Source organism: Mustela putorius, unplaced genomic scaffold, assembly GCF_011764305.1.
Source record: "Mustela putorius furo isolate JIRA1106 unplaced genomic scaffold, ASM1176430v1.1 tig00004007_pilon_pilon_pilon, whole genome shotgun sequence".
In the NCBI taxonomy this organism is placed as follows: Eukaryota; Metazoa; Chordata; class Mammalia; order Carnivora; family Mustelidae; genus Mustela; species Mustela putorius.
Window position 1 is genome coordinate 11966373 of NW_025422145.1, and position 60948 is coordinate 12027320.

General features: G+C 49.0%; 2 protein-coding genes across 7 annotated transcripts; one reads left to right on the forward strand and one right to left on the reverse strand.

Moving 5' to 3' along the window:
• Positions 1-1653: 1653 nt before the first annotated feature.
• CDIP1 (cell death inducing p53 target 1) lies at positions 1654-26401 on the forward strand. 2 transcript variants are annotated; one of them, XM_045072207.1, is made up of 7 exons: positions 1654-1783; positions 22703-22791; positions 23198-23299; positions 23438-23593; positions 24604-24877; positions 24999-25135; positions 26102-26401. In XM_045072207.1, the coding sequence occupies exons 3-6, from the start codon at positions 23215-23217 to the stop codon at positions 25108-25110; spliced, it is 627 nt and encodes a 208-aa protein (XP_044928142.1). In that variant the 5' UTR covers positions 1654-1783; positions 22703-22791; positions 23198-23214; the 3' UTR covers positions 25111-25135; positions 26102-26401. The 2 variants fall into 2 exon arrangements, with proteins under 2 accessions (XP_044928142.1, XP_004750557.1); XM_004750500.3 differs by having other exon boundaries at positions 24999-26401.
• An 818-nt stretch (positions 26402-27219) lies between these two features.
• HMOX2 (heme oxygenase 2) lies at positions 27220-59503 on the reverse strand. Of its 5 annotated transcripts, none has more exons than XM_004750508.3 (7): positions 59385-59500; positions 39179-39303; positions 31349-31475; positions 29996-30113; positions 29083-29574; positions 28042-28168; positions 27220-27951 (listed from the first exon to the last, which is right to left on the reverse strand). In XM_004750508.3, the coding sequence occupies exons 3-7, from the start codon at positions 31432-31434 to the stop codon at positions 27824-27826; spliced, it is 951 nt and encodes a 316-aa protein (XP_004750565.1). In that variant the 5' UTR covers positions 31435-31475; positions 39179-39303; positions 59385-59500; the 3' UTR covers positions 27220-27823. The 5 variants fall into 5 exon arrangements, with proteins under 5 accessions (XP_004750565.1, XP_004750563.1, XP_004750564.1 ...); XM_004750506.3 differs by lacking the exon at positions 59385-59500 and adding an exon at positions 44873-45042; XM_004750507.3 differs by lacking the exon at positions 39179-39303 and having other exon boundaries at positions 59385-59503.
• Positions 59504-60948: the final 1445 nt, after the last annotated feature.

Consider the following 60948-nt stretch of genomic DNA (forward strand, 5'->3'; position numbering starts at 1 on the left):
GCTCCTAAAGCCTCCTAGGACAGTTGTGGGCTTCTGGTCTCAGATGCATCCCATGAGGATTCTACAGCAAAAAGCACAGGGAACATCACCCTATCTCTCTACATAGGCATGGCTGTGTCTTATGGCATGTCTGATTCTTCCTGAGTTGCTTTGGGTATAATGTCTCCCTGGTTAGTTGTTTGTTTTGGTAACTGCTTTAACATATAATCTCCATTCACCCATTCTGTGGTTTTCGGTATATTCTCCGTGGCAAGCAGCCATCACGACAGTCAATCTTTGAACGTCTTCATCACCCTGAAAAGAAAATCTGCGCCCATTAGCACACCTCCCCCGCTTTCCCCTGCACTCCTCCAGCCCCAGGCAATGTTGATCTGCCCATCTCTGTGGATCTGCCAGTTCTGAACATTTCCTACAAATGGAATCCTGCAATATGTGGTCTCCTGTGATTGGCTTCTTTTGCTCAAGCATGCTGTTTTCAAGGTTCATGCACGTGGAAGCCTGGATCAGTCACAATTTATTGATTTATTTGTTGGTAGGTTGTTTCCACTTTTGCGGCTTTAGTGAACGTGAGCATTCGTGCTATGAGTATGGACATTTGTGTATGGGTTTGTGTGTGGCCATATGTTTTCATCTTCTTTGCCTTATTCCTAGAGTAGAATTGCTAGGTGACTCTGTTTCATCTTTTGAGGACTATTTGCCTGCCTTTCTTTCTTTAAGTAAACTCTATGCCCAGTGCAGGGCTTGAATTTATAATCCTTAGGTCAAGAATCACACGTTCCACCGAACTGAGCCTCCAGGCACCCCTGCCCTTCGTTTTAGGTGCAAATACAATTCAATCATCTCCTTTTTATTCCTTGATTCTTCTAACAGCAAATGAGAGATGGTAGTTCCCTTTTTGTAACCAGGGGAACCGAGGTGCAGGTCACTCTCAGGTGAGCGAATGATAACCGTGTCCAGTGCCATTCCTTCCTTACAACAGCGCCAGGAGGCCTGCCTTGTATTTACTCCCATTTTCTGGTTATAAGATAGTATCCTGAACAAAGCCATACAGTGGTGTGGTCCAACACTGGACCCCAGTTCTACCTTACTCCTTACTCGGTTTTAGGCTTTCGCGGGCTCTTAAGCCCTCTGCTATTTGGTGGACTCTGGAGGGTCGCTGAACCTCCCCTAGCCTCTGCCCACGTGCCCTCCGCTGCACAGGGTACTCTGCGCACTTGGACGCCATTTTAAACAGCAGAACTACCCACAAAAATGCAAAAAGCGTGGCATGAAACATGAATGAGACGTTTGTTTACAGTATGAGAGCTAAAAAACTAAGTCACAATGGTGCCTGATTTGACCTCAGCTTGGACCCTCCAAAACCTAGCGACCTTTCCCATTCGGGGCACGTCCACGGAACGCACAGCACCTAGCCTCAGTGAGCGCCGGCTGACTAAATGAAGGAAGCTGCACCTTGCTCCGACCGGCGCTCTGGTGCTGCGAGGGCGGGAGGGAGCGCTAACGGGTCCTCCCCCTAACTTCACGCCACTCTTCCTCAGGACAAAACCGTCCCAGACCCTCTCACGTGTCCCACCTTCGCCAAAGCACCTCCGCTCCCTGTGACGTCACCAGGGTCCGTCACGTGTCGCCCCCAAACCCCGCCCCGGCGCTGACCTCATGGCTCCGCCCCTCGCCCTGACGCCCTGCTCCGAGGCATACCCGCCTCCTTCTGACAGACGCGCGACGGCGAGCTGCGGAGGTGTTCGTTCCTGCAGCTGCGGCAGCCGTGGGTGCCGCGGGGACGGTGAGTCGCCTGGGCCGCTAGAGAGCTTCCGGCGGAGCCCCCCGGGAGCAGAGCTGGGCGCTCGCGGCCCTCACGGAGAGGGGCATGACCTCGGACCGCCGAGCCCCCAGCCCCCGCCTGCGGCGCCTGCGCGGTGCATGTCGGGCACTGTTGTCTTTCCGACCCGCGGAGCGCGCCTGAGGCGCACGGACGCACTACATCTCCCAAAGGCCTTTGAGCAGGCGGGGGGCGGCGTGCGCGCAAAGCCCCGCGGGGCCGAGGGTCTCGTCCACCCAGCGCCTGGACCGTGGGTTGTCGGTGTTTGTTCGGCCTCGGGCGCCTGGCATCCCGAGGTAAAGGATCCCCGGGGGCGGCGCGGCGAGCCGGTCGCCTCCTCGCCGGGCACTGATGCGACCCAGAGCGGCTCTCGGGGTTTTGACGTCGCACCGTCTCTGGGTTGGCCGGTCACCCGCGGGGCTGCGGTTACAGTTTGGCCAGGCCCTGGCGGGCGCCGGGATCCATGCCTTGGGGGCTGCCGGCTAGCTCCTCGGGGTCCCGCTTATTATCTCTCCCGCGTCCCCTCTAAGGAAGGGTCGGGAAATAGCATCTCCCCCTTTCCGCGACGGCAGTTTCCTCAAGGAAAGGGGGTCGGGAGCAGGGTCCCGGGGACAGAGGAGCCCCTGCTGAGCTCCTCGGTGACCTTGGCAAGCCCGAGGGGCCTGCGCGGCTCTCTCTCCCCCGCCCGTCTCCGCTCGCTGACATCTGTAAATCTCTCTGCCCCGCACTCGGCCCGCACGCGCCAGGGCTGGTGGGGAGGCAGTGACCTGGCCAGGCTTCGGGCCCAGCTTCGTGCGGTGTAGTTGAACGTACGGCGTCTTCGAGACCCACTTTGGGCACTTGTTCGTAGGTGTGCGTTTCTGTTTTCCTCTAAATGGTCCCAGGAGTCTTCTCAACAGGTGTCAGGTAAGGAGCTAGCGGCTCGGAGTGTCTCCAGTGTGGGTCTCAGATCCTCTGCCACGAAATCACCAGGGCCTTTGTTAAAAGGGCTGATTCCTGGGCAGCTGTCCCCCCTCCTTCCCGCAGGTTCTGATTCAGCAGTTATGGGACGTGTCCAGGACTCTATTTAATAAGCTCCCCAGATAATTCTGAGTCACATTTGGGGTTGAGAGCCGTTATCTTGAAGTGTAGAGGATAAAGGTCCTGGGGCAGAGCATACCAATTTTGTATGTAGAGTGGGACCTGCTGGTGTGCAGGCAGTGCGTAGGCAAGTGTGACCTCTCTCCTGGGTACTTTGTTCCTTACATCCAGGCTGACTTAAGAGTTGGGTGGGGAGAAACATGCCAGCTCTGCGTTTTTCGCTGGCCCACAATTAATTATGAAGAATTTTAAACATATATAAAAGTTGAAAAAGCTTACCACAGTACCGATAGACCACCACCTAGAACGCACAGCATTTTATTGTATTTTGTCTCAACTCTAATGATCAACAGTGCATCTTGTTTATGTGTGTCACAGTAAGTGTGCACATCAGTCTGTTTCCCTCCCAAATAATTCAACATGTATATAATTAAGTAGAATCATAGAATTTTTGCTTATTGTCTTTTAACCAGTAGAAGCCCTGGGCATTGAAGTGTTCCCTCTGTCTCCTATCCCTGAGGAGCTGGAGGTTTTTCCATAGGATAGGCCTCTGGAACCAGGAAGGAACTTTACATGTATTCTTAACAGTGATTTGAAAACAATAGCCCATGGTTCTAAAATCACTAAAAGCAGAAACATGGAATGAGTGATGGACAATAATACTTCAGGGAACAAAAATGTTTTGACGGGGTGCTAATGAAATGTATCCCAGTAGTCAGATGACCCCAGCAGGTCACTGTGACAATAAATGATACAAGTTGTCAGCTTGAATACTCTGTTGCTGCTCCTTATATTTTATGTTTGCCTGGTTTGAACATGCTAGTTTGGTGTGTTTTCTCAAGCTCCAGGGGAAGAGGGCTGCCTAGCCCAGTTGACAAGCTTTGAGTCTCTTAGACTGAGGTACTGTGTTCTGTAGGCACAAACACCAGTGTTTAATGCAGTGCAGTTTTCTGAGAGGGAGAGGAGACAGGTCCTGTAGAAATCCATCTTCAGCTTCAGCAATATTATTCAAAGGGCATGCACATCTGTTTATTCATGGAGGACACAGGGAAATGTGGTAGTTAGAGTCATGGCACCTTCTGTTGACATCTCTGTCCTTATGTGAAGGAAACTGTCATGCTGGTGAGAAGGCAGCATGCAGGGGGAGCTCTGCAGATAGCGTCCGCCCTTAGTGGGGAGGAGAGCCAGGCTGGAGGTTTGTTAGGCCTCCACAGAGGGACTTGGAAATGGAGTATAGAGAATGGGTGTGTGCCAGTTTCTAGAACCCCACAGAGGGCCTCTGCAGTCAGGGGTCTCACAGGCAAGACTCCCCAGGAGGTGGTAGAGGCTGCATTGCTATTCAGTGCTGCAGAGGAGAGGGGGCACTCGGCCTGGGCCTGTGGCAAACCCTCCCCCCCCCTGAGAAGATCGCCCGCCCAGGGGGATGCAGGTCTGGTCCCTGTGGAGCCTGTGGACCAAGCGCCTCTCCTGCTCTGTGAGTTACCAGGTTCTGGTGATAAAGGTGAGGTCCTGGAACCAGTACTGTTGAGACTCAGCTGACCGTGTTAGAGGCACTTCTCTTGCCTCCAAGCTGTGTGATTGAGGCGTTTGCCCTCCCATAGCCTCACTACCTGCATCTTTGGCAGGTGAAAAGCAACACCCAGGGGAGAAGAAGACCGTATCTGTTCATGCAGAAAGATTAGGGTCCCTTAATGTTAGACAAAGTAAAACCAGCACAAAACCAGGCAATGCAGGGGAAGTCCAGTGACATTCTGAGAGTTTCCATAAAAGTGGTTGAGATGCGTTTTGTAATGTCAGATCAGTTTTCCAGAAAACGTTTCTCATCATCTTTTTGGAGTTTCTCATCTGTGGGTGCTGTGAGCTCCTTCATGGTCTGGCCACTGGGTGACCCCGCACCATCGGATTCTTACCACAAGGAGCTGTCCTGAAGGTCCAGTCAAAACTGGACGTGCTGGGTACGTAACGTGTTCCCTCTATCGAATCTGTCTGAATTCAGATCTACTCAGTGTCTGTGTTTTCGAAGGGAGAAGCAGATGGAGGCCGCAGTAGGTAGAGAAGGCTGGAGGGCTGTCCTGGGCTGGGGTTTGAGAGCTCGCAGCCTTATTCCTATGGGAGGAAGTGAAACGTGTTGCGGTTCTAAGTAGCATTAAGAGCAGCGGTCTCACAAGCTGGGGAAGTGTGGGAAGGCAGTTGTGTTTGCAGAGGCTGCTCTTGGTAAGTGTTCTGGGCCCACCTGGCAACGCCCTCCCCTGTGCTCCATCCTCGTGGGTCCTTGCAGCAGCCAGTGGGCCACACAGGCATCGGTCTCGCGGTGGAGGAAATGGCCAGAGGTAGTAAGCGATTTACCCAAGATTGCCAGATCAGGGCACAGCAGCCCTGAAGAGAGTGAGGCTGAGGGGAATATGGGCTGTTCTGGCCCCATCGTGGAAAGTGCTGGATGGAGTTGACTGTGACTCTAAAAGGGGGTCTTCTGTCTGGATTGTGACCATAAACCAGGCAGTTTCATGAGGAAGCCAGGGACTCCATCCCTGCTAAGGCTGTATTCTGCCCCAGTGGCTGTGGGTGGGGAACATTTGGGCAGGAAACAGCATGGGAAGCCTAGCTAACCCCAACCCTCACAGACTCACGTATTCATTCCACCTGTGCCAGGGGCTGAGCAGGGCCTGCAGGGCCATGAGTGGGAGCCCTCCTCCAGTGTTCTCTGGGTGGGAGGTAAGTCTGGAGGGAGTCATGGGGAAGGCCCAGGTTTGCTGGGGGTAGGGGGAAGCTGTGTGGAGGTTGAGGAAGGGTCTGTGGAAGGTCCTTTAGATGGAGTGGGATTTGGTTTATTTGGAGAAGAGTGGATTACAGTCTGGGTGGCTGCAGTAGAGCATAGTAGAGAAGTGTGGAACGTGAGGCCACGTCTTGACTTTGACCCTTAAACCTTGAGCAGTAGATGAGAGAATGGATCTGTGACCTTTTTAAGCCATGGTATTGGCAGGACTTGCTGACAGTTCAAGGCTTAAGGGCCTGAGAAAATTCTGGAACACCTCTTCACGTCCATCTTCATGGCTGGGGTACTGCTAACGGCACAGGGCCTGTGGGATGGGGAAGAGCTCGTCTCCAGAGTACCAGCCAGGCTGCACTACTTATCCACCCGGACAGCCAGTGTTCAGTGTGCTGTCTGGGGCTGTGGAGACACTGGCCCCAAACCCCGTCCCTGCCCTCCTGGAGCTGCTGGTCTGGACTGGGGAGGCCAGCCCCTTGATCACAGTGTTCTGTTTCCCCTGTGCTCACAGTGACTCTGTTGTCACAGACTGGGAATCCTGCCCTCCTTCTGTAGGGCCCACCCAGTACCCGAAGCCTCCCCAGTGCCCTCCACAGAGGCCCCTTCTCTCACCGGGAGCACCTGCTGTCACGAGGTGTTGTCTGGGTTTTGCTGAGTAATGTTTGTCAATTCTTCTTACATGTGAGCTGTCTTCCTAGCTGGATCTACAACTTCATGAGGCCCGGTGCCACACAGTGAGTGACCTCCATAGAGCGACCCACGAAATGTTGGCTGAATTAAAGAGTCAAGAATCTGAAGGCTTTTCAGACAGGTAGTCACTTGAAAGAAAGAAAAAAACAAATTTGGATAGTGATAGCTATACTAAATAAAACTGGCCTTTCCTAGGCCTGGAAGAATTCTGTACTGCTCCAGGCAAGAAGCTGCCCTGTGACCCTTTGTCAGCTCTTAGACTCTGGGGCATTCTATACTGCCTGAGGCTCAGGCCTCAGTCTCTGGCCCTGTGTAGTCAGGCTCCGGTTACGTGTATTTCTCTGTGCATTTACATGCTTTATCTGGAAAGCGTATGGTTGACGCCATGACCCAGTTCTCTGTGCCCCAGTCAGACTGGCCATGAAGAAACCGTGCCTGCGGGAGGTGTGGGGGCTGAGAACTGTCGGTCCCCCACCGTCAGGTACCGCCTGTTGGTATGAGGACTTGGGGGCCCACATTAGTATACCAGGCACAGTGCAGGAAGTGGAAAGCCAAGGGAAACCGGACAGCCTGATTTCCCAAGCCCTCCATCTCACTCCGAGTCAAGTGGATGTCCTTTAACGCCCAAGGACCTGGCTTCCCTCCCGTCAAGGGCCAGTCCCTCTTCTCTCAGCTCCTCCCACTCTCCTGGCACCCACACAACCCAACCCACTGCTCCCAGGGTTGTGCAGGCACACTCTAGGCATCCGCACTTAACTCTCTGCCTGGACCTTCTTTCCAGAGCGGCGCATGTGGCCTGTTCCATCTTGGCCTGAATGCTCCCCACCCTGGGAATCCCTCCCTGTTGGTAATTGCCTCACCGCCGCACTCGCTCCCCTGCTCATCTGTTCATCCATGGCATGTGTTACTGTCTGACAAACTATATACTTGACCTGTTTCTGTGTTCTAGCCCCCAACCCCCTGCAGATGTAAGCTCCATGGACACAGGTTTTTCCCCACCTTCAGGGCCTAGGTAGTGTCTGGCTCAGAGCCTGTGCCGGGTGTTTTCGTCTGAATGACACTGTGTCGTGTGCCTGCCTCTAGCTGTCCTGCCTTAGTTCCTTGTGAGGGGTAGGGAGCTGAGTGTACCTGGGCTCCTGTGCTCCCTGCAGCACAGCTGAAGAGAGTTCCCAAGTGAACGTTCAGTGGCTAGGGTGTAAGGTCATCTGGTAGAGCCGACACCTCATGGTCCAGCTGCCCTGCAGATTCCTTAAGTTGCCCATGAGCACAGAGGTGTGCAGGAACTGGGCCGCTGCGCAGATGGCATGCCCCCCTGACTTCAGTTCCTCTCTCAAGCCCTGCCCTCAGCAAGGGGAAAGCAGGGAGCCTTGTAGGCTCACTTCAGTTGTTTCTCTTTTTTTGTTTGGGCCACAGTGAAATCCATGTAAACTCATACGGTGGAATTCTGGTGTGCAAAGCCCTTTGTTGGGAGTGTGAGATCTTGCTTGAGTGTAGTTTGGAGACTGTGTGAGAAAAGAGGCAGGACTGAGTCTGGTGCATCTGATGTGTGTGGGGCATGAGTCAGGGCTTCTCTCTGAGCAGCCGGGCCTGGCTCCTGTCAGAGAGTGGGGCGGGGGAGGAGGGGGTCTTGCCCACTCTGTCTCCTGCATGGCACCCTGCCTCTGCTGGGGGCGGGTGGTTAGTAAATGTTTGAAGGGTCATAAATGTCAGCTGAGACCTTGGACTTCGTGATCTCTAATGACATTTCTGTCTGGAAGGTGGTCTCGAGATGTATGAATCTTAGAGAAATTGCATATGGCCATAAGTAAGGCAAACCAGATCCGAAATAGTTCTTCAGTCCCGATTGACATGAGTAAACTCTCTGGGTCACATGTCCATTTAGAATGTTAGGAATTTAAACTTCCATATACTCTTTTGTGTAATGTAAACTGTTGATGTGATTTGTTCTTCACTCACATGTCCCAGAGCACTTACATCCCCACCCTTCCCTTTCTCCAGTGTGGACGTCATGTCACGGTCACAGACATCAGTCCTATGTGCTCGGCAGCGCAGTTTGCCTGAGTGCCCCTGGCCACTGGGACACTTCCACTGGAGAGTGTAGCCCAGGAATGTTCTCTTGTCTCGGGTTTTTTCCATTGGTCCGGCAACATAGCTTCTTACTGTGCTGTCTATGGCAACATCCAGCCACTGCTTTGGGCTCAAGGAATGGTGACTAATCTGCGACATATCTACTGGTTTCTGGCTTTTTTCTTTTGACTGATGCCATCTGGGTGACCTCTAGAAGCCTGTCATGCTGGCACCGGTGAGGTTGCTGCAGGTCCTGTTCTCCATCCAGCTCTTGTTGGTTGAAGCTACTGGAGAGAACGCCCAGTAACATGAAGGCTGTAAATGATGTGTGGACACTTCCTCACTGTCGGGTGGGGAGACCTGCACTGGCCTGGCTGTGGCTAAGCTCCCCTCTGGGGCCGGCACCGACGGGGCAGCGTTTGTGTCCAGAGTGCGGTTCTTCCAGCTGGGGGGCCGTGTACATAGTGGCCAAGTGGCTTGCTTGCACGTAGGGCCTCGTGCTTTTCCCTGGGTCAGAATGGTATATCTTGATTTCAGATAACTGATTAAAATGGAGTTGAGTCAAAGACTGCTCTGTGTCAAGCTCAGGGGATGCAGAGGTAAGGGTTTTTTCTTTCAGGGCTTCGTTTTGATTGCCTAAGGGATGGTTTTTTAGACTCATCCTGCTTCTAAAATTAGTTGGCCTTTTAGTTCCCAAGCCCTGCCTGCCTGACAGGTGCAGATGACTGGTTTCTTCACTAGTGGCTGTGGCTGTGTTTGTTTTCCTCCTTTGCTGCTCATTCTCCTCCTGTCTGGACTTGTGTCCCCCCCCCCCCCCCGCCGCCTGGGAAGCTCCTCTGAAGGAAGGCGGAGGAGGTGCTGGACCCCAGCTTGGAGGCCTGGGCTGCACTCCCAGCAGCTGTCCCAGCTGGCAGCCCCACCCCGGGTACAGCTCTGTCACCTGGTCTGTCTCCGTTTCCTGTGTGTCTGCTGGGCTCTTCTTACCTGCCCTCCTCTGCCAGGTGACCTCATGCTGGCTGTCCAGGCAGGGTCTCCTGAGGCTAGAACTACCTTGGATGGTCTTTATGTTCCAGGTTTACAGATCTAGAGCCTCTTTGTTACCGGAGTACGGTGAGGTGACCTGGTTTAGAGAAGGGACTCATGCTGCCAGACTCCCGTGAGACCAATGTAGAGACTGTGACACCACTTTAGGAGAGAAAACTGGCATATCGCCAGTCTCTGGGTTTGCTTCTTGGACTGTTGCTTTTCCCAGAGGTTATAGTCAGAGGCACCTTTGTGGACTGTGGAGAAATACACATAAATGTAACAATTATAATGAGCCTTTTTTGGGAATGAACCAGTCAAAGGAGTTGCCCATTCTAGAAAAACTAGAAACCACAGGTAACAGCTTCTGTGTGTGTATTTGTATATAAACAAATGATCCAAAATCTTAACACCCAGAGAAAACAATTAACATTTGGTGTGTAATAGCTATGTAAATATGTATTTTTGAAGTAGAATCCATCCACGAACGGGTTTTACGATGCAGTGTCAAGACCATTGTTCTACCTACAAAAATGGGTCTCTATCATTTTGGGGGGTGAATACAATTATCTTATATAGGTAAACCAGGCAGGTAACCAGTCCCTTTGGTGGAACATAGGACATTTTATACAGACATCAGCCTGTGAATATTTGCTCACATGCTCACTTAGGTCTAGGACGGATGTCTTGAAAGGAAATTAATGAGTCATATAGAATGTACGGATAGTGGAGTTGTCCCTCAGAGGACCTGCACTGACCCGCTCTGTTGTGTTCCATTGCTGTTGACACTTGGGGAGTTGCAGTGTTTTGCCAGGACTTTGACAGGAATTCAGCATGATGTCAATTGTTCAGTTATGATTGTTGTCATCAGAGTTCCTAGAAATCTACTTTTTAGTTTAGAACCATTCCTTGAGTCCTGTCTGCTTTTGAATTTTGCTCCTAAGAGCAGCCTGTATTTTCTCTCTCTTTAAAACGTGTACATCTTTCTCGTGTTCTGCTTGCAACTCCGTAAATACCAGTGATGCAAGCAAGAATTTGTGTTTACTGAACACTGTGTGGCCGGCTGTGTGCTGTGTGCCTTCACACGCAACCCCACTTAGGTCTCATCTTGCCTCCGGAAAGCTGGGGAACAGATGGCTGGTGTGTGACTGAGTGCCTGGGCACCGGCAGGTGAGGATTCTGTCCTGTCAGCTGGCGCTGTGACCGGGGCTCCGGCCTCCTCTCAGGGCCACGGGCTTGGGCTGGTGTCCTAGCTTCTTAGAGCCATGATACCGATCAGGGAGCCCGCAGCTGGGTGGGATGAGAGGGGCAGATGGGAAAACCAGATCTGCTTTCTGGTCCTTTCTCTGTCTTTACTTTAGCTTGTTTTGAAGTATTTAGAATTCCCACAGCATCACATAAGCCTGTGTTCACATGGAAAAATAAAACCATTCAGAGCCACCAGTGATGCTCTCTGAGGGAGGGGTTGCCTCCCCTGTCCTGCCTCCAGCAGTAAGAACAATGGGAACTGGGCTGCAGGCAGGATTTCCCAGGCCTTCCAGGGCTAAAACTTGGCAGCCCAAGGGCCTTATTCAGTGAACCTGTGTGGAGGCAGCGGCATGAGCTAGATAGAGAAAGCCAAGTCGGTGGGAAGTCCAGACTGGGAGCCTTTCAGTTACAGTCTGTTGTTGACATACCCTCAGCCTGACTAGCACTGCATATTCCTTTTCTTTTCTTTCTTTTTTTTTTTTTTTTAAAGATTTTATTTATTTATTTGACAGAAATCACAATTAGGCAGAGAGGCAGGCAGAGAGAGAGGAAGGGAAGCAGGCTCCCCCCTGAGCAGAGAGCCCGATGCGGGGCTCGATCCCAGAACCCCGGAATCAGGACCCACGCCGAAGGCAGAGCCCCCAACCCACTGAGCCACCCAGGCGCCCCACACTGCGTATTTCTAATGATACTTGCATTGCTTCTTTGTTAATAATCTGGAAATTTACCAATCACAAGTAATTTCTGGCTATAGCGTGTTTGAGAATTGCTGCAAAACTAGCTTTTCCATTTCTCTTTGATTACTGGAAATATGTCTGGCTATATTTACTAGGAAACCCAGAGTTACCAACTAAAACAAGTTTGTTTCTTTCTTACTTAGAAGAAGTGGGAAGTGGTTGTTTCCGTGCTGGCATGGTGTCTCTGTGGTCTTCTAGGACACCTCCTTCTGGCCTCAGTATGGCTTCCCTATGCAAGGTCACCTCATGGTCAAGCATGGCTGCAGGAGCTGTCACAGCCATATTTAGGCAGCAGATGAGAGGGCGGGAGGACAGAGGGTCTGTCTGGCCAGGGTGGCCCTTCTTATCCTTCCTTACAGCACTCTGATTATGACTCATTGGCCAGAGCCTAGTCACTTGGTCACAGGTGCCTGCAGGAAGGGCTGGCAGTGTCTTTTTGACTCATCCAGGGTCGTACAATCTGTCTTGGTGGGCAGGATACCCGTGAATTCTGTGCTTTCAAGCTGCATTGCTGGTTGAGAAAGAAAGTTTATAGCATTGTTTTTGAAGACTGAGTGGTTGGGGATGGGGGCACCACTCAGGAGAGTGGGCTGGGAAAGAGGAGGGCTGGGGCACTGCTGTGGGGATGCTCTGGGCTTCCTGGCCCATGATCCTCATCCTGCCTCTTGGCTCTGGTCCCCCAGGACCTACCGATGGGTGTGAGCGCCCTTGCCTGGGCCATGACTGACTGTGAAGTTGCCCGAAAGGAGAGATGACTCCTTAGGAGGATTGCTGTATCTTCGGGAGTCCTGCAGAGCAGCCTCAACTTGGCCGTGTCATAGATGGACTCTGCCGGGCTGGGCCGCTCAGGTGGGGTTGGATTCCAGGCCCCGCCCCAGATCTGTGAGAAGCACACACCAGGATCCCCACAGTTGGGTGGGGACAGAAGCGGCCATAGCAGAGGCCTCGGTGCCTGCTGCAAGTTGTTCACAAAAACAGTGATATCAGCAGGTGCCGTCTGTTCCCCACAGTTGGGTGGGGGCAGAAGCTGCCATGGCAGAGGCCTCGGTGCCTGCTGCAAGTTGTTCACAAAAACAGTGATATCAGCAGGTGCCGTCTGTTCCGTGTTCTCATGTGCTGGGTCCGGAGCTGCTGTTCTGGGTATTTGGCACACACGGTTTACTTTAAACCTTGCTCCCACCCTGGAGGCAGGCACGATTATCTCTGGTTATAGATGAGGGAATCAGGCTCAGTGAGTTCACAGGTCACGCAGCTACAAAGTGGGGAACTGGGTCTGAGCTGGTCCAACAGCTCCTCTCAGGCTGGGTGCGCGACAGCCGTGCCAGTGCCGGTGCTGGTCCCGGGGTGTGGCCATAGCAAGCCCAGGGCTCACTGGGCTGGGCTGCTCCAGGTCTCCATGGCAGCAGGGTTGTCTGTAGCACCGCGGTAGTACCGCGGTATGGTCCTCGAAAGGTCACAGGTGCTGTGTCCTGGGGACTGCCAGGGGGCTGAAGGTCAGGACTCTTTATGGCAGTGCTAAGAAGCTGTTACAGGGCCGTTCTCACCTTGTTCCTATCTGTGGTACAGAAGCAGGGAGGAGTGAATGGCTGTCTGACTCAAGGCAGAGACACCAACCTGGGCTCCTCCTGGTTGGGATGATGCTCACCACACCCACAGATCTTATTTAAGAAAAAGCAGTAAAAATGTCTTACTGTACTAAATCATCTTGACCTTCAACTACACATCTCTAGTATTCTGTGTGATGAAACATGAGACCTACCTCGTGCACACACGGAGTATGATAGATGCCTCAGGGAAAGCATGTGCACAGTTGTTTGAATTGTGCACTGAACTAGCTTTCTCATGGAGCTCCAGATTTACTTAACAACTGATTCACAAACTGTGGTTATTCACATTTGGGGATTTAGTGGACCTTCTCTTGAAAATGAACAGTGAGCCCACTACTTCAGGGGAAACAGCTGACCTTTGTTTTTGTAAATGTTACCAGTGATAAATTTGTTCATCTCCTTGTGGCCGATGATAAAATTGGACTTTCAAGGGACAGTTAGTTATAATTTTTGGAAAACTTGTGTCTGCCACTATGAGCTTGACGGCTTCCCAGTAGTTAGTCTTTGCTGATGATCTTGGTGGTGATGATAGCCTGCGATTTGAGTGGGGGGTAAGTAGTAAGTAAGTAAGTAGTAGTAAGTAGTAAGTAAGGCACATCAGCACTCTTCTGTCTTTATAATCAGGGCTCATGTTGTGAACTGATGTTTTCCAGATGACTTGTGTCTGCTGTTAGAAGCCATGGGTGGGTAAAAGCCATTCTAAATGCAAGGTGGGCCGGTGAACTATAACATAACAGGAGGAAGAATTCATTAAGCCTTCAAATTCCGCCTTGCCACTAACCTTTGAGACACTACCGGGGTCAGCTTTGGGTGTGGTATGGAAGAATGTCCACGGTTACATACCTGAAGAGACTCTTCAAACGTCCCTCCCATTTCCAGCTTCTTATCTTTGGGAAGCTGGGTTTTCTTCTCACACTTTGACCACAGTGTAGCAGACAGACTGGGTGGAGAAGCACATGGGAGAACCCGGCAGACTTCCCGTAAGCCAGAAGTGAAAAAGGATTGCAGAAATGGAAAGCAGTGCCACCTGTCTCATTATTACAGTTGTTTTAGAGGGTAGTTATTTTAACTATTTATGCTGACATGTAATGAGTTTATTGATGTTTTGTAATGACTTAGTATTAAATACTTTTAAAAAGCCCTCATTTTAAAATTCTTAATATGGTTGGGTATTGATAGATACAACCCACAAAACAAAAGCTTTTTAGAGTCCTCAGTAATCAAATGTAAGGGAATCCCAAGACCCAGGATATTGGGTTGCTGCTGCTCTAGCAGATCCTGGGGAGATTTGCGTCAGAAAGTCCTCCTTTCAGGCACTGCCTTCACGGTCTTCTGCCTTCACCTCTGCCTTATCTCCTGGCACCCCTCCTTGGTCCTCCAGGAGCACCCACTCGTGCACAGATGGGGCTTAGCATCAGACAAGCCCTCCTGGCCCTCCCAGTCTGGGTCTTCCTCCAGAAGGGAATGTCGGTGTGTGTCCCTGGCAGGTCCTGTGTGATGCAGCAGAGACGTGGGGGCAGGGCGGGTATCCCTTGGTGGTGTGCAGGACCATTCAGACTGCAGAACTGGGTTTGCAGCTGTGGCTGCAGGCGGGGAGGAGTGTCTCTTGCTGGACTGGGCCCAGGTCCTCCAAGGTCCCATGGGCAGCCCGCCTGGGCTGCCGTAGGCTGTTGCCAGTTGGCCCAGCTTTAGACCAACAGCAGCTCTCTGCAATGAATGATGAATAGTTGTGAACTGAGCAGAACGCCAGAGGCCTTTCCCAGGGCCCCGGAGTCTTCGCTTTTAACTCCCCTCTGGGATGTGGGCGGGGCGGGGGGTGGGGACCCAGAGGACAGCCGCTGAGCTTGGTGCACTAGGAGGGGGAGGAACCCCCCATCCCTGCCCACCTCCTCTCTGTCACCAGGAATTGAAGCTGCCCATCACAGCTCTGTCCTGAAATTGTGTTCCTTTCAAAATTTTAGTTATGCAAATAATACACAGATACCTTTTTGCTTAAGATATGCATAAGTCTGTATAATGACAAAAGCTTCACCCTCCTTTGGCTGTTGCCTGCCAAACTTAAACCCCAGAGACAATGATCTTGGTCTGGGGTCTTCCCCATCTCTCATTTATCACCGCGCACACACACAGAACTATCCACACCAGGGTGGGTTTTGCTTTTGGGGGGTGTAATTATAACTCATGTGCCATATAGTCCACCCTTTTATTTTTTATTTTTATTTATTTTTTTAAAAAAAAGATTTATTTATTTATTTATTTATTTTTTAAAGATTTTATTTATTTATTTGACAGAGAGAGAGATCACAAGTAGATGGAGAGGCAGGCAGAGAGGAGGGGGGGAAGCAGGCCCCCCACTGAGCAGAGAGCCCGATGCGGGACTCGATCCCAGGACCCCGAGATCATGACCCGAGCTGAAGGCAGCGGCTTAATCCACTGAGCCACCCAGGCGCCCCTAGTCCACCCTTTGAAAGTGGACAGTTTAGCGTCTTAGTATGTTGGAAGAGCAATGCCTGCATCACCACTAATTCCAGAGCCTTGTTGTCCTCTCAGTAGACCCGTGTTTGGACCTGAAAGTGCTCTGCTCGCCTGCCCAGTGATCTGCCATGTGTCTGGGCATGTGTCATTGTCACTGCTCTGCACGCAGCCTCGCCAGGAGGCAGGGGTTCTAGTCCCAGGTCCTAGGAAGACTGAGGCTCAGGGACTGTCTGTAACTCCTCCAAGGCCACCGGCTTCAAGTCTAGGGCTGAAGCTCCAGAGTGCCACACTCTCCATGTGTGCCCTGTTTTCCCATTAACTGATGACTGACATGGGGCAAATCTTTGCCCCTCTGTGAATGGGAGGAGGGAGTGGCTTCTTGCCTTCCTGATTCCACATTGGAACACTGTGTGTCCTGTCCTCAAAGCTGTCATCCTCAGTAGCTGCTTAGAATATTGTCTGGGATGCAGACAGGGCCTGGGATGGGTAGGAAGGGAGGAGGGATGGGGCAATAAGGCAGTTTTGCTTGTTTCATGGCCCCAAACCCTAAAACCCATAGCAGGCACCTCAGGATGTCATGTCCTTCCTTACACCTGGGGAAACTCTCACCTGGTCCCACCAGCTCATCAGAGGAGAAGCAAGGGCTGCGCTGTGGGGGTGAGGCCTAGTTATTCTCTGTGACACAGCTGTGGCTCCCAGCATTGGGGTGCAGAGCAGAGGTGTCTATTCCGTAGTGGACCTGCGTTAAGGGCCGACCAGTGTCAGGCCCTAAGGAATGCTGGTGCAGCCGGTGGCACTCAGAATCCTGCAGGGCCAAGGAGGGGAGTTGTGGGCGGCTCTGCGAAAAGGGCCTGGCTCTGTGTCTGGCACAAGTGTGTCCTGCACCCAGAGGCCCCAGCACCTGCCGTCCTTGGGAAAATGAAATGAGATTGCAGGGCAGTGGGTCTGCAGATAGGTGTGAGGGCAGGCTTCATCTCATTTTAGAGTGACTTGGATAATTCTGTATAAAACCTCAGCGGGTGCTAGGCTGTGTTGATTGTGGATGCAAGGGCCAGACAGGCCTCAGGTGGCCCCATTCTGTCTCCAAGGGGCTGAGGAGCACATGCAGGCCTGCCCTTGCCTCCCTCTTGTTAGAGACCATGCAGGACCTTCTCTCCTGGGTATACCATCCCCTGGCCCTTGGGGCTCCCCTAAGTTTGCCCTCAGATCCCCAGGGCCTTACTGTTCTCTGTGGCAGCCTGTGGCCCTTTCCATTCTAAGTGTTTTCTTGCTGGTCTCCCGGAAACAGGCCCGTGGTAACGTGTGGAGAGGCTGCAGGCACAGGGTGTCCACTGGAGGCCAGAGCACCTTCTCAAGAGTCTTGAGCCTTCTAACTCACCAGCCACCTGGGCCATGCTGCCTCCCTGCCCTGGCAAGGGTCAGCACCGTTACGGGCAGGCTAGCCTCCTCCGGAAAAGGCAGTCAAGGGGACATTGATCTCCTCTGTCACTTTGAGCCTTGAGGCTCCTGCGACGGGGTGCCATCCAGTAACCTAACGTCCTGCTCTTCACACATTTCCAGATGCTGCTTAGTCTCAGCCTAGACTTCCAGCCTCTGGAAAGCAGCTGTTTCCCATGGGCCAGTGGCTTCTAAAGTAGGAGCCATTGGGACTGGGGCAGTGGCGCATCACTTACCCAGGACTACGTGGCAAGTTTCTCAGGATCCCCAACACTGCTGAAAAACTAATAAACAGGAATTTAAAGCTCAAAGAGAAATCATTGAAAACACCTAAAATGCTGATGGTGAGGGCATGTGGCACTGGGTATGACGTGAGCTTTGTGTACCTTCTCTGAAGTGGAGAAGCTAGTATTGGCCTCATGCGGTTGAGGACAGTTGAGCACCTGTGGCAGGTGCCCCGGGGCTGTCATGATTCCGGCTTCTCTAGGTGTGTACTCATCTCTTGGACTTATGCAGGCCCGCAAGGCGTGGAAGAGCCGTGTCCTGGAAATATGGCCCATACTGCCTGCCTGGGTGGAGCTCTGACCCGTGCGCCTGCACGGTTCCACTGTGACAAGACGGCTTCATTTAAGAATCTTCCTTTCTGGGGCACCTGGATGGCTGAGTCGGTTAAGTGTCTGCCTTCGGCTCGGGTCATGATCTTGGGGTTCTGGGATCGAGCCCTGCGTTGGGCTCCCTGCTCAGTGGAGAGTCTGCTTCTCCCTCAGTTCTCTCCCTCCCTCCCTCACAAATAAAATCTTTAAAACAAAACAAAAGTTTCCCTTCTTGCATATGTGCTGTCATCGAGACCACCTCTGCTCCTGTGTGGAGTGGAGCCTGCGCCCTGGGGTCCTGGGTGTCTCCTTCCTGCACCCTTACACCTGTGTGCTGCTGGGGTCAGCACCTCACTGGTCGGCTGGCTGCTGAGCGGTCCCAGAGGGTGCAAAGTGATGTACAGCGTCAAGTCCTCTGGGCCCCAGGGCAGCCCATTCTGTATAGTAGACTTGGGAGGATTTTCAGGCAATTCTGTTTCTCCACATATCTCTAAGAGGTCAGAACGGGAGGCTAAGAGGCCTGTTTTGGGTTTCTGGGGCTGTACACTGACTTCACTGAGCTCCTGGATTATAGGCCTCTCCCCTCTCCTGAGTGGGGCACGACAAACCACAGGGCTGGGGTCTTACAGCCCCTCCCATCACCTCTAGGACCTGATGCTCTGGCGCCAGTGTCACAGCAGGCTTGCCAGGGTGCGGGTTCGAGTCCCACAGTTGCATCTGTAGCATCATTTCAGCAGTGTGCATTTTTATTGGAAAACTGTTTTGCTTTGGGGGCATATGATTTTTAAGATTTTATTTATTTGAGGATGCCTGGGTGGCTTAGTAAGTGTCTGCCTTCGGCTCAGGTCATGATCCTGGGGTCCTGGGATCGAGCTCCACATTGGACTCCCTACTCGGTGGGAGGACTGCTTCTCGCTCTCTCACTCCCCCTGCTTGTGTTCCCTCTCTTGCTGTATCTCTCTGTCAAATGGATAAATAAAATCTTAAAAAAAAAAAAAAAGATTTGAGAGAGAGCGTGCACAGCAGGGGGAGCAGCAGAGGGAGGGGAGAAGCAGGCTCCCCTCTGAGCAGGGAGCCCAATGTGGGACTCCATCCCAGGACCCTGGGATCATGACCGGAGTTGAAGGCAGACACTCAACCAACTGAGACACCTGAGTGCCCTGACATTTTTATTTATTTATTTTTAAGATCATAGCATTCTTAAGTTTTTTATTGCACCTTAGACAACATAGTTTTGTGGCATGCCCCTTGATTTTATACTGGAAGCACTGGGAGAACTAGGGGTTGAATCCCAGAAAAAAATTTTCTTTTCCTAAGATTTTATTTATTTGAGAGAGAGCAAAAGAGAAAGCACAAGCCCGGTGGTGAGGGAGAGGGAGAAGCAAACACCCAGAGAGCCCAACATGGGGATCGACCCCAGGACCCTGGGATCATGACCTGAGCTGAAAGCAGACACTTAACCCCTGAGCCACCCAGGCGCCCCAACGTCTCTCCTTCATACTGAAGGGTCCTGCCCCTAGTCTCTGCCCTGGTTGAGGCTCCAGAAGGGAGCTGGAGGATGGGTGCAGGTATGAAGGGGAGGCGAGACAGGACTAACAGCCGTGCTGGCTGAGGGACGGCGTGGAAGCAGGTGGTACGAACAGTAGCAGGCATGTGCGTGCTGCACAGCGGTGCCTGCTCTAGGTACAAGGCCAGCTCAGAGTCGGATGGATACCATGGAAGGGCTTTGCCCTGAGTGCCAGGCTCGTACCATCATTATAGTGGCGGAATTCCAGAAGCAGAATCACGTACTCTGGGAAACCGTGGAGCTAATTGTGGCGTTGATGAAAGGCAGGTGCGGGTCAGGCTTGAATCCTCGGAGGGTGGCGCAAGTGCGGTACGCTCTCTGGACACAGAGGGGCCTGGAGGACCCAGGCTGGTTCCTCTGTCCTAGCACTGGAAACTGCTCCAGTGACTCACCGAGCGCAGTGCACCTTTTCTTCCTGGCTGGATTCCTGATGAGCTCAGGCTGTGAGATAGGCAGTGGGGCCAGCCAGCAGCATCCCAGATGCTGGTACGATAGGAGTCAGTGACAGGTCCATATTCTAAGACACTCAGTAGGATACAGAGTTTTCTGCAGAAGCACAAGCTTTTCTTTCTCTACCATCAGAACGGCGCCTGTGGGGCTGGCAAGGACTTCCAGGTCCAGCACATACAGCCAGTCCTGTCTGGAGGGGGACTTTGTTTGGTGACCTTTAGAGACTCTGTGGTTTCCCTTTCTTGATCATGCCCTATTGAAATTCACCTGCAGGCAAGGGTGGTGGGAGAGCCATGCAGAGTCCTAGACTCAGCTCTGCCTCTTACATGCCACTGTGACCTGGGTAAGTCCCATCTTTTCGTGGCTTCCATGTCTTTTTCTTTTTTTTAAAGACTTTATTTATTTGACTGACAGAGATCACAAGCAGGCAGAGAGGCAGGCAGAGAGGGCAGGAAGCAGGCTCCCTCCCGATGCGGGGCTCGATCCCAGGACCCTGAGATTATGACCTGAGCTGAAGGCAGAGGCTTTAACCCACTGAGCCACTCAGGTGCCCCGGCTTCCATGTCTTGAAGGATCCTAAGTAGCAGCTCAGAAGAGAAGGTCACAATATATACAAGCACTTGGGAACATGTTCTGTTTCATGGTGGTCAAAGAAACAAGTAACTGAGTGTCATTTTAATGTTACCCGTTAGTGATAACAGTTGTATCCAAAGTGTGTACTGTAAATTGCTATTGTCCTTCCCAAAGGCACAACATGGCCATAGCCTTTGACCTCATAATTTCACTTCTGGCAAGTTTAACCAAAGAAGAAGATCCAAGAAAGGGAAGAAGCATTTGCCAGAGGTTTTCCTTGGTTGGTTTTTGGTTGTTGTTGTTGTTGTTTGTTTTGTTTTTACGAGAGTAACAAGCATTCTAAATGCCTTAATAAGGGTTGGTCATGTAAACAGTGATGGGCCCATTTTAGGGAGTCTTAAAATTGATGGCCATGGGGTCTTGCAAAATGGATAAAATATATAGGATACCATGTTAAAACTGTCACAACAGCAAGTACATAAAAATACATGACTGCACACAGACGGGCAGAGACTTGCAGGGAGACTAGCTGCATTAAGGTGCTGAGATCAGGCAATTTTATTTTGTTCTTTAGTCAGTTTTATTGACATATAATAATCCACCTACCATACGATTTCCCCATTTAAAGTGTGTGATTCACTGGCTTTTAATACATTCACAAAACAGTGCAGCCATCACTACAGCCAGTTTGGACATTTTCTTCACCTCAGAAGGAAACCCCATATTCATCTCTGTCCGCCCCATCCCCAAGCCCATGACAACCCCAAGTATGCTTTGTTTGTCTGGGTCTGTCTGTCCTGGGCACCTCATGTAAGGAGTCACAACCACATGGAACCTTCCGGGTGGTATCTCCCGAGTGTCCTGCTTTCGGGCTCACGCAGCATGTACCAGGCTTATGCCTCGTCACGGCGGGGTACGTTCCCGCCAGAGGCTGCAGCTAGTTTGTTGGTTACTTGCCAGTCGTCAGACACCTCAGTTGTTGACACTTTCCGGTTACTGTGACTAGTGATGCTGTGAACATTCATGTACAAATTCTTGTGTGGTTTTCAGTTCTCTTGGGTGCACACTTAGGAGCAGGATGACTGGTCACACGGTGACTGTGAGAGCGCCGGACAGCTGTGCTGTGGGAGGACTCCAGTTTCCCTGCATAACACTCGATACTTTCTCACTGTAGCCATTCTAGTGGGTATGAAGTGGTAGGTTTTTTGTTTTTTGTTTTTTAAAGATTTTATTTATTTATTTGACAGAGATCACAAGTAGGCAGAGAGGCAGGCAGAGAGAGAGAGAGAGAGAGAGAGAGGGAAACAGGCTACCTGCAGAGCAGAGAGCCGGATGCGGGGCTTGATCCCAGGACCCTGAGATCATGACCCGAGCAGAAGGCAGCAGCCCAACCCACTGAGCCACCCAGGTGCCCCTGAAGTGGTAGGTTTGATTTGCATTTCCTTTAGGCTAAGTGTTCAGCTTTTCAGATGCTTATTGGGCATTCGTTTTTTATCTTTGGAGAAATGTGTATTCAGATCCTTGGCCATTTTTTAATTGGGGAGTCTTTTGATTAATGAGTTCTTCCTATAGCTATTGTAAATACAAGTCTTTTAGTAGATCTGTAAAAATGTTCTGCCATTCTGTGAGCTCTTCCCACTTTCTTGATAGTGCCCTTTGAAGCCCAAGAGTTTGTTGTTGTTGGTTGTTTTAAAAGATTTTATTTGAGAGAGAGCAGAGCAGGGGCAGAGGGAGAGGAAGCACACTCCTTGCTCAGCAGGGAGCCTAGATCCCAGATCCTGGGATCCCGACCTGAGCTCAAGGCAGATCCTTAAACTGAGCCACCCAGGCACCCCGAAGGCCAAGTTTTTAATTTTACTGACATCCAGTTTCTTTTCCTTTGTTGCTTGGACTTGGTCTCTCAGGCCCTGCCACTGATCTGTGACATTTAATAAACTTAACTGACTCTAGGCTCCTTCTGCCCTGGCGGGGCTCCTAGATGGAGCTGCACTAGGAGAAGTGCTGTCACTGCGTGTCTCTTTGTACTTTTGAGAATTTTTTCTAGTTCTTACTATTTCAGTTAAAAAAATTAACAGTTTCACTTCAAAATGCTACTAATTTCAAACCTTCTGTGCTAAATAGAGTGAAAGGAAGTGCCTTGTTAAGGGAGACAGGATGCCAACCCCAAGGCAGGAAGGCCCCCTGGTTTCCTGCTTCTCCCCCAGGGCCCAGCAGCAGGTGCTCAGGGAGCCTTGGGAGGGAAAGACATGAGGGAAATGTTTCACTTCGCACCTTCCTTCCCACACCATCCTCCACAAGAACGGGGGGCAGGGGCCCCATGTGCACAGCTGGCTCTCAGAGCTGCTATGGTGGGGAGTAGCCAGTTCTTTCTTCCTACAGTGGGTGCGGGTCTGTCGGGGCTGATGTGAGCCTGGAGCAGACAGGACCTGCAGCTGTGAGAGGGGAAGGGGAGCGGAGGAGGGTGGGCAGGCGGGTTGCTGCAGTGCTGGTGGAAACCAGCTGAATGGGGTGGGGGGTGTGGTTGCAGCTCTTGCCCTAGTGCTGAGGCTCTGCCTATTGTTCTCCCCAGAACAGGTCCCTAGAGCCCTGCGTGTCTGCTCCGGCTGGCAGTAGAAGGAGCCTCTCCTGCCTTCCCCTTCTGAGTACCTGGGATTTGAGGTAAAAAGTCTCCCCTATCCTCTCCCACAAGCATGGCGCTCTGGCGGGTAGGCAGCCTGCTCCCTGGGGGAAGGGTTCGCCTCACCAGCTTGTCCTCACTGGGCACCCTTGCCTTCTGGCTCTGACACAGGAAGTGCAGATGATGATGGATGGTGGTGGCTCTGGGCCTGGTTATCCTTGGTGATGGTGGGTCATCTCCAAGGCCTAAAGGGACCCCGGTGACTCTAAACTACTCTACTGAAGGAGTCTGCCAGTTTACAAGCTAACTCTGCACCCAGAGTGCAGAGATTGACGTGAAGGCATAAAAGACCACCTGAGCTGCTGGGGCTCAGAGGACTGTCCAGGCCCATACCTGACCAGCACGCAGGGCTTGGGAACTTAGTTCATGTCCCGGCTTTCCTTCCAGGTCCAGAAGCAGCAAAGATGTCTAATGAGCCGCCCCCTCCTTATCCTGGAGGCCCCACAGCCCCCCTTCTGGAGGAGAAGAGTGGAGCCCCACCAACCCCAGGTAGGATTCAGTGCTCCTGATGGTCCTGTCCTTGCTCCTTGCCCATCCCAGCTCCAGAAGCTGGTGCCTGGAGCAGCCCTCCCACTGATCCTGCCGCCACTGCCCTCTGAGCTCCCTCTCCCTGCCTTCTCTGTCCAGGCCGCACCTCCCCAGCTGTGATGCAGCCTCCTCCGGGCATGTCGATGCCCCCCGCAGACATTGGTCCCCCACCCTATGAGCCACCGGGTCACCCAATGCCTCAGCCTGGCTTCATCCCCCCGCATATGAATGCAGATGGCACCTACATGCCTCCAGGTAAGTAGGAAAGGGGAGCACAGGGGTCTGCCCAGTCCAGCATCCAGGGTATTATCTGGGCTGCCATCCAGCCTTTGCTATAGGTAGGTGGTCTTCCTGCCCAGTGTTTTTTCGGGGCTGGAGGGCACTGATTGTGGGTGTGGAGGGAGGACATGGGAAGGTGTCCTGGAGCAAAGCACTGCTGTGCAGGTATTGTGGGCAAACCACATAAGCTCTGGGCCCTGTTGGGAAGAGGGCTAGCTCCCGGGAAGGCCCCTCAGGCACAGTGGCAGGTGCTGACTCGTGGGTGCTGTGTGGGCCTCTCTCTTGCCAGGGTCCCACATCCATGGGGGAGGCCTAGGCTCCTATTCAGCAGTTCTTCAGGACTCCTCAGGCCAAAGAAAGGCCCAGGGTTCTTGCACAGGTGGCCCCAGGTAAAGTGGGCCAGTCGCTAGTATTTCAGTGCAGGATCTGACACCGGTGCGGCCCAGAGCCCTGTGTGCACGAGAGAGCCTGGGCTGGTGAGTGGCGAGGCTCTCCCTCCTGTGGCTGATGGCCCCTACGTGTCAGAGGCAAAAAGAAAACATGGGGCGCCTGGGTGGCTCAGTGGGTTAAGCCGCTGCCTTCGGCTCAGGTCATGATCTCGGGGTCCTGGGATCGAGTCCCGCGTCGGGCTCTCTGCTCAGCGAGGAGCCTGCTTCCTCCTCTCTCTCTCTGCCTGCCTCTCTGCCTACTTGTGATCTCTCTCTGTCAAATAAATAAATAAAATCTTTAAAAAAAAAAGAAAAGAAAAGAAAACACATCAAGCCGAGACCGAGGAGATATTAGGCCTTCTTCCCAGCTCTGCCATGTTTGGCTGGGCCAAGTGCCTTCTCTGTCTTGGTCCTCATAGGACTGGTAGAATATAGGTGGTCACCTTGGCCCAGGGCTTGGTCCTGGAGGCCTCCTCTTGTGTCCTGGGTGCTGGGGGTCACATGGGTCAGGTGGCAAGCCAGCAATCCGTCTTTATTCCGTCTTCTGTGCCATTTCAGGTTTCTACCCTCCTCCAGGCCCCCACCCACCCATGGGCTACTATCCACCAGGGCCCTACCCACCAGGGCCCTACCCTGGCCCTGGGGGCCACACCGCCACAGTCCTAGTTCCCTCAGGGGCTGCCACCACAGTGACAGTACTGCAGGGAGAGATCTTCGAGGGCGCCCCTGTACAGACAGTGTGTCCCCACTGCCAGCAGGCCATCACCACCAAGATCTCCTATGAGATCGGCCTGATGAACTTCGTGCTGGGCTTCTTCTGCTGCTTCATGGGGTAGGTGGTGTGGGTGCTTGGGGGGTGGGGGCCAGGCCCACCTGTCACCCAGCTCGAGTAGACCTGCGTGCCCTCAGTCCCTTCTCATCCAACCTCCCCATCTTCCCTGTCTCTGATTCAGGTGTGATCTGGGCTGCTGCTTGATCCCTTGCCTCATCAATGACTTCAAGGATGTGACGCACACATGCCCCAGTTGCAAAGCCTACATCTACACGTACAAGCGCCTGTGCTAACGGAGCCGGGACTGGACTCCGTGCTGTCAGTCTGGCCCCTTGTGCTTTTGCTCCCCTCGCTCAGTGGCTCGCTTCCCTGCTCCCACTTGGGGATGGAAGCCATTCCACCGGTCCCCTGGAAGTCTTGTCCTCTTCGGCTTGCCCTTCCCTGAGCATCTGACTCTTCCGGCAAAACTTCTGTTGGATTTTAAGGCCAAGGGTCAGCAGATGGCAGGGGGATAGCACTGAGCTTGTGTGTTGCTGGTTTGCTTGGTGTTTGTGATCAGGAGGAGAAGATCAGGAGGAGAAGCTGGGAAGAGTCTCCTCGCACTGTCTCCCTGCTGGGGTCTCATTCCTCCATTTCTGTACAAAGTATAGATTTGGTCCTAACTTTCCCTGGGACCAAAAGCAGCCAGAGCAGACCTGGGGCCTGCAGTGGGGCTGTACCTGTAGCCACAGTTATTTCTGATTTCCTGGGCCAAGAGTGGGGGAGTGGACCCAAGCAAGATAGGATCCTATGGCCTGGTCTGTTTCTGGGGTGCTAGAGGTGGGCATGATGATTAGGAGGATGACTCTGGCCCTTAGAAGTCTCAAACTCTTAACACCCTATCTAAGTGCCCAGGAGTTCCCTGGGGTAAGGTAGAGAGCTCAGCACACCTCCAAGTCATGGGGTGAATGTTGGACCCCAGTTTACTAAGAAGGGACTCGCCTCTGGCCCTCATTCAGCTCCCTTTTTGGCCACCCCTCCACAAACCCCCACCTTTGCTAGGGCCAGAAGGAATACCCAGAAGCCTAATCCATCTGTCCACACTGTGTCTTTGCTGTGTATCGGCAAGACCTTTGACCTTTGCCCAGTGGCTGGTGTGTCTCAACTAGGACTGGAGGTAATAGAGAGAAGAGGTCCCTTGTAAGCACACACAGACTTGTAGTGCTCTCTCCATGGATCCTCTTCTCAGGAAGTGCTGGGTGCTGGGCCCTGGCTGACTTGCTGTCACTGTGCTTGTTTCAACAGCAGGTACTGCAGCAGGAGCAGCTATGGCACTGGACTGGGACAGGCCAGGGACAAGGAAGGAGCAGCCCCTGGTGGAAGTGCCCTGGTGGACACCTGCCCTGGGCCTGAGCCCACACTGTATCTCGTGAATGGTTTGTCTGTGAATTCGCTCATGTGGACCGCTGTATCCTGCTGCCGCCCCTCTCCTGGTCTCGCACTGCCACTGCATGGCCTTCTGTCACTGTGAATCATGGCTGGTCTCAGTTTGTAGTTTCTCATTAAATTGGCCCTTTCACTCCCCTGCCCGGGGCCTCTGCTCTCTTGGCTGGCTTCCTTCTTTGATGGAAAGAGGGTGGGGGCTAGAAGTGGTCTAAGGCTTGAGTCCTCAGGGTCTTTGTACTTGTGCTGCACTGACTGCCCAGGGATGACAATATCTGATTAAACCACACCCAAACCCAGCGTGGACAACCCGTGGGGTTCTACCTGTGACTGGGCCAGGGTAGGATTTGGCTTTCACTGCACTCAAAGAGCACCTTCCTCTGACACCGGTTTCACCCATCTCCACGCCATGGCATCTCCCCACATCGTCTGCAGGCTGGAGCCCGCTGGCTTGAGCACAGGGTCACCCCGTCCTGCAGGCAAATACCCTTGCTCCCTTAAGGAAGACAGAGTCACTGGGGCTTAGGCTTCTGGTCTGAAGGCTAATGGGGGCAGCCAGTCAGCCCCCAGGTTCTGAGCCAGCTCCCTCCCTACCCCTTATCTGAACTGTGAAAATGGGTAGGCTTGGCCAGTAGTTGAAGACAAAGTTTTCCCCACCATTTAACCCTTTTCTGAATAAAACTTTTGCAGATATCCTCAATATATAAAACTGACTCCTATCAATAAAAATATTTAAGTTCACATTTGTATTTTAGACAATGAATTGTTGTAAGACATGTAATGCTTTTTATCCTTATTTATAAATAACATTTCACCTCCAGAGTACTTCCGAGAAAGAGAATCACAAGACTAGATTTGTGAGACACGGCGGCTTTGCTCTGGGTGGAGAGCTGTGAGGTGACCAGGGATGATGGGATGGGAACTCAGGAAGGGCAGGAGTGGCTGAGAAGGATAACAATCATGCCATTTGGAAAGAGGGAGGCAGCTGTCAGAGTCCACTTTATTGAGTGCTGTAGCATTTACACAGGTCAAGGGAGGAGACCAGCCACGGCTAAACAGAGCCCCAAGCCTACCCACCCAGGGTTTCTGCTTGAGGGGGATAAGGACTAGCTGCTCTGGATGGAGCTCCCCAGGCCTCTGAGGCAAGGTCCAAACCACCCTCCCTCCCTCCGAGCTACAGCAGCTTAGGCTTGCTGGCTGCTCTGTTCCCATCAGGGGAAAGGTACCCACCTAAATGCCAACACAAGGAAGAACGAAGGGAAGGAGCCTCAGGGTGAGCAGTGTGGATGCCCCAGGAGCAGAGCCAGTTCCAGGTGCCCAGACAGGCCCACTGAGCTGAGCTGGTTGCTTCTGGTACCACGGCCTAATGGCTGCAGGAATGGTGGGCCTGCAGCCAGCTCAGCAGCTAGCCCAGAGAGGATGCTACAGGCAGAGGCTTTAGCGTCTGGCCTTTATTGGTTGCTTGTTTTCTCAAAACCAGCATTTAAAAAAAGTCACCTGAGGTGGTAGCTTAGTCACCGGTGGAGGTGGGGGCAGGCCAGTGGTCACTTGGGAGGAGGGCGCCAACGTGGTATGATGGTTCCTTCACATGTAGTACCAGGCCAGGAAGCCAGCAACCAGGGCCACACCAGCAGCCAGAATGAACTGCAGGCTGGGCTTACTCAGCACCGCCAGGGCTGTTTGGAAGGGGCAGCTGCTGCCCTCCAGGGCACCTGTGTGGCGGCACCAATAGGGGACAGGACATCAGTGGGGAACACGGACACAACCCACCCTGGCAGGAAAGTCAGACAGGCAAGACCTACCTCTGTCTGGTTTAGCAGCATAGTACGGGCATTTGCGCACATCTCCCTTCCCATCGTGCACGGGGAGCCCATCCTCCCGGGTCTCCCTGGCCAACACGGAGCCAGCCTGGTCCAGTTCACTGAATATCTGCAGAAGCAGGGACGAAGAGCTGTTAGAGGACGGCACAGTCTGCTTTCAGAGAAAACTCTTCCCCCACGCAGAGGGAGTAAGAACCAGTGAGACTTGCTCAGGAGGGCAAACCAGTACATGAGCAGCCCCAAATCAGCAGCAAGGAGGGCCACGACAACCTAACCCTTTTCCAGGCACCACCTCGGAGAGGTGTGACCACACCTGTGCTGCCCAGCATCCCACCACGGCCGATTGTGGTGGCTCTTCCCTGGGCCCTGACCAGCCAACATGGCTCACAACTGAAACCACCAAGGCATAAACAATGAGGAGAGAACAAAAGCACTACCCTGAAACACTCCCTGGGCACTGGCAGGGTATTAGTGGCTAGGTATTTTCAGCATGAATGACAGGAACGTGTGACAACTGAGGCTCCAGCAGGGCTGACCCATCCTAAGTGGCCCTTGGAGAGTTGCTAATGTCAGACTAATCCGATGGGCCTACGTTGGGGCTGGTGCTGCGCTCCTCTGCCATGGCCATTCTCCTGGTGCTGAGGGCTGCAATCAGTCTCCCCAGGCTTGGCCCTATCTAAAGGCTACATGTAAATGGAATTCTGCTCTTCACTCTCCTTGGTTCTCTCCATGAACTTACCAAGTGGTGCTTTTCAGAGCAAACCTCACTAAAAAGGAAATTCACTCAAGACCAGAATCCTATGGCAAGAGGGAGGAAGACAGTTTCAATTCCCCAAAACCATCTGTGCTAGGGCCTCGCCCTCCCCAAAGCAAAAACACACAGGCTGTCTAACAAAGCGGAGCTATCACTGGGCTCATTCCCTCTGTGGCCTATTTGGTCCTACTTTCTAGCAGGCTGCAGCTCAGCAGACAGCTGGTGGCCACCATTAGAGGGGCCCCCTCCCACATGAGCCCCAGCAGTACCTGCATGTTGTACTCAAAGGCCCTGTTGGCCTCCTCCACAATCCTCTCTTTGGTCTTCAGGTTCAGGTCCAAGGCATTCATTCTGGCCCGGTACAACTGCTTGAACTGTTGTGCATTGTCCACATTCTCAAACAGATAGAATTGGGTCCCTTCTCCTGTGCTAGGAAGTTTCAGGGCCCGCTGGGCCACCTTCTTCAGCACTTGTCCCCCTGAGAGGTCCCCCATATAGCGGGTGTAGGCATGGGCCACCAGTAGCTCTGGCTCATTCTGCCCCACGTAATGGATCCGTTCCACGTACTTTTGGGCAGCCTCAGAGCACCGCACCTTCTCCTCCCAGTCCTCACCAAAGAAATACTCCATGTCCTTGGTCAGTGCCTCCTTCCGGTGTAGCTCCATGGGGAAGTACAAGGGGGCAAAGGCTGGGTGGTCCTTGTTGCGCTCCATTTCCTCCTCGAGGGCTGAATATGTGAAGTAAAGTGCAGTAGTGGCCAGCTGTTGAGGGCAATGGGGAGACCATGGGAAGGGGCTGTGGGCCCTGACCAGCAAGCACCTCTCCTGAGCCCACTGCCCCCACGTCTGATGAGCCACAGGTGAAGGCTCCAGCGGTGTGCCCCCATCACCCCAATTCCCAAGAAGCCCATTTTGATACAGTGAATCATTTCACACATTCGGGAAATGCTCATATTGCTTAAAGGAATGATGTGGTGAATTGTTGGGAACATGGATACTTCCGCTTCCAGCACACCACCACTATGCTATTCTATTTAAGCTTCATGAAAACTACAATCTGATGCTAAAAGAGTGGAGAATGGGTAGAGAAGGCCCAGTTTCCACCTCCAAGAAGCTCCAAGGGGATCTTCCTCACAGGACTAAGGCCCCCAACCTGACCCTACCCACGACCAAGGTCACCGACCTTAAACAGTTCCTTCCTGATGTTGCCTTTCAAGAAGTCCTTGACAAATTGGGTGTTTTCTGCCCGGTCATGTGCTTCCTTGGTCCCTTCCTTCAGGAGCTCAGAGAGGTCGGCCATCCTGTGGAGATGGGGTTGTGTATGCGTGTGCATGGGTGCATGTACATGTGTGCATTGGTCCTTCCCAGTCTCAGGGTGTGCCCCTGCTGGGCTGGAGGCAGAAGCTGGTAAGAAACTCCATTCCAGCATCAATACAGAGCCTTGCCAGAGAGCAGACAGATGTGAGTCGGCCCCAAGCACCTGGGTGACATGCAGGATGACTGTGGCCCACTCCTTACCAGTGTCCATGTCTCTATGAACCACCCAAATGAACAATGCTTTGCCTCTGTGGCCCTCAGTGCCTGAATAAACACAAACCTCTAATCCCACCACAGTGTCTGCTGGCTTCTCCAGGGAGCAGCCCCGGAGAAGGCAGTCCACGCTGCTGTGGTGGACTGACGGTAGATGTCCCAAAGCAGCCTTGCTGCCTTCCTCCCACCTTGGACCCACAGCCTCTTCAGGAGTACACGTGGCTGGGCCCAGGCGTAGGATCAGAATGAGATGGGCTGAGGCAGTTGGAGCCAGGATGTAGGTCTGTACCACTTAAAATGACACAGATGGAGTTAAGCAGCTAAGTGCCCCGGCCAGTACATGACAAGGCAAAGAACATATGACCCAAAAGATGGAGGCACCGGGTAGCAGCTCACATGTCCACACAATCCATGCACCAGAGTGGCCAAAAGCTTGGTCCCTCACGGCCCACCCTTTCCTGGCTTCTTTAGGAGATTAGCTCTTATCACCTACATGCTAAGAACCATTTATTATTAGCAATTACTTCAAGATATAAAAAAGCAATTTCTCAGTGACAAGGCTACAACAAGACAGTAAGAACAATGAAGAACAGGCTTTGGTAACTTGAGGCTTAGCATGAACTATCCCTACCCAATAAGAAAAACCCTTGGAGTCAGAGCTGCTCTCACATTCTAAGGAGTGGAAACCACTGGTCAAGGTCCCACTTTTGCCTGATGACCCTTTTTCAGCACAGATGACAAACCACTTAGGGCTCTAAGAAGAAAAAGAGACCAGAAATACCATCAAATTCCACTCCTCAGCACTCCTAGCAGTGCCTGACCTGCTTCCTTAGGAACAAAGCAGGAGAATGCTCAGCAGCCCAGGGTGCTGGGCACTATTCACCCTGCAGTCCCAGTCAGGTGTCCCGGGGGGTGGCAGTACGGCGGCAGTACGGCATCACCACAGTGCTGACCACACCCCGGCACCCTAAGGGCAGAGGACTCCACGCAGCCAGTGCCTACTCACTTGGTGTGGTTTTCTTTTTCTGAGGCCCTGGAGCTCTTTTTCTCCGACTCATCCACCCCCTCTGAAGTCTCCAGTTCTGCTGACATCGTTGCTGAGTGTGATTCCTGCTGCGCTCACTCTTCTGGTCCTGAGGAGACACAAGGAGCTGGTGATGTGGTGCCCACGGCAGTCACTTCCCCCAAACACCTGCTGGTGCTGCTCTCCTCAGAACTAACGTAATGGAGGAGTCATCACGTGCCTTAGAGTGTTTTAAAAATAAAGCTCTGCCATCACTGGGACCATTATCTGAATATGGATAAAATTTGAATATGGACAGTGGATTAGGTAATAGCACTGTGTTGACAGTGAGCCTGCTGGTTTTTATAAATTGTACTGTGATTACATAACAGAATGTCTTCATTTTAGGAACTGTATCTTGAAGTTTTCAAAAGTAAAGGGGCACACTGTCTGCAAGTTACTGTGAAATGGCTCAAGAAGTGTGTGCGTGCACATCCGTATTAGGAAGAGAGGGGCAGGGCATACCAAGTCAAAGCAAATGAGGCCAAATGCTGTTGGTGAATTTGGATAAAAGGTACACAAGAGTTCATCATACCATTCTTACAACTCTTCCACATGTTTGAAATTACAACAAAATTTTAAAAGTTACCTAACAAATAGCATCACAAATAAAGCTTAAAACAAAAACAAAAAAGCAGTGGCGGGCACAGCAGCTGAGTCAGGCAGCAATGGCATCTCGGCTGGCCAGTCCCAGCTGTCGCCAGCAGGACGACCTTGAGCACAGAACAGCAGAGCAGGGCACTGAATGGGAACAGTAAGCCAGGCTGTTCAGAGCAGCTAAGCAGAGCAGCTCAAAAGGGACTGATACGGGCGCCTGGGTGGCTCAGTGGGTTAAGCCTTCGGCTCAGGTCATGATCTCAGGGTCCTGGGATCGAGGCCCGCATTGGGCTCTCTGCTCAGAGGGGAGCCTGCTTCCTCCTTTCTCTCTGCCTGCCTCTCTGCCTGCTTGTGATCTCTGTCTGTCAAATAAATAAATAAAATCTTAAAAAAAAAAAAAAGGGACTGATACAAGTGGTATCAGGTACATGGAGTCACAAAACACGAAGATCATTCCCAGCCTATCCCCGACTCTGCTGGGCTGAAGAAAATAAAACAAGCCAGTCAGTTCTCAGCACTGCTGCCATGGCCGAGTCTTCGTCAGCCAGGGAAATAGAGTCCCACAAGACAAGCTAACCTCCCACCCCTGGAGGCCTCTACTCTGGCAATACAAAGGAAAGGAACTTTCCAGATGAAGAGCAGCACAGCTGTACCACCTACTAAGGGAACTTAAAAAACCAGAGCTACCCAATCAAGCCAAGGAAAGAAGAGGCCCTCACTTTCTACCTCAACCAGTATCTACTTACTATTTTCTACATATTCCACACAGAAACAGGTGTCAAGGGGGACAATAAAGTTTAAGTAATGGTCCTTCGGGGCGCCTGGGTGGCTCAGTGGATTAAAGCCTCTGCCTTCAGTTCAGGTCATGATCCCAGGGTCCTGGGATCGAGCCCCACATCGGGCTCTCTGCTCAGCCGGGAGCCTGCTTCCTCCTTTCTCTGCCTGCCTCTCTGCCTTCTTGTGATCTCTGTCTGTCAAATAAATAAAATCCTAAAAAAAAAAAAAAAAAAAAAGTAATGGTCCTTCGAAGGTATAAACAAGAAAATAAAAGCCAGCCTCCATCTCACCCCACAGATATACTCACTGCTAGTTTTTGCTAGGCATGTAATTATATATTTTATCTTTTCAGATATTATAATATATGGTTTGCTCAGCATGCTTTTTCTGAACCTTCATGCCTTTAAATTTGGCATTGATACAGTGGTATTAGTGATAGGAAGGATTAAGTGAGAACATGGAAGGTATGAGGTTTTTAGCATAGTGCCTACCACATGGTAATAAGCACTCATTAAATATTAGATACGATTACATTCGTATTTTGATAGAGGCTTAATGGATGTTGTCCTACAATATTTATTTATCTATTTATTTATTTTTTTTTAAAGATTTTATTTACTTATATGACAGAGATCACAAGTAGGCAGAGAGGCAGGCAGAGAGAGAGAGAGAGAAGCAGGCTCCCCGCCTAGCAGAGAGCCGGATGCAGGACTCGATCCCAGGACCCTCAGATCACGACCCGGCCGAAGGCAGCGGCTTAACCCACGGAGCCACCCAGGTGCCGCTGTCCTACAATATTTAGAAAATAAAAAGCAGAAAGTGAAATGTGCCAAAGACATGCATGGTATCACTTGTATGTGGAACCTAAAAGAAAGATTTAAGGGGCGCCTGGGTGACTCAGTCAGTTAAGCATCTGACTTCGGCTCAGGTCATGATCCCAGGGTCCTAGGATCAAGGCCCATGTCAGGCTTGCTGCTCAGCAGGGAGCCTGGTGCTTCTCCCTCTCCTTCTACCTACCACTCTACCTGTGCTCTCTCTGTCAAATAAATAAAAACTTAAAAAAAAAATAAAAATTTAAAAATAAAAAAATAAAAATAAAAAAGATTTAAGTCATAGAAACAGAGAGTAGAATGGTGGTTGCCAGGGACTGAGGGAAGAGACAATAGGGAGAGCTTGGTAAAAGGATACAAATTTTCAGTGATGAGTAAGGCCTCAGGATATAATGAACAGCCTGGTAACTAGAGTTAATAACAATTTATTGCATAATTAAAGTTTGCTGAGAAGTATGGCTTTTTAAGCATTATCACAGAATATGTGAGGTGATGGATGTGGTTTCAATTGTGGAAATCTATAATTACAGATCATCGCATTGGATACTTCAGATATACTGTAATTTTACTTGTCAATTATATCTCAATATGCTGTGGGGAAAAAAACTGAAAATATATAGAAACGGGACATTCTCTTAATTCCAAATCAGATATACTCTCATCTCCAATAATGCTGATGAACTATGCAGTTTATTAATGTGAAGTCCAGAATGCAAAGGTAGGTAGGTGGTCATCACATGGAGAGAAGAGTATTCAGAGAGGCTTCCTGGAGAAGGGGGCACTTACCCAGGACCCTCAATGAAAGACAGCATTTGGGGAAGAGAGGAAGGGCCTCCAGATCAAGGAACAACATGAACAAAGTAAAATGCAGACCACAGAGATAGCGTAAGGCTACCCAGCTATGCATCCTGCATTCTTCTACCAAGGGGCCAAGGCAGACTTTGTTGGTGGCAGAATAAGCACACAGCTTGTCCATGCCGACCTCCTTTTACAGACTTTTAAGAAAGAACATCTGAGCTCTATGTCCTCGGGGGCCCTGTGAGCCAAGATTTATCCTGGGCCACTCAGCACTCAGGCCAATGAGAGAAGAGGGTGCTGGTTGGGAGCTGTGGGCAACCAGTGGCGGGAAGAGGGCAGAGTAAAAGGTCCCAGAACCTCTAGACAGGTAGAAGTGCATGTGGCCATGCTGAAGACATACTCCAGGCACCAGAAAACTGCTGGTGCTGCTTGTATGTGAAACTAAAAGCAGGCAAAGACAAGAACAAGTACAATCTGGTTGTCTATGATACTAGTTATGGTAAGTCAGGTAAATTGCCTGCACCTAATTATCATGCTACATGACAGTGATTACATATGTGATTAAAACTGATCATTAATGGTTTTGTTTGCTAATAACTGCATACTCTGGGAGGGTGTAGTCTTGCTGGATCATTAGGGCCTTTTGCTTCTCTTAAAAATACAAAAGGTGGGGTGCCTGGGTGGCTCAGTCCTTAAGTATCTGCCTTCGGCTCAGGTCATGATCCCAAGGTCCTGGGATCGAGCCCTATATGGAGCCCCATACTGGGCTCTCTGCTCAGCAGGGAGCCTGCTTCTCCCTCTGCCTGCTCCTCCCACTGCTGGGGTTCCCTCTCCCACTATCTCTCTGTCATAAATAAATAAACTCTTAAAAAAAAATACAGGGGTACCTGGGTGGCTCAGTGGATTAAGCCCCCGCTTTTGACTCAGGTCATGATCTCAGGGTCCTAGAATGGAACCCTGTGTTCCCTGTGATGGGCTCTGTGCTCAGAAGGGAGTCTGCTTAGGTTTCTTACTCCTTCTGCCACCCCGCTCCACTCTCTTGCACATGCTCTCTAAAGTAAATAGATAAATCTTTAAAAAAAAAAGAGAGAGAAGGAAGGGAAAGCCAGCTTCCAAAGATGTCTTCTCATTAGTACTTTAATTGTGCTAGTCTCCCTTCAAGCATACGTTCCTCCCCCTTCTTCAACACTAGTCCTGCCTGAAGAGTCCCTAATCCCTTCCTCTCAGCTCAAGGGAGGCACAACTCTGGCTCCAGAAGGAGGGCCACAGCTGTCTACTTCACTGGTGGAGTTTGAGAGCCCTTGCTGAATAAAAAATCCAAAAGAGGAGCATCTAGCTGGCTCAGTCGGAAGAGCATGCAACTCTTGATCTCAGGGTCATAAGTTCGAGCGCCATCCTAGGTGTAGAGATTACTTACATTAATAAAGACTTAAAAAAAAAAAATCCAAAAAGGAAAGAAAGCAGGCAGGCAGTGGTCTGGTGCATATTGCCAACAATATGGCACCTGTGGACAACAAAGTAATCTGTTGTTGACTACTTCAACAGGTTCCTCAACTCAAAACATGACTTAACAATTTTGTTTTAAAAAAGAAAAACAGATACTGTCTTACTCCACTTAGAGGCAAGAATACTAAGTCCTTACTATGACCTAAAAGCACCATCTGCACAGAATGTTCTGGGGAAGGCTCCATTAGCACATTCAACCCACACAAGCTGGGCTCAGGGAAGGCAGCCTTTGACCATCCCTGTGTCCTGGTCCCTGCTCTTCAAGGAAGTGGCTGTGTGGTGTGGCATGCAGAAACCACCTTGTAGGGACGCCTGGGTGGCTCAGTTGGTTAAGCAGCTGCCTTCGGCTCAGGTCGTGATCCCAGCGTCCTGGGATCGAGTCCCACATTGGGCTCCTTGATCGGCAGGGAGCCTGCTTCTCCCTCTGCCTCTGCCTGCCATTCTGTCTGCCTGTGCTCTCTCTCTCTCTCTCTGATAAATAAATTTTAAAAAATATATTAAAAAAAAAAAAGAAAAGAAACCACCTTGTAATGTCAAAAACAGTTCACTACATTCTCTGAAAAACTATGTGTCCAAACTTGGTCTGACTGGCCTCTACACTCAAATCCTTCTTCTTTGTAGCAACCACTGGACTTCCTAGAAAACCAGAGGCCAAATCATAAATGTAAAACCTTTCTAGACTTCAACCTCTCATCAATAAGAAGCTGCCTCACTCTCCCTGGAGTCTGCTTAGGTTTCTCTCTCCCCCTTTTGTTGCTGAACATCAACAACAAAAAAGATTTCACTCTGGGAAATACACGTAAAGAAGTACTAATAGTAATCTGTACCAAAATGGTAAGTAGCCATACCATGGTGTTAGGGAAAAAACATCATAAAGCCTAACAATACAGGGTAGGACTGCTCGGAAGGATAATAAACAAAAGAATCTTGGCACAGATGGGACAAGCTGATAGGCTGCACCCACTATGAAAAAATCTACATACACTTGTTTTACATAAAGGACTCAAAATGCTGACTAAAAGTGTATGCAGAAGTATGTAAGTAGGGGCGCCTGGGTGGCTCGGTCGGTTAAGCATCTGCCTTCAGCTCAGGTCATGATCCCAGGGTCCTAGGATCAAACCTCACATCAGGCTCTCTGCTCAGCGGGGAGCCTGCTTTCCCTCTCTCAGCCTATTTGTGATGTCTCTGTCAAATACGTAAATAAAATCTTAAAAATAAATAAAAATTAAAATTAAAAAATCTTTTTTTTTTTTAAAGATTTTATTTATTTATTTGACAGAGAGAGATCCCAAGTAGGCAGAGAGGCAGGCAGAGAGAGAGAGGAGGAAGCAGGCTCCCTGCTGAGCAGAGAGCCCGATGCAGGACTCGATCCCCGGACCCTGAGATCATGACCCAAGCCAAAGGCAGCGGCTTTACCCACTGAGCCACCCAGGTGCCCCAAAAATAAAAAAATCTTTAAAAAAAGTATATAAATAAAAGTGGCACCTGGGTGGGTCAGTCAGTTAAGTGTCCAACTCTTGATTTCAGTCCAGGTCATGATCTCAGGGATGTATGACTGAACACCACATGGGGCTCTATGCTCAGCAGGGTGTTTGCTTACGGATTCTCTCTCTCCCTCTCCCCCTCCTCCCACTCATACATGAGTGCTCTCTCAATCTCTAAAACAAATCTTTAAAAAATACATGTGTATGTAAATATATATATACTGTAAATACACTGATGATAACAGGAAGACAGTCTGGAAAGGTAAACACTTGCTATTTGACTTTTTAGCTAATTGGCTTCTTTTATTTTTTTAAAGATTTATTTATTTATTTGACAGACAGAGATCACAAGTAGGCAGAGAGGTAGGCAGAGAGAGAAAGAGGAAGAAGCAGGCTCCCTGCTGAGCAGAGAACCCGATGCAGGACTTGATCCCAGGACCCTGAGATCACAACCGTAGCTGAAAGCAGAGGCTTTATAACCCACTGAGCCACCCAGGTGCCCCAGCTTCTTCTTTTATATAAAGTGGTCCAATTCTCCTGAAGCAGGGGGGAAAGGGGGAGGGAAGAAAGGGAGAGAGACAAGTAAGGAACTGGACCAAGCAAACCAGCTGAAGTAAAAAAAATCCTTCATTGCACTGGGGCGCCTGGGTGGCTCAGGGGGTTAAAGCCTCTGCCTTCGGATCAGGTCATGGTCCCATGGTCCTGGGATCGAGCCACGCATCGTGATCTCTCTCTGTCAAATAAATAAATAAAATCTTTAAAAAAAAAAAAAATCCTTCATTGCACTAACTTCCATAGGAAGTCACCTGGACCTTTACTGTGCTCTTACAAATTTCAGAAAGGTCCATCTGTGACCCTCTGCTTATAAAATCTACCTCCGTAACTCCTGTACTAGCTGTTCACCTGACATAGGTTTTTACTCCCACACCAGACAGAAGCAACAACAATGTCCCATTACCAATGTGCCTTCCAGCAAAGGAAGTTCCTGTGGTCCTGCCCAGCAGATCCAGAACCCTTATTTCAAAGCCTTTGTACCTGGTAAACTGCAGGCTCAAGGCACTAGGGCTCCTGAAAGAACAGACGTGTTCAAAGATACTATATCCTCCTCCATGGACACTCACAGCCTACAAACCTCAGAAACTCAGTGCTATGCTGCCAGACAGAACTACATTATCACTCATTCCTCAACTGGTGATTCAAAGCGCCACAGAGGCACCTGGGTGGCTCAGCTGGTTAAGGGTCTGACTCTTGATTTTGGTTCAGGTCATGATCTCAGATTCATGAGACCAAGCCCTGTGTCCAACACCCACTTGATGGAGCGTCTGATACTCTTTCTCTCCCTCTCCCTATGCTGTTCCCTGTGCTTGCACTCTCCCTCTAAAATAAATAAACAAAACAAAAAGGCACAATAAAGACTTAATCTATAATAATTTTTTTCCATTTTGATTATTTTTCTTTGCCCTGGAAAATCACTGAAGAAGGGAGCAGGTTGCTGAGATCAGCCGGCACTAGAGAGCAAGGTGGGGGAAGGGGTAAGAAAACGCATGGCAACCAGCTCCCTGAAATTAGCACAATTCTCCCACCTGCCTCTGGAACTGACAGTGACCAGCTACAGTCGCCCACAATATGAGCTTGTGTTTTTATCCCAATGTGCAGGGGAGGAAACAGCCACAGGGAAGGAGTAAGCAGCTGCTCAGGCTCCTGTACTGGGTCTGCCATAGCTCCCACCCCTCCCCACTAAACAGCTTGTGGTTGGGCACCAGGAATCCCTGCCTGCTTACCAGAAGGATGTTCCTGGCTCAGAGTTTACTCCTGTATAGAACTGGCATCACATTAATAGGAGGTGATTACTCTTCTGCTTTCACAAGTGCTGTCATCGTGTCTCCCCAGTTAAAACAGAAGCTTCCTACAAGACAGATCATCAAAATTCCCTCAGACTCAGTTTCTCGGAGTCCAATGCCATGTCCCAAATCACTTACAGGTCAGTACCCTGGGCAGTATCCAACTTGAGTTCTAAATGTCATAGATGCACAAACAGAATGCCTACTGAGAAAGCTAGCTAAATGGCGGTGGGACAAGAAAATACTGGTTAACTTCTAAAATAGCAGAGGCGCCTAGGTGGCTCAGTGGGTTAAAGCCTCTGCCTTCAGCTCTGGTTGTGATCCCACTCTCTGCTCGGCAGGGAGCCTGCTTCCCCCTCTCTCTGTCTGCCTCTCTGCCTACTTGTGATCTGTCAAATAAATAAATAAAATCTTCAAAAATAAAATGGCAGAAGCACCTGGCTGGCTTAGTCAGAAGAGCCATGTGGCTCTTGATCTTGGGGTAGTGAGTTTGAGCCCCACTTTGGGTGTAGAGATTTCCAGGGGAAAATTTTTTTTTAATTGGGGAAAATTTTTAAATTGGGTATTAGGCCTCTAACTAATACGTAATTTGTTTTTGTCTTTCTAGCGATCTCCCTCTCTTCCCTCTTCCCTTCCCGCTCTTTCTTATGGTCTGAAATTTCTAATGACCTGTTTGTGTTTCCCATGCCTCTAAGCTGGCCAAGGCCATTCTTATCCCAGTTAGGCTGGCTTCCGCATACGCCCAGCTGTATTGTGTTTTCTCTGCTGCTCCCCTCCCTGGGCTCCAGAAGGCCCAGAGTCTCCCCTGAGTCCCTGCCTCAGCTGTTCTCTTCACATCAGAGCTGGGCACTCCTCCCTGGTCCACTCTGAGCCTCCAAACAGGCCCTGCTCCATATGTATTCCCCCACCCCAGGAGGCTGCTTCTCACTCATGTGCCTATGAGGGCAGGCACTCCATTGGGCTCTGCTTACTTTTCTTAGCCAGTACTGGAAGTATGAAGACTCAAGATTTTTTCCTCTGAAAGCCTACCTCTGGTCACTAGTGCAGCTTCCTTCCCACAGCCCATGGTTTTGTGGGTGTTTTCTACTCTTTGCATTCAATAAATACCTTTCAACTGTATACATCTTTGTCTTTGATGTTACCTCACCCACTTAGATTGTGGCATTCAGGAGGGTCACATTTCAAAAATATACTACCTCTCACAGAAACCATGTTTTTAGATAAGCACAGAATACAAGAATCCCAGACTCTTTCTTTCCTGGATTATAGGATCTGTTCCTTCTCTACATGCCCTAAAGGCTTTTCATGTTTAAGTGAGAGGCTACCTGTTTCCATTTACCAATACCATAATCAGACCAAGTCAATTCTTAATGATGCCACATGGTCCCATCAGGCCTCAGCAGATATAAATAGACTATTTACCTAAAAATTATTTTCTGAATATGCGTCAACATAAAAAGAGTAAATTCTGGGCGCCTGGGTGGCTCAGTTGGTTGAGCAACTGCCTTCGGCTCGGGTCATGAGCCCAGCGTTCTGGGATCGAGTCCCACATCGGGCTCCTTTGCTCAGCAGGGAGCCTGCTTCTCCCTCTGCCTCTGCCTGCCATTCTGTCTGCCTGTGCTTGCTCTCTCTCCCCCTCTCTCTCTCTGATAAATAAATAAAAAATCTTAAAAAATAAATAAATAAAATAAAAAGAGTAAATTCTAACATCCTATGTATAAACCCTATATATGGTCTGGGAACAAAGAGCCCTAGAGCTACTACTGAGGGAAGAAACCAGGGGCAGGAAGGCACATCTCTTCAGAGCTCCAAATCTCTCTCTGTATTTTTTACCTGTAGGAATGAATACTTGCCCAGTGTTCCATACCACAAGACCACTGGAAGGATCAAATAAGATAATGACTATGAAAACACTTCATAGTAAATGTTAAGTTACACAAATGCTACAAAAAAAATGGAGAATGAACCCAGAACTATATCCTAGTTGGTCTGCCCTAAAAGACATTCGAGGTGAGCTTTTCTAACCTTTGGACACCAGGAAACTCTCAAGAGCGGAGAGAAGTGCTATTCTGGGATCTGGTGTGGACAAGAATTTGTTCTCTTTGGCTGAGTTTATTTATTTAATTAAATTTTTAAAAAAAGATTTAATTTATTTATTTGACAGAGAGAGATCACAAGTAGGCAGAGAGGCAGACAGAGGGGGGGGGGAGCAGGCTCCCTGCAGAGCAGAGAGTTGGATACGGGACTCGATCCTAGGATCATGACCTGAGGATCATGACCCTAGGATCATGACCTGAGCTGAAGGCAATGGCTTAACCCACTGAGCCACCCCGGTGCCCTCTTTGGCACAGTTTACACGCCAAGATTGATAAGGGTAAACTCCACACCAACGGCCAGTTTTGCATGCTGTTCATTGAATGCAGAAACGCCATCTGCCCTACATAAACAGCCACTTGACTGGCCCTGCTCTGCTCCCAGACCTAAGGGAGGCTGGAATGTAGACAGGGCAAGGGAGTGACACACATGGACCTGTCAGTTTACTAGGGCACTTCTGGGTTCCTGCTAACTGCTGATTATTGCTATAGACTCAGCTCACCCTTGAGAAAGGCAACTGGGCCTTGAGAAAGGCAATGGGTCTTTAGAGCTACATAGATTGGGATTTGAGATCTGGATTCCCAGTGTTTAGTAGCTGCGTGGCAGTAGGTAAGTCCTAACTCCTTGAAGGCTGAGTCTCCTCATCTCATCCATAAAAGGGTAACTCCCTTTTCCCCACATTTTCAAGTGCACTGTAAGGACTAAATGAGCTTATGTGCATGTAAGTGTTTCATGAAAGTAAGGTTGCCTCAAATGTTGATGATCTCTTACTGAGGAAGCTGCTAAAGAAAATGAGCAGCTGGGACGGCTGGGTGGCTCAGTCAGTTAAGCGTCTGTCTTCAGCTCAGGTGGTGATCCCAGGGTCCTGGGATCGAGTCCTGCATTGGGCTCCTTGCTCAGCTGGGAACCTGCTTCTCCCTCTGCTTCTCTCTCTCTCTCCCTCCCCTTCTCTCTGACAAATAAAATCTTTAAAAAAAAAAAAAAAGGGGGCGCCTGGGTGGCTCAGTGGGTTAAGCCTCTGCCTTCGGCTCAGGTCATGATCTCAGGGTCCTGGGATCGAGTCCCGCATCGGGCTCTCTGCTCAACAGGGAGCCTGCTTCCTCCTCTCTCTCTCTGCCTGCCTCTCTGCCTACTTGTAATCTCTGTCAAATAAATAAATAAATCTTTAAAAAAAAAAAAAAAAGAGCAGCTAAAAAGAGCCACCTGGGTGGCTCCGTTGGTTAAGTGTCCGCCTTCAGCTCAGGTCATGATCCCAGGGTCCTGAGATTGAGCCTCACATTGGGCTCCCTGTGGGGAGCCTGCTTCTCCCTCTCCCTGTCTGCCACTCCCCCTGCTTGTGTACTCTGTCAAATAAATAAATAAATAAAATCTTTAAAAGAAAAAGAAAGAAAATGAGCAGCTGAGTGATTATGAAACACTGAGAAAGAAGACAAAATCCAGTGAATCAACAGATAACTCTGAGCAGGTCACACCCAAGGTCATCTCATTGCAGATGTTGGGAGCAGTGTGTGGGATTGAATCTGCACTAACCCAACAAGACACCTGAAGACAGAGGCCTCCCAAAACTCTGAAGAAACCATACCATCGAGGTCAACAGCTTCAGAGTTTATACAAGGAACAGCATGAACTGTCCTCTGAACTCTGGTGCTGCCATTCCTCAGGAAATCTTACACACAACCTTCATCCCTTTCATTTTATCACTGGATGAATTCAATCCCACAGTTCATTGACTGGATGACTATGAACCTGTGGCTTAAGAGTGAGTTTCAGACAAGGAATCCTGGAAAAGTAGAATCCAGGGGCACAACACTCTTGCATCAGATTTACTAAGCACACATTTGCACATGTAGACAATAGGCAACCTGAAACCAAAACAACCATTACCTAGTCCAGAGGAACTAGCCTCTTAGTAACCTCAAAAACTGACCACTCAGGAAGTCCACAACTTCTCCAGCACACTTTCTTTTACTCGGGACAGGGGCGTGCTCATCTCCAGCATGCTGAAATACAAGTGGGCAAGCACTCAGAGCAGACACTGGGATGAAATCTGAAGCCCTGAAAAGAGCTCAGAATAGGGGCTAGGAGCCTACTGTTGCTGCTGCCAAAGAGAAGTCCTGGTAAAAAGACTTGCTACTATGAATGAAATAAATATGACTCCCCTGTTCCCTGAGCATCACCCCACCTCATATAAGAGGACCAGGTCTCAGGGCTGAGAACACAAAGACTCTTTCCCATGAGAAGCATGTGGGGTGGGGGCTGAAGCCCTGACTGAATTCTAAAATGGTGAGGACCATATAAGAATAGGCACCAGACATCTTCTAACATAGGAAACACTGACAAATCCATGGGTCACCCCTAGGTACCATCAAGTGAAAATTATTCTAACCTCGGAACAATCTTGAAAATGTGTCCTGTAGCTTAAGCAGAGTTGTTACTATTCCTGTTTGCTCAGGTGTAACAGTTGTTGCATGTGGCTTCAGCTTCTCTCATAGATATGGTGACTACAAACAGCATTTGGGGGTCGAGGGACAGTGACTAATTAGGATGAAGTGTTATCAGCTCCCAGGGGCTTTCCTCTCTACAGAGAGACTCAGCAGTGGCTCAGCAGCACTCCCGCAAGAACAGAAGGTCTTCAAGTTTACCTTGGGAGGATGTACAGAGGAAGAGCACCAGACTGAAGTCTAAAAGACCCAGGCAGGGGTGCCTGGGTGGCTCAGTGGGTTAAGCCTCTGCCTTCGGCTCAGGTCGTGATCCCAGGGTCCTGGGATCGAGCCCCACATCCAGCTCTCTGCTCAGTGGGGAGCCTGCTTCCTCTTCTCTTTCTGCCTGCTGCTCTGCCTATTTCTGATCTCTCTCTCTCTATCAAATAAATAAATAAAATCTTTAAAAAAAAAAAAAAAGACCCAGGCACCGCCTGGGTGGCTGAGCCGGTTAAGCGGCTGCCTTCCGCTCGAGGCATGATCCCAGCGTCCTGGGATCGAGTCCCACATCGGGCTCCTTGCTCAGCGGCGAGCCTGCTTCTCTCTCTGCCTCTGCCTGCCACACTGCCTGCTTGTGCGCTCTCTCTCTGATGAATAAATAAATAAATAAATTCTAAAAAATATAAATTTTTAAAAAATAAAATAAAAGATCTGGGCATACCAGGTTAAGTCACTCTCAAGCGGGGGTCCCATTGACTGGGAAGAAATAAAGACTGAGAGCTTTAAGTAATACGGCCAAGGTCACTTAGAAAGTTAATAATGGAGTTGGGGTGAAAGCTGAGTCCTTCCTGAATTCAAGCTCACTTCTCCTATATCCCAGCTAACATGGATGTGCAATTAGTAGGATATCACCACAGACTACCAGCAAAATGGAAAACGAGGCTATACTACGCTGCATTTACATGTTCAGTGGAGGGGTTTTCTAAACCACTGAGTGCCATTTGTTTCTTTGTATGAAAAGTTAGCTCAGTCCTATGATTTCTGAGAAGTTAATGCTCAGGCTCCTATTTGAAGCTTCAGAACCTGGTGCTGCCCATCGACAACACTATCCTTCACTCACTCAGATTACACCGCAACCCAAGAAGATTGTTCCCTGGCGAGCCGTGCTTTTGTTGACTAGCAGGGCAGGCCAAGGCTGGAGACAGCTGGTCTCAGAGGGGAGGACAGTGCCTCTACCACTCAGTGCATGAAGGGAGGCAGCCAGACCTGCCAGGCCTTGGTGGACAATGAAGCCAGAGACTGACGGCATCCTTGTACCAAGGAGAGGTCACAATAGGATCTGCACATCTCTATAGCACCTATCACCATAGTAACTACAGAGAAATAGAAGATCTGATTTCAAGAATCTAAAAGCATGTCCTATATGTGCTGAATGTCTAAAATCTACTCAGTCCTGGGGTTCCTGGGTGGCTGTCGGTTAAGCATTCAACTCTTGGTTTCAGCTCACGCTGTGACCTCATGGTGGGATGGAGCCCCATGCTGGCCTCTGCCCTCAGCGAGGAGTCTGCTTGGAGATTCTCTCCTTCTGCCTCTCCCTCACCTCATAAATAAATACATCTTAAAAAATATGTATATAGGGGCACCTGGGTGGCTCAGTGGATTAAGCCTCTGCCTTCGGCTCAGGTCGTGATCTCAGGGTCCTGGGATCGGGCTCTCTGCTCGGCAGGGAGCCTACATCCCCCACTCTCTGTCTGCCTCTCTGCCTGCTTGTGATCTCTGTCAAATAAATAAATAAAATCTTTAAAAAATATATTAAAAAATATATATATAAATATATATTTTTTGGGGGGGTCCCATCTTCTCTACTAAAAATACATGTCTAACTTGGGAGCAGTAGTGCAATTGATAGGAAGTATGTCAACATAAACTTCATGTTAGATTAGGAACTCCACTGGCCAAGGTATTGGTCATTCTAACAAGGTGGTTCCTAGATCTCACTCTGGACCTGTAAGGGGTCTTAACATGTTCACACAGGCCTACAGGGTTAGGTATTATTCCCAGGCGTTTTCACAGTGATGGGTGGAGGGAGGGGCTGCCTAGATTCTGATGGGGGGTGGGTGGAGGGAAGGAAGGGCTGGGGAGGGTAAGTCGAATGGGGTCAAGGAAATAAGCCCGACTCAGAACCGGTAACTCCAAGAAGCTGGCTCCATCTTACAAAAGCTTTGTCTATGGCCGCAGGAAACCAGCAACAGTAGCTGTTGGGACTTTCTCAGAGTAAGGAGTTCAGCTTTCCCAGGGAACCCTACCACCACTGGTACAGGGGTCAGGGGCACAGAGCAGTCTAACAGCAAGCATATGCATCCAAGTCCTTTCTGCACAACACAATGCTGACATGCTGAAGTGACACAGGAGGAGGCGTGGCAAGGGCTGCTCGCATGACCTTTAGAGATGACCTGTAGCAGGCACCCAACAAATGCTACCTGAACTGACCTCAGCCAAGGCCACACAGGCTAAAAGGAAGAGCAGGGAAGTGGTGAAGCCCCAGGTTCTAGTCAGATACAACTGAGAACAAAGCCTGGTTCTGTCATACACCAGCTGGGTGGCCTTGGACTGGCTACTTGTCAGAATCTCAGTTTCTTCACCTGTAAGGACAGCAGTAACTCCGCAAGGTAGGTATGAAAATTTAATGAGATAAATTACTTCTAGAACTGCAATGTGTTGTATAATATTAACTGAAGAAAGTATCCCTTAAAGTTTAAAGTTAACAAGTGTTCTCATATCCCCCACCCTTTTTTTCCAGATTTTATTTATTTATTTTTTCAGAGAGGGAGAGCAAGCAGGCACACAAGCAGGGGGAGTAGCAGGCAGAGGGAGAGGGAGGCTCCCCACTAACAAGGACTCTGGGATCATGACCTGAGCTAAAGGCAGATGCTTAATTGACTGAGCCAGCCAGGCAACCCCCTATATACTTTAAGACAAGAAATGGAAATACCCCTGTCTCAGTGAAAACCCTTATAGGCAACATCAAATCTGTACTGGGATCACACAAGGCTCACTGTGAAGAACCTCTGTTTTCATTCTGATAACACTAGGTACCAAGAAAGAAATAGAAAAATCTTGGAATCTCTAGCACAATAAATTTTGAAAAGGATCTAAAAGAAGATGATCACCGAAGTTCAAACTTTTTCAGGGACACTCCGAACGTGAGTTGGATGAAGGTTCCCTTCATGCTATGGAGAGTCAGGATGGAGTTCTGTTTCTTTAGAATAGCTGATCACTATAAATAAAGGTTTAGGTAACTGAAAAACTTACTTGACTCTTTGATTAATCTGTTGCACTTTTATCTCATGACACTCAATCCCCAACCCAATGGTGGTCAGCTGGGGACCATTTTGGCATACACCCATCCCCATGGGTTATCTGGCAATGTCTGAAGACATGTTTGGTTGTCACAACTGGGAGGTAGGCCATCCGACTGGTATCTAACGGGTAGAGGCCAGGGACACTGCTTAACACCCTGCAATGCACAGAAAGCACAAACACAAGTGCACGTATGCACACACATGCATGCGTGCACTCACACACCCGCCACCACAAATCATTATCCAGCCCAAAATGTCAATAGCACCAAGGCTGAGAAACCCTGCCTGAAACTCAGCAGCAGCACTAAGATGATTCAAGAAAGGACATTCATCTAATAGTCTTCTCATCCCTTCATTAGTTTACAGAGACAAGATGAGATTTTGACTCTGTGCTTCACACGGCAACACCTCTATCAAATATCATTTCCAGAAATTTCTGGGGAAACTGAATTTACACCAGAAAATAGAAAAGGTTACTACTAGATGGGGCAACTTGGCACTGTCCACAGATGACAATGAAAGGAATCACAGTACCTTCCTGGGAATAGGACTGATTTGCATTGGGATCACTAGGAGGCAAAACTTTTAAAGCTTCAAGCTAAGTAATGAAGCCAGGTAGAAATGAAGCCCCTGACAGTACTGACTTCTTTGTGTAAAGGAAGAAGAAATCTAATGCTGGAAGAAATCTAATGATCCTCTATCAGTCTGGTGCATGACTGACAAGCAGGCTAAGAATCAAGAGAACTAAGTTCAATTACCCAGCCTGCACTGGCTAGCTGTATTACAGGACTTTCTGGAACTCCAACATCCTCATTTATAAAACAAGAGGTGGGCGCCTGGGTGGCTCAGTAGGTTAAGCTGCCTTCAGCTCAGGTCATGATCCTGGTGTCCCAAGATGCAGCCCCACACGGGGCTCCCTGCTCAGCAGGGAGCCTGCTTCTCCTTCTAACTGTGCCCCTCCCCACTTCTGTGCTCTCTCAAATACATAACATTTAAAAATAAATAAATAAAATGAGAGGCATTTCTAAGGAACCTGCAGGGAGGATGGTATTTAACATGAGGAAGAGCAGGAAAGGCTGTGAGCTTCCCCCAACTGTTTCAGCCAGAGTAGCTCCCCTATTCCTTGATCTTCTTCCTTCAAAAATGCAGTATTGCTACTTCTAAAAATAAGGTATAGAAAACAAGGAGCTTGATGATCTTAGAGGCCTGATGTTAAGAGTTACCTAAGGGAGCCTTTTATGATCTGTTATAGCACTTGTATCCCATTATAGTATTTATTTACATTCCAGACTACTGTTCATTTATCTTTTTCTCCTATTGCCCAATACAGGGCACCCAATCAGGGTTTGCTGAGTCAATGAATGATTTCCAGAATTTGGGGTATTCTCAGAATCAAGGTATTCTCAAAGACCAGATGACAAATAAGGTAGTTAAAAAGGAATCCCAAAGGGGTGCCTGGCTGGCTCAGCTGGTAGAACATGATCTCAGGGGCGTGAGTTTAAGCCCCATACTGGGTGTAAAGCCTACTTTAAAAAAAAAAAAAAAAAAAAAAAAGGAAAAGGAAAAGAATCCCAGAAATAAGAAAAATGACTGGCTAGTGAGTAAGCATTTTTACTGCATACATTTCTACTGATGGGGTGAGGGATGAGATTGGCCAGGTTGGAGAACCAAGCATGGGATGCTTTACGCTCAACTAACAGTTTCATATTTGAAGGAGACATGCTGCATTGCATTGGTTTTTAAATGGCTTTCTTGGGGTGCCTGGGTGGCTCAGTGGGTTAAGCCGCTGCCTTCGGCTCAGGTCATGATCTCAGGGTCCTGGGATCGAGTCCCACATCGGGCTCTCTGCTCAGCAGGGAGCCTGCTTCCTTCTCTCTCTCTCTGCCTGCCTCTCAGTGTACTTGTAATTTCTCTCTGTCAAATAAATAAATAAAATCTTTAAAAAATAAAATAAAATAAAATAAAAAAATAAAAAAATAAAAATAAAATGGCTTTCTTATATGCCACAGAAAGAAATACTGAGAACACACCTTTCAGATTTTGTTTTAAGGACTGTGAAAGCCTGACTGGAAGTAGAACCTGCCTTGTGGCATCCTCCCCCCACCCCACTGCCCCTTTCTTTTTAAAAGAAATGGATTGGCAAAAAAATAAAAATGAATAAAGAAATGGATTGGCAGGGGCGCCTGGGTGGCTCAGTGGGTTAAAGCCTCTGCCTTCGGCTCAGGTCATGATCCCAGGGTCCTGGGATGGAGCCTCAATCAGGCTCTCTGCTCAGCAGGGAGCCTGCTTCCTCCTCTCTCTGCCTGCTTCTCTGCCTACTTGTGATCTCTGTCTGTTAAATGAATAAATAAAATCTTTAAAAAAAAAAAAAAAGAAAGAAATGGATTGGGAAATTTTAACAGTCAAGGTAAATGCTTGCCAACACTCCTCCACCCCAGGCAAGCACAATCACCTGACACTTCCTGATGTCTCCCACTGTAAAAATTCCTTATTCCTCCAGCTGGCTCTGGAAAGAAGGGATACAGCAACATTTTCATGTTTGTTACTCTAGGGAAGGGGTCAACCCAAAGAATGCAACAGCTGTAGAACCTCCTAACAAGCCCACATCCTGTCTCTACACACATTTTGTAGGAAATACACCAAGGAATAAAGTTATCATTATTGAAAGGGGGAAAGTAAAAAATGCTACAGTGACCACAACTTAAAGAAAACAAAGAAACAACAGTTTGCCACTACAAAACTGAGTAATTTCAGTTTAATTAAAGATGAATTAAAGATACATGAAGTGGGTGCCTATAATTCCCAAAAGTTCCCAAGAACTGGTCAAACATCATTTTCTCCATTAATCATTATCAAGAAAAAATTCAAATAGCCCAGAACATCTACTGTTGCTGAAGGACATGATTAGGCAATAATGAATGAATAATTTTTGGAAAAAAGAAGGTAGACAAGATGGGTACGAGAAATATTCAACAACTTATAGGCCAACAAAGGCAGTGCACCATGTGGTTCAGGGCTCTATGAGGTATCTCCACCCCCCCCTTTTTTCTTTTTATTCTTTTTTCATCCCCCCGCCCCTTTTTAAAAGATTTTACTTATTTGACAGAGAGATCACAAATAGAGAGACAGATGGGGTGTGGGGGCATGCTCCTCGCTGAGCAGAGAGCCCGATGTAGGGCTCGATCCCAGGACCCTGAGATCATGATCCAAGCTGAAGGCAGAGGCTCAACCCACAGAGCCAACCAGGCACCGCATCATCCCCCCCTTTATAAAAGATTTTATTTTTATTTTTTTATTTGGGAGAGAAAGAGAGAGAGAGAGATCATGAGCAGGAGAGAGGGGGACAGAGAGGGAGGGAGGGAGAGAATCCCAAGCAGACTCTGCGCTGAGCACAGAGCTCCATGCGGGGCTCAGTCCCACAACCCTAACCAGAGCTGAAACCAAAAGCCAGACACTCAACAAAATGAGACACCCAGGTGCCCCTCAATCCTTTCTCTAAACCAAACCCTACAAAAAGGGCCAATACATAAAGCAAATACAATGAGTGCAGCAGCATCCACAGTTTAAGTGGTGGCAAAGGGCTGGCTTGGTCAGTAGAGCATGTGACTCTTGATTTACAGGGTCTTGAGTTCAAGACTCATGATGTGTGTAAAGCTCCCTTAATTTTTAAAAATAAATGGAAAATAAAGCCAGGCCAGGTACTCAGGAGCTCAGTTCCTCCAGCATCCTCAGGAACTCTGAGCTCAGCCTAGTTTGGTGGCTGCGGTCTAGGGAAGCTAAGCTATTTGCTCCGAAACAGATGGCTTCCATCTGCTGCTGCACGTGCTAAGTGACAGTGGTTCTAGGACAGTCTCTTAGGCTAGTGCGTCCAAGCAACAGAAAGAAATTGGTCCTGGATTAGCCACTGTTCCTGGACCTGCCCAGAGTTTTTCGGCTGGTGAGCCAGGGCTCCCTATACTCTTTCACAGCTTGTTTCCAGTAGTCCATCAGCTTCTTGAAAACATCCTGACCTTCCAAAAAGCCTGTGGTTTCTGCATCCTCAGTTCACCCCATCCACAACACTCTTACTTAGCTCTAATTCTGTATCCACTACATTTGACTGTAAGGTCCCTGAGGGCAGACCTGGAGCCTCAACCACACTAGTAAGGGAGGGTGCATTAGCCACCCTGTTCCTGGAAACCAAATTAGACCACCACTTTCGTGGGAAGGCACAGTCCTTTACATGAACTCTCATGCATGTCCCATGACAGTGTTTGGTGAAAAGCTGTTTGTTTACAAAGGAATGCTATGGTTTCCGTCTCTAATCTTCCACCCAAATGCTTCCACATCTGAAAACAGAAATTCAGAGACATGCACTTCTGAAGATAGGTAGGAAGGGTATTTGCCAGAATAAAATAATCATTAACCGTTTTTGTTTGCAAGTCCCTTTCAGAATCAGAGGACAGCTGTAAACTCTCTCTCCAGGACAATTACATATAAAAAATGTTGTCAGTGACATTCCAGAGTAACCACAGGCCCCTAAAGTTAACCCACAGACCCAAAATTCAGGTTAAGAATCCCCATTCCAGCAGTCTCTTTATGAAAGACATTTTCATCATAGTATGTTTTCAGTGAGATCCTGAGTACTGATTAAAGAGGGCTTCCCCCTTTGTTTGGCTGTCTTCTTTTCTCTTACTGTACTTTCACCTAACCCCAATGGGTTCAGTTCAAGTTCTTCAGTCTTTTCTGTTTCTCAGCTCTTCACCTTCCTGACCTCCCAAAATACTGTGTCAGAACGACAATCATAACCAAAGCAATTTTATGGGGCACCTGGGTGGCTCAGTGGGTTAAGCCTCTGCCTTCAGCTCAGGTCATGATCTCAGGGTCCTGGGATCAAGCCCCACATTGGGCTCTCTGCTCAGCAGGGAGGTTGCTTTCCCTTCTCTCTCTGCCTGCCTCTCTGCCTACTTATGATCTCTCTTTCTCTCTCTCTCTCTCAAATAAATAAATAATCTTAAAAATTTAAAAAAAAAAAAAGAAGCAATTTTACTATTTCAAGTTTCCCCCAGGTGACAGCCAACTCCAACTGTGCTGGGTTTGTTGTTGTTTTGCACACCCCCTCAGGGCCAATACTCTGCACACCAAAGAGGAAATACATGCTGCCCAACAGGCAAATATCACTGCCTCTTTGCCCTTCTACCTTTAGGCACTTGCACTTAAACAGTAACTTTAAAACTGGACAACGTGCCCTAGAAAAGCCAAACGCAAAGGCAAGAAAGAATAATCTACAGTACTAGTCACTCCACTTTTCTCCTCTAGTCAGATTTTGCAAACACAAAGAGCAAGACAAATATGACACTGAATACACACACTTGGAAATTTTGCTGATGCTGTCCAAAGAAAAGAAAAAAAGTGTGTGGTAGGAATGGAGTGTTTTAGATTTTCTAGGGGGTACCTGGATGACTCAGTCAGAGGAGCATGCAACCCTTGATCTCGGGTTCTTTTTTTTTTTTCCTAAAGATTTTCTTTGTCAGAGAGACAGAGTGCATGCATGTACAAGCAGGAGAAGCAGCAGGCAGAGCATACAGAGAGAGAAGCAGGCTCCCCACTGTGCAAGGAGCCTGATGCTGGACTCAATCCCAGGACCCCGGCCGGGATCATAACCTGAGCTAAAGTCAGATGCTTGACCAACTGAGCTACTCAGGCACCCCTCTGGGCTGTAAGTTTGAGCCCCATGCCGGGTACAGAGGTAACTTAAAAAATTAAAAAATCAGGGTGCCTGGGTGGCTCAGTGGGTTGAAGCTTCTGCCTTCAGCTCAGGTCATGATCCCAGGGTCCTGGGATTGAGCCCCGCGTCGGGCTCTCTGCTCAGCGGAGAGCCTGCTTCCTTTCCTCTCTCTCACTCTCTCTCTCTGCCTGCCTCTCTGCCTACTTGTGATCTCTGTCTGTCAAATAAATAAATAAAATCTTTAAAATATTTTTTTAAATCTAAAAAATTTAAAAAGTTATTTTCTAATTAGTGTGATACCTATTACTAAACAAAGAGAAAGCCTGACTCTCCCCTTGCCTTCCTGTAGAAAACCAAGGGCATGAAGGCCAACACTTCATTACATCTGCACTCAAACACTACCTACACTCCTTTCCCAGCCCACATATAGTTTTGTTTACCAATTCTCTCTCTTCACCTGCCTGCCCTCCTTCAGGCTGCCCTGGAAGTAATTCCTCGGGACAACAGTTCCTCTGCAGCCGTGTGTAAAGGTCTTGCCAGAGAGAAGAGCAGATCCAGTAACTAAGAAAGAGGATGGCTACACTTGGGCACATGACATGCCACAGCATCATCAACAAGCGTTAATAATACTTGTGGGCTCTGTAATAACAAAAAGAGTCCTAAAGCCCTGGTTTGGACTTTAAACACCTTTCAGTAAAGACAAAAACAGAGGGGCGCCTGGGTGGCTCAGTGGGTTAAGCCTCTGCCTTTGGCTCGGGTCATGATCTCAGGGTCCTGGGATCAAGCCCCACATTGGCTTCTCTGCTCAGCAGGAGGCCTGCTTCCCTTCCTCTCTCTGCCTACTTGTGATCTCTGTCTGTCAAATGAATAAAGTCTTAAAAAAAAAAAAAAAGAGAGACAGAGATAAAAAAGATAAACAACACAACAAGGTGTACCACAGTATAAATATTGATTGTACAGTACAGGCAACAGTGCTAAAGATTGACCTTATGTTCCACATTTTCCAGGACAGTTCTGATTAAAATAAAATATCCTGTCCCATCAATTCCTTGAGTACACTATATGCTCAGACTATGGGTCCCAGTGTTGGCATAAAAAGTATGACCATCATAGCAACTGATGAGGAAGGCCAATCAACTAGGTCAGCTAAAAGCATGATGGCAGATCATTTAAATCACTCTAGTGCTTTCCCACAGCCCTCAGGTAATTGCGATGTTGAACACAAAAGGAAACAGTGAAACTCAACTCTGCTGAGACTAAGCGATTACATAGGGAGAAAGGCAGGAAGCTGGGAGTATTTAGTAAAAAGTCAGACAGGCAGGGTATGAGACACCTGTCTCTATTATGTCATTCTTCTCCAAAACCTTTTTATTTTATTTTTTTTAAAGATTTTATTTATTTGACAGAGAGAGATCACAAACAGGCAGAGAGGCAGGCAGAGAGAGAGGAGGAAGGAAGCAGGCTCCCTGCTAAGCAGAGAGCCCGATGCAGGGCTTGATCCCAGGACCCTGAGACCATGACCTGAGCCGAAGGCAGAGGCTTAACCCACTGAGCCACCCAGGTGCCCCTCCAAAGCCTTTTTAAAGTTTCTGAGAACTATGGCAATAATTAGGCCTATGATACTCCTGGGAAAGAAACAACTCTATTCGTGTGACAAAAATTAATTTTTACCCCTAAGCAGAAAGAAGAGACCATCTACTTGCTCGGCCTCTGGAATACAAGCTGACAGCAGTCACTGCCATGCAACAATTACCCCTTTCTTTCCTCTTCTGCTGTCCACTTCCTCAAGTAACCCTACTCACTCACTTCTCTACCCTCTTGCCAGGCCACTCCCACTTTGTTCTAGCCTGTGCTTTAGACAGGGGGCCCTAAACAAGAATCACATGGGAAACCTTATTCCCTGGCCCAATCCCAAACTTACCCAAATAGCAAAGTATGAAAACCCATCTTAGATCTATAAACACCATTCAAGGCACTGAAGGTCTTTTAAGGTGCTAATCTTAACCTCATTAAGTATTAACCCCATTTTTCAGATACAGAAACTGCAGCTCAAAGGGCTTAAATGTTTTTCTTTTTTTTTTTTTTAAAGATTTTATTTATTTATTTGACAGAGAGAGATCACAGTAGGAGAGAGGAAGGGAAGAGACCACAGAGAGAGGAAGGGAAGCAGGCCCCCCGCTGAGCAGAGAGCCCGATGTGGGACTCGATCCCAGGACCCTGAGATCATGACCCGAGCCGAAGGCAGCGGCTTAACCCACTGAGCCACCCAGGCGCCCCTTAAATGTTTTTCTCATGTCAAAAATATACCATTACAACTTCCTTTTTTGGAAGAAACCATTTATTTTTCACCCTAATATAAATGAGTATGTATTTAGATACAGACACAGACAAGTAAAATGAAACTGTCTAATGTTGAATAGCTTGAGTGAAACAAAATGGTTACAAATTGACTAATCAGCTTAATCTAATACCTAACAATTCACTTTTTTTTTAAGTAAACTCTATGTCCAACATGAGCCTGGAACTCATGAGCTCCCAAGATGAAGAGGCGCAGCTTTACCAACTGAACCAGCCACATGCCCCAACAATTCAATCAAAAAGTCAGTCCAGGGGAGCCTCTGTGGCTCAGTTGTTAAGCGTCTGCCTTCGGCTCAGGTCATGATCCTAGGCTCCTGGGTCAAGCCCCGCATCTGGCTCTCTGCTTGGTTAGAAGCCTGCTTCTCCCACTCCCACAAGAATCCCGCTTGTGTTCTTTCTTGCTGTCTCTGTCAAATAAATAAATGAAATCTTTTAAAAAATCTATTACACAGAGAAATGCATGTTTGCTAAAAAGCCTTTGAAAATTATATCAAAGCATTAGAAAAAACCTGTTCACGTAAGAGACATATGAATTTAATTGCTGCTTTGAAATGCCTAGTTAAGAGTTCAGGGATGCCTGGGTGACTCAATGGGTTAAGCCTTTGCCTTCGGCTCAGGTCACGATCCCAGGGTCCTGGGATTGAGACCCACATCATCATCATCATCATCATCATCATCATTGCAACATCATCAGACTCTGCTCAGCAGGGAGCCTGCTTCCCCCTCTCTCTGCCTGCCTCTCTGCCTACTTGTGATCTTCCTCTTTCTGTCAAATAAATAAGTAAAATCTTTTAAAAAAATTTTTTTTTAATTAAAGAAGAGTTCAGAATATTGCCTTGTGAGGTCTGAATATAAATTTGTTGATATGACAACCCAGAAAGAGTTTCCAGCTCCATTTCAGTCTGCCATGATTGCAATTTAGATGTAGTTCTTGTGGGTGCGCTATTTGTAAGTGGATTTCTTTTACAATAGCTATATACCTTTAAATTATCCGTAGTGAGGGGCACCTGGGTGGCTCAGTGGGTTAAGCCTCTACCTTGGGCTCAGGTCAGGATCTCGGAGTCCTAGGATCAAGCCCCGCATTAACGGGGAGCCTGCTTCCCCTGCCTCTCTGCCTACTTGTGATCTCTGTCAAATAAATAATAAAATATTTTTTATAAATAAATAAATAAATGAAATAAATTATCTGTAGTGAGCTCCAGTAACCAGTGTTATTCTTAAATGAAAAGACAATGGTCATTCAGAAAAGATTTCTTGCAATATATATAAATGTAACTGCATATTCATAAATGTATGTAATGTTGCTAAATGAGACCACCAGTTATGGGCTGCTGTACTTCAGTACTGCGTGTCAAATTTATTAGAAATTTAAAACTGAAATTTCTGAGGGGTGCAGCTGTCTTCATTAGTTGGCTTTAAAATGTGTAATACAATGGAAGATAATATCTTACAGTAACTAACTGGAGTCAGTGTAGAGAAGTAAACCATACTAGTGAACAATACTGCAGAGCACCTGCATGGTCACCAGAGTAAAATATCTTCCAGTATTTAAAAAAAGAAAAGGAAAGCCCTCCTTATAAGCAGTTACAGTAACTGTTCCAATTAAAGATTCCCCCTCCTTCTACTCTTTTCTGTCTCTCTTCTGTCCCTCCCTCCTTTCCTCCCAAGAATTAATCAGTAATGGCACTGCTTCTCAGTACTGCAAATATATCCTGAGAAATCATTCAAATTACAACAAAAGACCTTTCATCCTATGTTTTTGCACAAACCTAACAGACATAATAAATTTAGTTAAAAAGCACATAACCCTCACTGTGTTACAAAAGATATGTAATTCAGAGCTCTTAATTCTCTCACTGATTACTATAAGAAAAAAAGATTGCATTAAATGTCTATTTATAACTTTTCAGTTAACTGTGGCCAAGAACATACCAGGAGGTAACTTACAGTTCAAATTTTTCTTTTTTTTCACCAGGAAGTTAACAAGCTGAATTCTCAACTGTACAATAAATACACAATTCCAAATTTTATTAAAGATTTTATCGAGAGAGCGGGAGTTGGGTGGGGGGCGGTGCTGGCCAGAAGGAGAAGCAGAGCCTAGCTGAGCAGAGAGCTGGACATGAGGCTCAATCTCAGGACCCCAGGATCATGACCTGAACTGAAGGTAGACACTTAACTGAATAAGCCACCCACATGAACCCACAATTCCAGTTTGGTTTTTTTTTAAGATTTTATTTATTTATTTGACAGACAGAGATCACAAGTAGGTAGAGAGGCAGGCAGAGAGAGGAGGAAGCAGGCTCCCTGCTGAGCAGAGAGCCCGATGCGGAACTCGATCCCAGGACCCTGAGATCATGACCTGAGCCAAAGGTAGAGGCTTAACCCACTGAGCCACCCAGGCGCCCCCAAAATTCCAGTTTTCAAAAATATCTTTCTCCTGAAGGAATGAAATTCTAGTTTTTGATGCAATACTGATGCAGAGTTCAATTGTCCTATGAAGAGAGTCAGCTATTAAAAGAAAACAAAAAAAAATCAAGGTAGCTCAAAGGCCCCAGCTGTCCAATTTTGCATTTCAACAAACTCAGTAAGGGGTGAGCTAAAAGGCAATGAATACTTTCTATAATTCATCTTCTCACTTGGCATTGCCATTTCTAGAGCAGCTCATACTCCTGACTCCAGTGACTCACAGAATCTCCCCATACCGGCCCAAGCAGAAGAAAAAAGCAAAGCAAATCAGACAATAAAGAGAACCATACATTTTCCTCCCCACATCCCCAGTTAGATGGGGTTCCTCACAGTGAGTATTTCCAAGCCCTTAATTCCCAGTGTTTTGGCTTAGGTGCTGTATTTAAAAGTTCTTCCAATTCCACCAAGTAAGCCTGTAAATACCTAAGCTGTGAACTTCTGGTAAGCTTGTGATTTTTCTTGGAAAAAAAAGAAAGAAAGAAGGAAGGAAAGAGAAAAGAAAAAAAACTAAAGAATAAAGCACCTACTGAAGTGTATTCCTTAACCCACTCCATGCAAAAAGAAAAAATAAAATTTTTAAACATGGCAGTTAAAATTTTAAGCAGAACACGCTAGCCAACGTCAAACCATAAATTCAAATACACAAAACCACTAAGCTCCTGTTTCTTTCTACTTGGAAGACAGGTTACCGGGAGAGGGAAGAGAGTTTAAACGACATAATCCACTTCCAATCTCTACCACGCTGTTTAGGAAAGATCATGGGTTCTCTAGGCAGATGACTAGGATCAAAGCCATCTGTGGTGTCTTCTCCATTGTGGGATGGAGGTGAAGTCATTTAACCCGCGTCTCATCATTAATTCCATTGTATAAGTGGAAAAACCTATCAACTCACAAGCTTTTGGAAGGGGCTGACAGCGAACTGCAGAGCATTATACGGGGGGTGGGGGTGTTTCCCACCCCCCACCCCCCGCCCCCAATCACATGCCGCCTCGTATGGTTCAGAGAACCACGGGAACACGAACTGCCACAGGCCACAACAAGCGGTTCATCAGAATCCACCTAAATCGCATGACACAGGCAGGCCTGGTGCAAGGGACTGTGCAAGGCGCTCCTGGCAACCACGGGCAATTAATGCACCTACAGCAGCGCGCCGACGCCGTGACTGGTAAACTCCACGCCGGGACTAACCGGCAGCCCCGGGGCGTCGGTCCCTCCCGACCGGTCTGCGCCCCGGCGGTCACGGGTCACTCATGAAGTCATGACAGTGACTCAAAGCGCCCTTCCGACTGAGGTGACTCAGGAGGAAGCGCAGAGCCCGCAACAGCCGCCACGCGGGGCACAGACCTCAGGAGCCCGGGGGACAGGCGGGGGTCCCGGCGGGCCCACCGCGGCGGGAGGCTGCAACCCCCGCCAAGAACGCCAAGACGGCACGCGGCGCCCCCGGGGTCACCTCTCCCCGCGCACTCGTGACGCCGCGAGGGGCTGGGCCCAACGGGGCCCAACGCGGACCGGCTGCCCTGGCCTCGCGGGCCCGCCGAAGCTGCGCGTAGGAAGCGGGTATCTTCAGCTCGGCCCCCTCCCCGCTCATCCCGTTTCCGGTCGCCCCCCGCCCCTGCCCCCCGGGTCTCCCTCAGGCCGGCGATAGGGCCCCAGCGTGCCGCCGCCCGCCCGGCCCAGCTCCCAAAGGCCCGGGCTGGCCGGACTCGCGGAGGAGCCCAGAGAAGGGCCCACTCACCCACCTCCTGTCCGCTCGGCCGTCCGTCAGTCGCCGCGCTCGCGCGTCCACCAGCGACTCCCTGAAGTGCCGCGGCCGCCGCAGCGGAGCGGGCGGCGCGAGGGCGGTCCGACGTGCGCACGCAGCGGGGGCGGGGCCTGTGGAGGACACGCCCCTGCGGCGGGCGCCCGGCGCCTCCGGCTAAGCCCGCAGGCCCTGGGGAGTGCGCACGTTAACAAGAACGGATGTTAAGGAGGGTGCCTCCCGGCTACGCGTTCTCTGTGCCCGGTGCCACAGCCTGTGCCTGGTCCTCTTGCGCTGGGCAGCCGCACTGGGTTCCCGTCATTTCCTTACCCTTAGAGTTGTCTGCAGATTAAATGACAGGTACCTTCCGGGGTTGACAAAGGTGTGCGGAACGTGCGATGCTCGTGGGAGTTTGAGGGGAAGAGGGGAAAATTTAACGAGATCTTTTAGAATTAAGAATGGGCCTTCTCTTTGCTCAATTCCACTTCTCGGTAGCTATCGTAGAAAAACGCGTGCAAGAACCCAAAGAGGCATACGCAAGAAAGGCCATTGCCACACAAGGGGATACGTCCGTCCTTTGGGTGAAAATCTCGAAACAACCTAAACGTCCATTAAAGAAGGATGGGGGTGGGGATTGACAGGGACACATCTATTCAGTGGAACTGTGCTTCCGTTAAAAAAGGAAGGGCAGACACCACCTTAGAGAGGATGTTAGGCAGAAGGGAAAATCAAGATGTAGGAAAACACAAAAATACATCTGAGTGTATAAGTTTAACCTAAAAAATTCTGAACTCTATTGTGTATGTGAAGTGCTTAAGGGTGAAAGGCACTGACGTCTGCAATTTAGTTGAAGCCTATAAAAAAAATAAGGTAGTTGACAGATAATAGGTATAAATATAGCAAAATGTTAAGAACTGTGGAATCTAGGTGGTAAGTATGAGTATTCACTGTATAGTTATCTCAAATTTTCTAAATGTCTACAAATTTTCACAATAATATTTGGGGGAAAATAATTTCAGTATGATCCCTTTTATTTTTTTTTAACTACAAAATGTTCTCTCCACATGTTCATGTTTGGATAACAAAATGCATGCAAAGGCCAAGAAGGTTTACACACCAGAATGTCAGAGGGAGGTCGAAGGTCATTTGTGCTTCATCTCTACCATTTAAATTTTTTATGAGATGCATAAATGCATTACACATTACTTGGCTGTCAAAACCAAATTTAAAAAAGAATGAATTTTTTAAAAAAGTAATAATTGGAAATACACACAGTACTGCCCCTGCCCTAAACACATACAATAAAACTGAATTAAATCCAGGGGCAGTGATTGAAGGTGGGTTGCTCTGAGGGTTCAGATGAGATAATGTATGGCGGGGGGCACCTGACTCCTGAGTTTGAGCCTCACATTGGGCTTAGAGATTACATAAATAAAATTCAAACAAGATAATGTGGGGCTGGGGCACCTGGATGGCTCAGTGGATTAAGCTGCTGCCTTCGGCTCAGGTCATGACCTCAGTGTCCTGGGATCGAGCTCTTTGCTCAGCGGGAGCCAGCTTCTCTC

Excerpts from the sequence above, each read along its gene's own strand:
- CDIP1 (XM_004750500.3), top strand. The coding sequence starts at position 23,215 with ATGTCTAATGAGCCGCCCCCTCCTTATCCTGGAGGCCCCACAGCCCCC. Across the intron at positions 23,300-23,437 it reads TGGAGCCCCACCAACCCCAG|GCCGCACCTCCCCAGCTGTG; the intron begins GTAGGATTCAGT and ends TTCTCTGTCCAG. Across the intron at positions 24,878-24,998 it reads TTCTTCTGCTGCTTCATGGG|GTGTGATCTGGGCTGCTGCT; the intron begins GTAGGTGGTGTG and ends TCTCTGATTCAG.
- HMOX2 (XM_004750507.3), bottom strand. The coding sequence starts at position 31,434 with ATGTCAGCAGAACTGGAGACTTCAGAGGGGGTGGATGAGTCGGAGAAA. Across the intron at positions 30,114-31,348 it reads GAAAAAGAAAACCACACCAA|GATGGCCGACCTCTCTGAGC; the intron begins GTGAGTAGGCAC and ends CCATCTCCACAG. Across the intron at positions 28,169-29,082 it reads CCTTTGAGTACAACATGCAG|ATATTCAGTGAACTGGACCA; the intron begins GTACTGCTGGGG and ends CTGCTTCTGCAG.